Here is a 72089-nt window from a genome sequence, read left to right on the forward strand (position 1 = left end):
TCCCGGTACACCTTAGTAGAGCCTGCAACTTCTCAATAAGTGGAAAATAAAGCAAAATCCACGGGTTCAACAGGGAGGAAGCAAAGTGCAACTTATTTATTCAGTGAACACAACAAAATATGATGTTTTGGTCCATTGGCCTTCATCAGATATGATAACATGATTAACCGCTTAAGGACCGAGGACGGTTCAGGACCGTCCTAACGGTCCAATGTACTTACCCGATCGCCGTCGTTCCCCCGGCGGCGATCGGCATTGGTCCCGGTGTGGGGAGACTGCCTGCAGCCCAGACAGTCTCCCCATGGCGGATTAGGACCCCTGTGGCCATGTGATCGCTCAACAGGGCGACCACATGGTCACAATAGGTGTCCATGTGTCTGCCTGCAGGGGGACTGTCTGTACTGACAGGTGACAGGCAGTCTCCCTGCTAGTGTAAAATCCTAAAAAAAAATTTAAGTTAAAGTTAATAAATAAAAATAATAATTATATATGTGTATATATATATATATATGATATATAGACGTATATTATATATATATAATATACGTCTATATATCATATATATAATGTCATACTAAGTGTATTTTTATATTAATATGTACATATATTAATATAAAAATACACTTATAATTAAATTACACACGTGTATATATATATAATATATATATAATAATATTGTATATATATATTATTATAAAATACAAATAATAAGTAATTTAAATTAAATAAAAAAATTTAAAAATAATAATAAAAATTAAAAAAAAAAATTTCTATATGAAATTTTATTCTAACTGTATTTTGATATTAATATATATATATATTTATATCAAAATACACTTGAAATTGTATATATATCTATGTATATATAAATAAATAAAAAGAATAAGAAATATACATATGTCCATATACAAAATTACATAAATAATTATATAAATATACACGTAGACTTCAAATATATAAATATGCATATATATTTAAATTCTACATGTGTATTTATGTAATATTTTTACATAATTAAGTAATTTTATTGATTGCAATTTAAGGGACCTGCCTGCCAACCCAGGTCGAAAGTCCAGAGAATTTAATTTGTTAGCACTGTATTTTACCCTGTAACGTTCTACGACACCCTAAAACCTTTATATGGGGGGTACTGTTTTACTCGGGAGACTTCGCTGAACACAAATATTAGTGATTCAAAACAGTAAATTATATCACAGCGATGATATTGTCAGTGAAAGTGACCTTTTTTAAATTTTTCACACACAAACAGCACTTTTACTGATGATATAATTGTTGTGATACATTTTCCAGTTTTGAAACACTAATATTTGTGTTCAGCAAAGTCTCCTGAGTATAACAGTACCCCCCATGTACAGGTTTTATAGCGATTTTGAAAGTTACAGGGTCAAATATATGGGTCAAATATTTTTACATTGAAAATGGCCGGGTTGGTTACGTTGCCTTTGAGAGCTTATGGTAGCTGAGGAATGAGAATTACCCCCATGATGGCATACCATTTGCAAAAGAAGACAACCCAGTGTATTGCAAATGGTGTATATCCAGTCTTTTTTAGTAGCCACTTAGTCACAAACACTGGCCAAAATTAGCGTTCAATTTCGTTTTTTACTTTTTTCACACACAAACAAATATGAACGCTAACGTTGGCCAGTGTTTGCGACTAAGTGGCTACTAAAAAAGTCTGGACATACCCCATATTGAATACCTTGGGTTGTCTACTTTAAAAAAATATGTACATGTGGGGTGGTATTCAGAGATTTATGACAGATAATAGTGTTACAATGTCACTATTGATACATTTTAAAAATGTATGTTTTGAAACCGCAATAACCTACTTGTACATATAGCCCTCTAACATGCAAAAAAAAAGCAAAAAGCATGTAAACACTGGGTATTTTTAAACTCAGGACAACATTTTGAATCTATTTAGCAGTTTTTTTCATTCGCTTTTGTAGATGAGTAAAAGATTTTTCACATAAAAGTCAAAAAACATGTATTTTTTTCAATTTTTCATCATATTTTTTCTTTTTTTTTAAATTAAATTACATGATATTATATTAATAATGGTATGTAAAGAAAGCCCCTTTTGTCCTGAAAAAAACAATATATAATTTGTATGGGAACAGTAAATGAGAGAGCGGAAAACTACAGCTAAACACAAACACCACAAAAGTGTAAAAAGATGCCTGGTCGCAAATGTACAACATCGCAAAAACAGTCCGGTCCTTAAGGGGTTAAGATCACTGGGCTGAAACATTGTATTTAGTTGTGTTCACTGCATAATAAATCGCACTTTGCATCCTACCTTTTGAACAAATGGATTTTGCTTTATATATCAGTATATAGCATGTATATGCTACTGCAGTAAAATAAAACAAACATATAATAAATAATTTGATGAATAATCTCATTATAGAGTAAAATGCTATGATTGTTATGATTATTGTTCCCTCGTATAGCATGTGAATCATACATACTGCCAGGACTTTTTTTCATTCAGCATGGAGCATTCATGTTTCCCAAACAACATGGTGGTGTACCTAATCTACATTGTACATCAGTTAGCCATTAGTAAATATGTAAAGGTATAAATTAATCCTATATGTTTATATATATATATTGTTTTATAACTACTTGATTTCATAAATGTGAGGTTTTCAGTCTTCTGATTTGATTTTAATGAAAGAGACTGGTCATTTCCACAACTCATGAGCAATTCGTTCGAAAATCAATTTGCCTTCCATGACCCTTGGCAGCTGGAGGCGATCAATTTTTCCACACAAATATGCACCATATAAATAAACTGAGAGAATATGATGTTAGTAAATGCTTGTTAGATTAATAAATTATACATTTTATTTTGTAAAGATTCTGCCTAACATGAACCATACATATATTTTGTTTATTTTAATTATTTAATTTTTCATTGCTTGTGTAATGTACTTTTCTAGGGAGCTGTGCCTTCTTTCTGTGACAAATAATATCTTGAAAATTAGAGAAAATCAGTAAAAAAATGAAATTCAAAAGTATAAAGTCAGCTGGATTCACATTACAGAAAGATAAGTCCTGCGCTCACTCCCATCACTCCTGGGCAGCAGCAATGACCACAGTACACATCAGCCCCAATATATATAGTAAAAACCAAAGAAAAAAAAGTTACCTGCACTCTCTCCTTAACCCTTTAAGACCGGAGGGCGTGCTATTACGCCCTATTTTAAGCGGCTCTAAACGCCGCCGGGCGTAATAGTATGCCCTCCGTTTTTTTCTTACTTACCCGGTCGCCGGCGATCCCACGCCTGCGATCCCACGCCGGCGATCGCGGTTGGGGGGACTCCCAGGGGGACTCCCAGGGAGCCCCCCGCGGCAGGTACTCCCTCCTGGGAGCCCCCCGGCCATGTGAGAGTGAGGTCCTTGCGAGGACCTCACAATCACATGGCCGGGTTAGCTGGCTCAGGCATTGCCAGCAGGGGGACTAACTGTAATGACAGTTAGTCCCCCTGCTGGCTGGAAATAAAATAAAATAAAGTAAAATAAGTGTAAAAAAAATAAATAATATACTTAGATCATATATATCATATATGTATGATCTAAGTATATATATACACATATACATACACACACATACACTGTCTAGGTGTATTTTACTATTAATATATATATATATATATATATAATTTTATATATATATATATATATATATTAATATCAAATTACACGTAGACTGATACTGATTAAATATATATATAATTATTGTTATATATATATTTATATATAATATAAAAAAATATGTAAATACGTTAAAAAATTAAATTAAAAAATAATTAAAAATAAATAATTTTATTTAACCCTATAACTTTCCAAGACACCATAAAACCTGTACATGGGGGGTACTGTTTTACTCGGGAGACTTCGCTGAATACAAATATTAGTGTTTCAAAACAGTAAAATGTATTACAATGATGATATTGCCAGTAAAAGTGACGTTTTTTGCATTTTTATTTATACTTTTGGTTCAGCTCAAGTGCTAGGCCCTCTCCTGAGGAAGGGCGAGAGATAGAGGGCAGAGAAACTGCTATGTTTACATATGGGTTAATCCAGCCTCTAGTGGCTGTCTCATTGACAGCCGCTAGAGAATGCTTTCCTAAGGACTGGCTGAATGCGTGCACGGCTCTTGCCGCACATGTGCATTCATCTGATGATGGCGAAAAGGAGGAGGAGAGTTACCCGCGCAGAGGGAGCCCGGCGGGGAAAAACAGGTAAGATTTGACCCCTTCCACACCCTAGAGCCCGTGGGAGGGGGGCCCAGAGGGTGGGGGGGACCTAGAGACCCTTTAGTGCCAGGAAAACAAGTATGTTTTCCTGGCACTATAGTGATCCTTTAAGTAAATGAAACACACCTAACCCTACATTAACCAAATTATTGGTCACACAATAAATTAGTCTGAGATGACACCTGTTTTAAGTTTAGGTGATTTCCGGTGATATGGCTAACACCTCATAGTCTACATTGAGTTTTCTTTGATAACACAGGCTGAGCTGATCAATATTCCAGGTACAGATGGTAGAACTGGTCAATATTTCACATAAAACTGAATATTGACTTTTCAGGGATATCTTTCATTAAAGTCAGGGTAAGGTCATGGTTTTGACTCAGTGTATTTTTTATGTGACCTGTATCCCATAGGACCTCAATTTTATTGGTAAATGATTTAATTAGCAAGATTTACATATCTGGTTTGACTTTATTAAAAACTACTTCTGATCTTCAGGCATAAATGTAATTACAACTGGATAACGGTAATTGGTGTTATATTCCAATAAACATGGTGCTGCACTGTGGCTTCAAAAACCAAACCAAAAAAAAGGCACATAACAGGGATTAAACTGATAGGAATAGTACTACTTAACACACCACTCCTATCTGGTAGCACATTAGATTGCACGCGCAGTGCTCCAAATTTGAAGTAGGAGGACCGACCAAGCATCTTTTTCCATCTCCCAGTTCCTAAAATTGATGCCATATACACGTCACCTGATAGGGTGCCAGCTCGTTATTCTCTTGGGCACCAGCTCGTTATTCTCTTTTTCACTTCCCCAGGGACACTTTACTGCACTATGGGCACTTAGACCCACTCTTTGTCTTGCACACTGTTATTCCTAGCCAGCATCTGTGATGGGAAATCAGGCAGTCATCTAAACATTTAGATTGAGCTTTAGCTTAGAACACCCTTGAAGGTGCTAGTTTAGAGGATTCTTCTTAGACCTTTCTGAGTCTTTATAGCCCTTCTACCTATCCAGCATTTCTGGAAACTAGCTAAGAGAAAGGGTGGCTGTGTGTCTGTGATACATTTAACTTTATATCACCTTATTGAAACTTTATCACTCTGGTCTCCATACTCTCTGCCTATACCCATCTATTTAGAGGGAATTTCCTTGCCCCTGCCAATATTATATAATAGGTAATAGTATTACCATTATTACACAATTAGGTCTCTGAGGACAGGTGTCAATCCATATCTGCCAAGTGACCCTATGTAGGGGGAACAGTCCCTATTCTGCTCTGTGTCAGTGTGTATCAGGGGCTCTGAGGACAGGTGTCAATCCATATCTGCCAAGTGACCCTATGTAGGGGGAACAGTCCCTATTCTGCTCTGTGTCAGTGTGTATCAGGGATCATTAGGACAGATGTCAATCCATATCTGCCAAGTGACCCTATGTAGGGGGAACAGTCTCTATTCTGCTCTGTGTCAGTGTGTATCATGGTCTCTGAGGACAGGTGTCAATCCATATTTGCCAAGTGACCCTATGTAGGGGGAACAGTCTCTATTCTGCTCTGTGTCAGTGTGTATCATGGTCTCTGAGGACAGGTGTCAATCCATACCTGCCAAGTGACCCTATGTAGGGGGAACAGTCTCTATTCTGCTCTGTGTCAGTGTGTATCATGGTCTCTGAGGACAGGTGTCAATCCATACCTGCCAAGTGACCCTATGTAGGGGGAACAGTCCCTATTCTGCTCTGTGTCAGTGTGTATCAGGGTCTCTGAGGACAGGTGTCAATCCATATGTCAAGGTGTCAATATGTCATATGTCAGTTGTCAGTCCATATCCATTATGATTTAGGAATGTTAGGTGATTTATGCCCTTTATGGATTAAACCAGACTCTGCATCAACTGTGTAATTTTCCATGGGAGTTTTGCCATGGATCCCCCTCCGGCATGCCACAGTCCAGGTGTTAGTCCCCTTGAAACAACTTTTCCATCACTTTTGTGGCCAGAAAGAGTCCCTGTGGGTTTTAAAATTCGCCTGCCCATTGAAGTCAATGGCGGTTCGCCGGGTTTGCGAACGTTTGCGGAAGTTCCCGTTCGCCATTCGCGAACCGAAAATTTTGTTTTCGCGACATCACTAGTCATGGGTTTTAAACCCTGATTCAAAGTCCATGAGACACTTGTTTCTATCAAGGCACATTGCAATGATTGCTGTTATATGTGCTTTGTAGCACATAAGCAGGCTTTGTCAAAGAGTGGAAGATAATATATTTTTGCTTATCTAAATCAGCATGTGAGAACAAGATATCCTCTCTGCATGTGCTGGTGTGGAGACCTTTTATAGTATGTGTTACTGATATTATCTCTGTATATGAGCTGGTGTAAAGCAAAGCATCAGTATGTGTCCAGTATAAGCTATACCTATAAATTACAATGCGGACATAACCTCAGTATATGCTCTATGTATGAGTTGGTATCTATGTATTATTGTGTAATAATGGTAATACTATTACCTATTATATAATATTGGCAGGGGCAAGGAAATTCCCTCTAAATAGATTAAAATTAGAATAAAAATTAGAATGTGACGGCAGATAAGAACCATTCGGCCCATCTAGTCTGCCCAGTTTTCTAAATACTTTCATTAGTCCCTGGGCTTATCTTATAGTTAGGATAGCCTTATGCCTATCCCACGCATGCTTAAACTCCTTTACTGTGTTAACCTCTACCACTTCAGCAGGAAGGCTATTCCATGCATCCACTACCCTCTCAGTAAAGTAATACTTCCTGATATTATTTTTAAACCTTTGTCCCTCTAATTTAAGACTATGTCCTCTTGTTGTGGTAGTTTTTCTTCTTTTAAATATAGTCTCCTCCTTTACTGTGTTGATTCCCTTTATGTATTTAAATGTTTCTATCATATCCCCCCTGTCTCGTCTTTCCTCCAAGCTATACATGTTAAGATCCTTTAACCTTTCCTGGTAAGTTTTATCCTGCAATCCATGAACCAGTTTAGTAGCCCTTCTTTGAACTCTCTCTAAGGTATCAATATCCTTTTGAAGATAGGGTCTCCAGTACTGTGTACAGTACTCCAAGTGAGGTCTCACCAGTGTTCTGTACAATGGCATGAGCACTTCCCTCTTTCTACTGCTAATACCTCTCCCTATACAACCAAGCATTCTGCTAGCATTTCCTGACGCTCTATTACATTGTCTGCCTACCTTTAAGTCATCAGAAATAATCACCCCTAAATCCCTTTCCTCAGATGTTGAGGTTAGGACTCTATCAAATATTCTGTACTCTGCCCTTGGGTTTTTACGTCCAAGATGCATTATCTTGCACTTATCCACATTAAATGTCAGTTGCCACAACTCTGACCATTTTTCTAGTTTACCTAAATCATTTTCCATTTGGCTTATCCCTCCTGGAACATCAACCCTGTTACATATCTTAGTATCATCCGCAAAAAGACACACCTTACCATCAAGACCTTCTGCAATATCACTAATAAAAATATTAAAGAGAATGGGTCCAAGTACAGATCCCTGAGGTACCCCACTGGTGACAAGCCCAAGCTTCGAATATACTCCATTGACTACAACCCTCTGTTGCCTGTCACTCAGCCACTGCTTTACCCATTCAACAATATTGGAATCCAAACTCAAAGATTGTAGTTTATTGATAAGCCTTCTATGTGCAACAGTGTCAAAAGCCTTACTGAAATCTAGGTAAGCAATGTCTACTGCACCACCCTGATCTATAATTTTAGTTACCCAATCAAAAAAATCAATAAGATTAGTTTGGCATGATCTCCCTGAAGTAAACCCATGTTGTCTCTGATCTTGAAATCCATGTGTTTTTAGATGTTCAACAATCCTATCCTTTAACATGGTTTCCATCACTTTCCCCACTACTGAAGTAAGGCTTACTGGCCTATAGTTGCCCGACTCCTCCCTATTACCTTTCTTGTGAATGGGCACAACATTCGCTAACTTCCAATCTTCTGGGACTACTCCTGTTATCAATGATTGGTTAAATAAATCTGTTAATGGTTTTGCTAGTACACCACTAAGCTCTTTTAATAGCTTTGGGTGTATTACATCAGGTCCCATTGACTTATTTGTCTTTACTTTTGACAGTTGAAATAGAACCTCTTCCTCTGTAAACCCACGTGTAATAAATGACTCATTTATCCTTTTTCTTAACTGAGGTCCCTTTCCTTCATTTTCATCTGTAAATACCGAACAAAAATATTCATTGAGGCAGTCAGCTAGACCTTTATCCTCATCTACATACCTTCCTTCTTTTGTTTTTAATCTGACTAATCCTTGTTTTACTTTTCTTTTCTCATTTATATATCTAAAAAAAGTTTTGTCCCCCTTTTTTACTGACTGTGCTATTTTCTCTTCTGTGTGTGATTTGGAATTTCTTATAACTTGTTTAGCCTCTTTCTGCCTAATCTTATAGGTCATTCTGTCTTTCTCACTCTGGGTTTTTTTATAATTACTAAATGCTAACTTTTTGTTTTTTACTATTTTGGCCACATCTGCGGAGTACCACAGTGGTTTCTTGAATTTTTTGCTTTTACTGACAAGCCTAATGCAATTTTCTGTTGCCTTCAGTAGTGCAACTTTTAAATAATCCCATTTCTTTTGGACTCCATTTAAATTGCTCCAGTCTGATAATGACTCCTTTACACATATTCTAATTTTAGAAAAGTCTGTTTTTCTAAAGTCTAAGACTTTTGTTTTTGTTTGGTGTGACTCAGTCACTGTTCTTATATTAAACCACACTGACTGATGATCACTGGATCCTAAACTTTCACCTACAGTAATATCTGATACCAAATCTCCATTTGTTAACACTAAATCTAGTATGGCCTCTTTACGAGTTGGCTCCTCAACGACTTGTTTTAGAGACAATCCCAGTAGGGAGTTTAGAATATGTGTGCTCCTGGCACAAGTAGCTATTTTTGTTTTCCAATTCACATCAGGAAGATTAAAGTCACCCATGATGATAACTTCCCCCTTCATTGTCATTTTAGCTATTTCTTCAACTAGTAGATTATCTAACTCTTCAATTTGTCCTGGGGGCCTATAAATGGGTATAGGCAGAGAGTATGGAGACCAGAGTGATAAAGTTTCAATAAGGTGATATAAAGTTAAATGTATCACAGACACACAGCCACCCTTTCTCTTAGCTAGTTTCCAGAAATGCTGGATAGGTAGAAGGGCTATAAAGACTCAGATTCCCTGATTTCCCATCACAGATGCTGGCTAGGAATAACAGTGTGCAAGACAAAGAGTGGGTCTAAGTGCCCATAGTGCAGTAAAGTGTCCCTGGGGAAGTAAAAAAGAGAATAACGAGCTGGTGCCCAAGAGAATAACGAGCTGGCACCCTATCAGGGGACGTGTATATGGCATCAATTTTAGGAACTGGGAGATGGAAAAAGATGCTTGGTCGGTCCTCCTACTTTAAATTTGGGGCACTGCACGTGCAATCTAATGTGCTACCAGATAGGAGTGGTGTGTTAAGTAGTACTATTCCTATCAGTTTAATCCCTGTTATGTGCCTTTTTTTTGGTTTGGTTTTTGAAGCCACAGTGCAGCACCAGAGGGCCGAAAAATTAGGCATGTACACATGCCTGAAAAATTAGGTATTGTTGCAGCCGCTGCTGTAGGAGCATCCATAAAAATTGATGTTTGTTTCCCAGGCAGAAAGTGCCCTAAAACATTGCGGCTTGAACCCTAGTTGGTGGCGGATAAGTCACGCAAGTCAACCGGCATTCAACCGGCATCGCCCACTGCCAGTCCGTTCGGGATCCATCCCTCATTCATCTTAATAAAGGTGAGGTAATCTAGACTTTTTTGACCTAAGCGACTCCTGCTGCACTGAAGGTCCTTTCTGACAGGACACTTGAAGCGGGGCAGGCCAGAAGTTCTATCTAGCTCAGGCCACAGGTCAAGCCTGCACACCCAGTAGTGAAGGGGTTCATCACTCCTCAGAGTGTCGATATCTGCAGTTAAGGCGAGGTAGTCTGCTACCTGTCGGTCGAGTCGTTCTCTGAGGGTGGATCCCGAAGGGCTGTGGTGACGCGTAGGACTTAAAAAGCTCCGCATGTCCTCCATCAACAACACGTCTTTAAAGCATCCTGTCCTTGCCGGCGTGGTCGTAGGAGGAGGAGGATGACTTTCACCTCTTCCCCTGTTAGATTCCCGTTGTGCTGTGACATCACCCTTATACGCTGTGTAAAGCATACTTTTTAATTTATTTTGCAAATGCTGCATCCTTTCCGACTTGTTGTAATTCGGTAACATTTCCTCCACTTTCTGCTTATACCGGGGGTCTAGTAGCGTGCACACCCAGTACAGGTCGTTCTCCTTCAGCCTTTTTATACGAGGGTCCCTCAACAGGCACGACAGCATGAAAGACCCTATTTGCACAAGGTTGGATGCCGAGCTACTCATTTCCCGTTCCTCCTCCTCAGTGATCTCAATGAAGGTATGTTCTTCCCCCCAGCCACATACAACACCACGGGTACCAGATAGGTGACAACGAGCACCCTGGGATGCCTGTTGTGGTTGGTCTTCCTCCTCCTCCTCAAAGCCACATTCCTCCTCTGACTCCTCTTCCTCACAATCCTCTTCCAGCGTTGCCGCAGGTCCAGCAAGCAATGCTGATAAGGCTGTTTCTGGTGGTGATGGAGACCGCAACTCTTCCTCTTCCTCTTCACGCTCATCTATGGCCTGATCCAGCACTCTTCGCAGGGCACGCTCCAGGAAGAAAACAAATGGTATGATGTTGCTGATGGTGCCTTCGGTGCGACTGACTAGGTTTGTCACCTCCTCAAAAGGACGCATGAGCCTACAGGCATGGTGGATGAGCGTCCAGTAACGTGGCAAAACAAATCCCAGCTCCTCAGAGGCTGTCCTAGCACCCCAGTAATACAAATATTCATTAGCGGCTTTTTCTTGTTGGAGCGGGTGGTCGAACATTAGCAGTGTTGAATTCCAACGTGTCGGGCTGTCGCAAATCAATCACCTCACTGGCATGTTGTTTCGCCGCTTGATATATGCAAAGTGCGCCATGGTCGTGTAGGAACGCCTGAAATGGCCACACACCTTCCTGGCCTGCTTCAGGACGTCCTGTAAGCCTGTGTACTTATGCAAAAAGCGTTGTACGATCAGATTACACACACGTGCCATGCATGGCACATGTGTCAACTTGCCCAACATCAATGCCGCCAACAAATTTGTTCCGTTGTCACAAACCACTTTGCCGATCTCCAGTTGCTGCGGAGTCAGCCACTTTTCCACCTGTGCGTTCAGGGTGGACAGGAGTGCTTGTCCGGTGTAACTCTCTGCTTTCAAGCAAGTCAAACCCAAGACGGCGTGACACTGCCGTATCCGGGATGTGGAATAGTACCTGGGGAGTTAGGGGGTGCTGTTGATGTGGAGCAAGACGCAGCAGCAGAAGAGGACTCAGCCGAGGAGGTTATGGAAGAGGATGGAGTAGGAGGAGTAGAGGAGGTGGCAGCAGGCCTCCCTGCAAGTCGTGGCGGTGTCACCAACTCCTCTGCATAGCCATGCATTCCATGCTTGGCAGCCGTCAGCAGGTTTACCCAATGTGCAGTGTAGGTGATATACCTGCCCTGACCATGCTTTGCAGACCAGGTATCAGTGGTCAGATTGACCCTTGCCCCAACACTGTGTGCATGACATGCTATTACTTCCTTTTGCACAATCGTGTACAGGTTGGGGATTGCCTTTTGTGAAAAGAAATTTCGTCCGGGTACCTTCCACTGCGGTATCCCAATAGCCACAAATTTTTTGAACGCCTCATACTCCACCAGCTTGTATGGTAAAAGCTGGCGGGCTAATAGTTCAGACAAGCTAGCTGTCAGACGCCGGGCAAGGAGGTGACTTTCTGACATTGGCTTCTTACACTCAAACATGTCCTTGACAGACACCTGACTGTGGGCAGATGAGCGGGAACTGCTCGAGGCGAGAGACGGAGTGGCGGATGGTTGAGAGGGGGCAAGGAGGACAACAGTGGTTGATGTGGCTGAAGATGCTGGGCCAGGAGGAGAATGGCGGCTTTGAGTTTGTGTGCTGCTTGTACTCATGTGTTGATCCCATAGGCGTTTGTGATGTGCGATCATGTGCCTACGCAAAGCAGTTGTACCTAGGTGGGTGTTGGACTTCCCACGACTCAGTTTCTTTTGGCACAGGTTGCAAATGGCATCGCTGATGTCAGAGGCAGACACACAAAAAAAATGCCACACTGCTGAGCTCTGCAATGACGGCATTCTGGTGGTGGACACAGCATGCATAGATTGGCGTGCTGTCGGGCTGACCCCGGGTGCCGATGCATGCTGTCTGACTGTGCCACTAGCTCCTTGCGATGACCTCCGCTTGCTTCCAACTCGTCTCCTCCTCCTCCTCTCTGTCTCCCTATCTGAACTTTCGCCCTGTTCTTCTTTCCGAGCGGGCGCCCACAAGACATCCATGGACGCATCGTCATCATCAACCACTTCACTTGTATCTGACAACTCAGCAAAGGAAGCAGCAGCGGGTACAACATCATCCTCATCACACCGTACGTCCATGTGTGTAATGCTGCCTGCCTGAGACATATCCGTGTTATCTAAATCCTCTGGCAATAATGGTTGCGCATCACTCATTTCTTCAAACGGATGTGTAAATAACTCCTCTGACATACCAAGTGAAGCGGCTGTGGTGCTAGTGTTGGTGGTGGCGGCAGGAGGGTGAGTGGTATCTTGAGAGGTGCCCGAAGCTAAGCTGGAGAAGGATGGTGCGTCAAGGTTCCGAGCGGAAGCTGTAGAATAATGGGTGTCCAGTCAACTATGTCCTCAGAACTTTTCAAGTTCAGACTAGGTGGCCTCTGAAAACTGGGAATTATTCTAGGGCCAAAGGGAATCACAGCACCACGACCACGATGGCCCCTGCTGGGTGGCCTGCCTCTGCCTGTCATTTGTTTTTGGATTAGTTGTACTATGCGTGCAAGCTACTGTGAGACCAGATATGAGTGGCAATGTGCACAGGCAGAGGTTGGCAGAGTACACGCTGTAGGCCTGACACCCGCTTGAAGACAACTAACTGCTATTCAATCTATAACAGTGTAAAACTTTTTTTCTTTTTAAATGCACGCTATAGTGACACCAGATATGAGTGGCAAAGTGCACTTGCAGAGGTTGGCAGAGTACACGCTGAAGGCCTGACACCCGCTTTAAGGACACTGACTGCTATAAGCTTACAGTGAAAAACTTTTTTGCTTTTTAAAGGCACGCTATAGTGACACCAGATATGAGTGGCAAAGTGCACTTGCAGAGGTTGGCAGAGTACACGCTGAAGGCCTGACACCCACTTGAAGTACACTGACTGCTATTAGCTTACAGTGAAAAACTTTTTTGCTTTTTAAAGGCACGCTATTGTGACACCAGATATGAGTGGCAAAATGCACGCTGAAGGCCTGACACCCGCTTGAAGGACACTGACTGCTATTAGCTTACAGTGAAAAACTTTTTGCTTTTTAAAGGCACGCTATTGTGACACCATATATGAGTGGCAAAGTGCACGCTGAAGGCCTGACACCCGCTTGAAGGACACTGACTGCTATTAGCTTACAGTGAAAAACATTTTTTGCTTTTTAAAGGCACGCTATTGTGACACCAGATATGAGTGGCACACAACTAACTGCTATTCAATCTATTACAGTGAAATTTTTTTATTTGTTTTTAAATGCAAGCTTAAGCTTTTGTGACACCAGATATGAGTGGTGGCACTGGGCAAGTTGGCACAGTATCCACTGTGAGCCTGACACAGAAGCTGACAGACAACTAACTGCTATTCAATCTATTACAGTGAAAAAAATGTTTTTTTGTTTTTTTTTATCATTGACAGTTTTTATTGAGTTTTGGGGTACAGAAAAGAAGAGGGAAATAGGGAATAGTGGTTGTCACTTTACATTACATTCATATCTGGTCTTGATAACATATCACATGTTTATTTATATGCATCAAATCGACAGTCAATTAATAGTAACAGTATATGTGACCACCTATTTGGGTTTCTAAAGGCCTTGAGGGCGTTTGTACAACCTTACAAGGTGCCTGGACGGTCGGGCACTTTCTCCGTATAGGGTTCAAGGTTTTTATATCTGGTGTACCACTAGGGAGGATAACTTGGAATAACCTTTGGGATAGGAGGGAAACTTAAAAAGGGAAGAGAGGGGGGGGAAAGGGAGGGTGTGGGGGGTGTTTTACTCCCAGGTGATTGGCAGCTGGTGTTTCTTATTGCAGGGTTTTTAGTTCTTCTTGCGTATATGGTACGCGTTTCGTCATAACCAGTTTTACTTCGGACCCCATGGTTGTTCGAATGAGATATTAGTGTACAAGTTTACAAGTTCAGACTTGAAGGGGCACAGCTGTCGATCCGTAGGGTTTTGCTACTGTCATCTCGTTTGGAGCTGATTTTTGTTCTCAATGTATTTTTGCCAGGCTTCCCAGGCCTGTGGCCAAAATTGGTTTTTTGCATTTTCTGGATATCTGGTTGCTAATTCGTAGCGTTTGGTTATATCTATTATCTGTATACATTCTGATGTTTGGGGTTGGGTGGTGGATTTCCAATGTCTACTAATGACTGTAAGTGCAGCCAGAAGTATATGATATATTAAGTATTTGTGCCTGTTTAGAATCCCTTGTGGAAAGAGCTGGAGTAGATATGTTTCTGGTTTGCGGGGTAGCAGTATTTTTGTGCTATCTTGAATAATTGAATCTATATTGTCCCAGTATGCTGTTAGTAATGGACAGGTCCACCAAATGTGGAGCATTGTGCCTCTGTGTTGTTGGCACCTCCAGCATAGATCTGAAGCTTGTGGGTTAGACGTTTTTAGGCGTGTAGGCACCAGGTACCACCGGTATAGGACTTTTCGGGATAGTTCCATGTGAGATGTGCATTTGGACAGCGAGTGATGTGCTAGAAGGATCTCCCTCCACTGTTGCGCGCTAAGAGTGTATTCGAATTCCCTCTCCCACGCTGCAATAAATGAGAGTTTTGCATGGTCTCTTGGGGGGTGCATTGTTCGATATAGTTCAGATATCAGTTTTTTGGGGGTTGAGAGACGTGAGCATATTTTCTCTTTTCTCTACCATCGTCAGCTGTGGCCCCTGTACATTATCATTAATCGTCAAGACTTGTTTGTTGAGCCATGATTGTAATTGCATATAGGAGAATGAAGCCATCTGTGGCAGATTGTATGCGGATGATAAATCCGCTAATTGTCTAAGCGTGTTACCTTGGAGCATCTGGTGTAGGTGTGTCACACCATGTCGGTGCCATAGGTTGCAATTGAAGTTTGGTATTACATAGGGTAGAGCTTTTATGGGTGTGGCGGGCGATGTTTTGTGCGACCAGCCCAATTTGCGACAGTATTTGTCCCATGTTGACAGGGTGAGGGCTGTGGTTGGGAGTAGTTTGGTCATGGCTGGTCTTTTGTGTCGGGGGAGCCATGCTAATATGTTGATGGGTATATTATCAGCATATTGCGCCTCTAGAGTCATCCATTGGGTTGGTTGGTCCCGGTTGCAGGCTGCTAATATGGGGCTTAGGACGGCTGCCTTGTAGTAGCTGTCTAGGTTGGGTACTCCCATTCCCCCTTGCTGACGTGGCATGTATAATGTGCTTTTCGCTACTCTTGCTTTTCGTTTGTTCCATATGAAGTTCAAGATTAACTTTTGTGCCTCATGTATAAATCTAGATGGTATTTTTATGGGTAGTGTTCTAAATAGGTATTGCAATTTGGGTACTATTATCATTTTTATTGCGGCAATTTTCCCTGTCCAGGATATGAATTTATTCTTCCAGTTGAGCAGCAAGTTTTTTATTTCAGTCAATAGTTTCTGATAGTTTAATTTGTAGAGGTATGCTAAATTTGGGGTAATATTTATTCCTAGGAATTTTAGGTGGTCGTTGCGGCAATCGTATTTAAAGGATGTGCGCAGTCTCTCTAGGTCCACTGCCGGAATGTTCATACCCATCGCTTGTGTTTTGTTTATATTGAGCTTATAGTAAGAACATTTGCTATATTGGCTTAGTATATGGTGGAAGTTGGGTAGGGATATGTGTGGTTGCTCCAACGTTAGAAGAATGTCATCCGCGAAAAGTGTGAGTTTATGTTCCTTCCCTAGGCTTTTGATGCCGTGGATGTTCGGGTTGTCTCTAATGAGTTGTGTAAGAGGTTCTAGTGAAAGTATATAGAGGAGAGGTGACAATGGGCAGCCTTGTCGGGACCCATTCGTGATGTTGAATTGTTTCGAGCTAAAGCCCCCGTTGGTGACTTTCGCTGTTGGCTTAGAATATAAGGCTCCCACCAGCCCCATGAAGGTGTCCGGGAAGCCATACTTAAGTAGAACAGCTTGGAGGAAGGGCCAGTGCAGCCTATCAAATGCTTTTTCAGAATCGAGTGATAACAGAACACACTGGGCCCCCCCTCCGCGTTTCCCTTGCAGCAAGTCCAGTATTTTACGGGTTCCGTCTGCTCCCTGCCTGCCATTAACAAATCCTACTTGGTCGTCGTGTATTAGGGTTGGGATGATGGTTGACAGTCTGTTTGAGAAGATCTTAGCCAGTAATTTAATATCTGTGTTTAGCAGGGAGATTGGTCTCAGGTTTTGGCTTTTGGTGGGGGGTTTGCCCGGCTTAGGTAGTGTAGCCACATGTGCCATAAGCATGTCTTGGGGCATTTGGCCTGTCGTGATAATATGGTTGAAGGCTTTTTCTAGGTACGGGGTTAGAATTTTTGTCATTAGCTTATAATAGGCATTTGTGAGGCCGTCTGGTCCCGGTGATTTCCCCTGGGGGAGTGAGTGTATAGCCTTTTGTATTTCGTCTTGCGTGACTGGGTTTTGTAATATATTTATTTGTTGTTCCGTCAGTGTTGGTAGGGTAATCCTTTGTAGGAAGGTCTGAATTTCCTGGGGTGTGGGTTGGTGTAGACTAGGGTCGTCTTTGAGGTTGTAAAGTGTGTGGTAGTAGTCTGCCATGGTGTCATTAATATCTTGTGGGTTATGAATCTTAGATCCGTGGGGTGTGAGCAGATATGGGATTTTGGCATTGGATTGTTTTTGGCGTAACATGTTCGCTAGGTGTTTGCCTGCTTTATTGCCGTGTGAGTATGTGGTTTGTTTTAGTTTGTGCAGTATGTGTGCCGTTTTTGATATTGCTGTATTATTGATGCTTGTCGTGGTATCTTGGATTATTTTTGCGTACTGTGGTGAGGGTGTTGCTATGTTTGCCGCCGTGGCTTCCCTCAAGGTGCGCAGCAAGTGTAAATGTTCCTGTTGTGTATTTTTATTTAGATAGGAGGCTCTGCTAATAAGGAGCCCTCTGATAACCGCCTTGTGGGCTTGCCATATAGTGGTTGGTTGGATGTCCGGTGTGTCATTTATTTGGAAGTACGTCGATAGGGCTTCTGTCAATGTGTTGGAGAATGTCTTGTCCTTTAAAAGTGAGTCATTCAACCGCCATGGTGGCCGTCCTCTATGTGGGAATTCCTCAGTCAGTCCTATTGTGATTGGGCCATGGTCTGACCATGTTATATCTCTAATCTCGCTGTGTGCCATCCTGGGTATTAGTGTGCCTGAGAGGAAAATTAAGTCTATCCTTGAATATGATTTGTGTACAGCTGAATAGAAAGAGAACATTTTCTCGGAGGGATGGGAAGTTCTCCATGAGTCAAAAAGACCATAGTCCCCCAGCAGTTTGTTGATTGCTTTGCTTTGCGTTTTAAGTGCTTTAGAACGTGGTGTTGTGGGTTGCAGTGTGGTGTCCATATGCGGGTCGAGGGGGTGGTTGAGATCTCCACACAATATAAGTGGGGCATTTTGGTTGGGGGGGAGTGCAGAGAGCACCTTATGGATAAAATTGCGTTGGTGCATATTAGGAGCATAGAAACTTACTATGACATATTGTAGATTATTTATGAGGCAATGTATTATCACATATCTACCTTGTTTGTCCTTAATTATTTGCAACGTTTCGACAGTTAAGGAGGAGTGGAGAAGGATTGAGGCTCCTCTTGACTTGGAGGAGTGAGTTGCATGATATTGGTGAGGGTAATGTTGTAAATCAAATTTAGGCACCCTTGAAGTGACAAAGTGTGTCTCCTGTAAGCATATGATGTCCGCCTTGATTTTTTTTTGCTTCCTCCAACATCATGCGTCTTTTGTGTGGTGTATTTAGTCCCCTACAATTGTGTGAGTATATATTCATGTGATAGGTGGATGATGTAAGGTGCTCGTTTGCCCTTCTTCATTGCTTACATGGAGATACTGGGTGCGCCAAGTTTGCTTAATGTACTCCTGCATAAGTATATTATTGAGCCCGGGAGTGGGGGATACATGCAAGGTAGAGGGAAAAGGGGGAAAAGGGGGTAAAAAACAAAGTATATACAAGTGGACCCTAACGTGGGTCATGGCTTTGTGGCTTTGTGCCACGGGGGAAGGACGCTTAGTCGGCGTCTTTAGTTGTGTGGCCGTTGGGCTCTCTTGTTTATTTACTAATCGTGTCTCCACAGATTTATAAGTCAGTAATGGATAGGATTGTATACATGTTGCTTTCGTGCTGGTGGGTGTGCTCAGGGGGAGATTGGGTCGGCCTCATACAGGGGTTTTGTAGGGCCTTTCACCCTGCACCTCTCTGCTTTGTGTTATAAATTTCACCGTTGACTCATTAACTCTCACGGTGCTGTGTTGTGTTAATGGATAGTTCGCAGAACATCACCCATGTGAGCTTGTTTTGTGCAGATAGAGGGATTGAGTGGCAGGGCTACCCGGGGCATGCATTGTAATCATCATTACCACATGGATATGCGTATTACATTTTTGTCATCATTGTGCATACATTGAGCAGGTCATCTATATATACATTTCTCATCTTTAACCCTTTAGGCTGTCCTCATGATTCATTTGATTAACTGCATTACAGTTTCCAGTGAGGTAATTTGATCTCTCTAGATTACCTGTCCTTGTTCTATCAATACCAGGTGGTCCCCCCTTGTTATATTGGGTGAGCCTGATTTTCATATATGAAGGCCCCCCACCCACCAACTCTAGGAAAGCATACTTGTCAAAGTGTAGTTATATGGTAAGTAATTTGCATAATCAAAGCAATTAAACACATGCTAACTTAACTAATACTGAACTAATACTTAATAACCAGTTACTGAATAAACAGTTATAGCGGGATATAATGACATCTCACGTGTCCCTGGGTACGGCCTTAACGGCCTAGTCCTCTGAGTATTTCATGGAGATTTGGATCGCTCAGGGATTTGACGCCATTCTGGTACCAGGCGTCCGGTTGGGCCCGCTTGAGTCGTAGGGGGGTTTGAAGGGAGCCCCCATTCTTTTAGTAGTTGGTTGCCTTCGTCCGGCGTGTTGATCAGTTTGAGTTCGCCATTCTTACTAATTAGCAGTTTAGTAGGATATCCCCAGCGGTACCTGATCCCTGCACGACGCAGCTCCTCAGTCACCGGGTGAAATTCTCTTCTGCGCCTGAGTGTTGCTGCCGATAGGTCCGCTAGGATTTTGACCTTGGTGTAGTTCGCAGGTGGTTCCGTGCGGTTTCTGCTAGCTCGCATCACTGCCTCTTTTATGTGATAGTAATGTGCCCTCATGAGGACATCTCGTGGGATAGTGTCCGGTAGGTTTCGTGGTTTAGGTACCCTATGGATCCGATCTAGTAGGAACATATCAGTGGGTATGTCCGGAGCATATGCCTTTAGTAGGCCCTGTACATAAACTTGCAGGTCATTCAGCATAACGCTCTCAGGGATTCCTCGTAGCCTGAGGTTGTTTCTCCGCGAGCGATCTTCAGCATCCGCCATGCGTGCTTCCATCGTTTCAATCTTTTGTTCCAGCCGTGTGACATGGTCGGCCATATCGTTGTGCGCTGTGGCGTATTCACTCAGCTTAGTTTCCACATGCGCAGTTCTGTTGCCGATATCCTGAACTTCTTTGCGAAGTTGTCCTATGGAGGATTGCCAGGTTTGTACAAGTTTTTCGGCCATGGCTGCCATCGCTTCGTCCAGGTATGCCTTAGTAAGGTTTTCCTGGTTTGTGCGAGAGGGCCCCATGGTTAGAACACTTCCCGCCTGTTGTTCTTCGGCGCCATCTTGGATCGGGCCGTGGTCAGTCTCTGGACTGTGCGCGTTTTTGTTGGCGAAAAAATTTAGTTTTTCAGCCTTTTGGGTGTTCTTCTTTCCTTTTAGGCTCGCCATCCTGTGTTTTGTGACGGTTTTCTGGTGTCTGGGAGACGATGTCGTCGGATACTAAGAGCCCGGGTGCCGGAGCAGTTTCCTATGCTGCCAGGCTGCTCGGTGGTCGGCCACGCCCCCCATGTTTTTGTTTTTAAATGCAAGCTTAAGCTATTGTGTTACCAGGTATGAGTGGTGGCACTGGGCAAGCTGGCACAGTATCCACTGTGAGCCTGACACAGAAGCTGGGAGACAACTAACTGCTATTCAATCTATTACAGTGAAAAAAAATGTTTTGTTTTTAAATGCAAGCTTAAGCTATTGTGACACTAGACATGAGTGGTGGCACTGGGCAAGTGGGCACAGTATCCACTGTGAGCCTGACACCGAAGCTGGCAGACAACTAACTGCTATTCAATCTATTACAGTGAAAAAACTGCTATTCAATCTATTCGCTGATGTCAGAGGCAGACACACAAAAAAAATGCCACACTGCTGAGCTCTGCAATGACGGCATTCTGGTGGTGGACACAGCATGCATAGATTGGCGTGCTGTCGGGCTGACCCCGGGTGCCGATGCATGCTGTCTGACTGTGCCACTAGCTCCTTGCGATGACCTCCCCCTGCTTCCAACTCGTCTCCTCCTCCTCCTCTCTGTCTCCCTATCTGAACTTTCGCCCTGTTCTTCTTTCCGAGCGGGCGCCCACAAGACATCCATGGACGCATCGTCATCATCAACCACTTCACTTGTATCTGACAACTCAGCAAAGGAAGCAGCAGCGGGTACAACATCATCCTCATCACACCGTACGTCCATGTGTGTAATGCTGCCTGCCTGAGACATATCCGTGTTATCTAAATCCTCTGGCAATAATGGTTGCGCATCACTCATTTCTTCAAACGGATGTGTAAATAACTCCTCTGACATACCAAGTGAAGCGGCTGTGGTGCTAGTGTTGGTGGTGGCGGCAGGAGGGTGAGTGGTATCTTGAGAGGTGCCCGAAGCTAAGCTGGAGAAGGATGGTGCGTCAAGGTTCCGAGCGGAAGCTGTAGAATAATGGGTGTCCAGTCAACTATGTCCTCAGAACTTTTCAAGTTCAGACTAGGTGGCCTCTGAAAACTGGGAATTATTCTAGGGCCAAAGGGAATCACAGCACCACGACCACGATGGCCCCTGCTGGGTGGCCTGCCTCTGCCTGTCATTTGTTTTTGGATTAGTTGTACTATGCGTGCAAGCTACTGTGAGACCAGATATGAGTGGCAATGTGCACAGGCAGAGGTTGGCAGAGTACACGCTGTAGGCCTGACACCCGCTTGAAGACAACTAACTGCTATTCAATCTATAACAGTGTAAAACTTTTTTTCTTTTTAAATGCACGCTATAGTGACACCAGATATGAGTGGCAAAGTGCACTTGCAGAGGTTGGCAGAGTACACGCTGAAGGCCTGACACCCGCTTTAAGGACACTGACTGCTATAAGCTTACAGTGAAAAACTTTTTTGCTTTTTAAAGGCACGCTATAGTGACACCAGATATGAGTGGCAAAGTGCACTTGCAGAGGTTGGCAGAGTACACGCTGAAGGCCTGACACCCACTTGAAGTACACTGACTGCTATTAGCTTACAGTGAAAAACTTTTTTGCTTTTTAAAGGCACGCTATTGTGACACCAGATATGAGTGGCAAAATGCACGCTGAAGGCCTGACACCCGCTTGAAGGACACTGACTGCTATTAGCTTACAGTGAAAAACGTTTTTGCTTTTTAAAGGCACGCTATTGTGACACCATATATGAGTGGCAAAGTGCACGCTGAAGGCCTGACACCCGCTTGAAGGACACTGACTGCTATTAGCTTACAGTGAAAAACATTTTTTGCTTTTTAAAGGCACGCTATTGTGACACCAGATATGAGTGGCACACAACTAACTGCTATTCAATCTATTACAGTGAAATTTTTTTATTTGTTTTTAAATGCAAGCTTAAGCTTTTGTGACACCAGATATGAGTGGTGGCACTGGGCAAGTTGGCACAGTATCCACTGTGAGCCTGACACAGAAGCTGACAGACAACTAACTGCTATTCAATCTATTACAGTGAAAAAAATGTTTTTTTGTTTTTTTTTATCATTGACAGTTTTTATTGAGTTTTGGGGTACAGAAAAGAAGAGGGAAATAGGGAATAGTGGTTGTCACTTTACATTACATTCATATCTGGTCTTGATAACATATCACATGTTTATTTATATGCATCAAATCGACAGTCAATTAATAGTAACAGTATATGTGACCACCTATTTGGGTTTCTAAAGGCCTTGAGGGCGTTTGTACAACCTTACAAGGTGCCTGGACGGTCGGGCACTTTCTCCGTATAGGGTTCAAGGTTTTTATATCTGGTGTACCACTAGGGAGGATAACTTGGAATAACCTTTGGGATAGGAGGGAAACTTAAAAAGGGAAGAGAGGGGGGGGAAAGGGAGGGTGTGGGGGGTGTTTTACTCCCAGGTGATTGGCAGCTGGTGTTTCTTATTGCAGGGTTTTTAGTTCTTCTTGCGTATATGGTACGCGTTTCGTCATAACCAGTTTTACTTCGGACCCCATGGTTGTTCGAATGAGATATTAGTGTACAAGTTTACAAGTTCAGACTTGAAGGGGCACAGCTGTCGATCCGTAGGGTTTTGCTACTGTCATCTCGTTTGGAGCTGATTTTTGTTCTCTATGTATTTTTGCCAGGCTTCCCAGGCCTGTGGCCAAAATTGGTTTTTTGCATTTTCTGGATATCTGGTTGCTAATTCGTAGCGTTTGGTTATATCTATTATCTGTATACATTCTGATGTTTGGGGTTGGGTGGTGGATTTCCAATGTCTACTAATGACTGTAAGTGCAGCCAGAAGTATATGATATATTAAGTATTTGTGCCTGTTTAGAATCCCTTGTGGAAAGAGCTGGAGTAGATATGTTTCTGGTTTGTGGGGTAGCAGTATTTTTGTGCTATCTTGAATAATTGAATCTATATTGTCCCAGTATGCTGTTAGTAATGGACAGGTCCACCAAATGTGGAGCATTGTGCCTCTGTGTTGTTGGCACCTCCAGCATAGATCTGAAGCTCGTGGGTTAGACGTTTTTAGGCGTGTAGGCACCAGGTACCACCGGTATAGGACTTTTCGGGATAGTTCCATGTGAGATGTGCATTTGGACAGCGAGTGATGTGCTAGAAGGATCTCCCTCCACTGTTGCGCGCTAAGAGTGTATTCGAATTCCCTCTCCCACGCTGCAATAAATGAGAGTTTTGCATGGTCTCTTGGGGGGTGCATTGTTCGATATAGTTCAGATATCAGTTTTTTGGGGGTTGAGAGACGTGAGCATATTTTCTCTTTTCTCTACCATCGTCAGCTGTGGCCCCTGTACATTATCATTAATCGTCAAGACTTGTTTGTTGAGCCATGATTGTAATTGCATATAGGAGAATGAAGCCATCTGTGGCAGATTTTATGCGGATGATAAATCCGCTAATTGTCTAAGCGTGTTACCTTGGAGCATCTGGTGTAGGTGTGTCACACCATGTCGGTGCCATAGGTTGCAATTGAAGTTTGGTATTACATAGGGTAGAGCTTTTATGGGTGTGGCGGGCGATGTTTTGTGCGACCAGCCCAATTTGCGACAGTATTTGTCCCATGTTGACAGGGTGAGGGCTGTGGTTGGGAGTAGTTTGGTCATGGCTGGTCTTTTGTGTCGGGGGAGCCATGCTAATATGTTGATGGGTATATTATCAGCATATTGCGCCTCTAGAGTCATCCATTGGGTTGGTTGGTCCCGGTTGCAGGCTGCTAATATGGGGCTTAGGACGGCTGCCTTGTAGTAGCTGTCTAGGTTGGGTACTCCCATTCCCCCTTGCTGACGTGGCATGTATAATGTGCTTTTCGCTACTCTTGCTTTTCGTTTGTTCCATATGAAGTTCAAGATTAACTTTTGTGCCTCATGTATAAATCTAGATGGTATTTTTATGGGTAGTGTTCTAAATAGGTATTGCAATTTGGGTACTATTATCATTTTTATTGCGGCAATTTTCCCTGTCCAGGATATGAATTTATTCTTCCAGTTGAGCAGCAAGTTTTTTATTTCAGTCAATAGTTTCTGATAGTTTAATTTGTAGAGGTATGCTAAATTTGGGGTAATATTTATTCCTAGGAATTTTAGGTGGTCGTTGCGGCAATCGTATTTAAAGGATGTGCGCAGTCTCTCTAGGTCCACTGCCGGAATGTTCATACCCATCGCTTGTGTTTTGTTTATATTGAGCTTATAGTAAGAACATTTGCTATATTGGCTTAGTATATGGTGGAAGTTGGGTAGGGATATGTGTGGTTGCTCCAACGTTAGAAGAATGTCATCCGCGAAAAGTGTGAGTTTATGTTCCTTCCCTAGGCTTTTGATGCCGTGGATGTTCGGGTTGTCTCTAATGAGTTGTGTAAGAGGTTCTAGTGAAAGTATATAGAGGAGAGGTGACAATGGGCAGCCTTGTCGGGACCCATTCGTGATGTTGAATTGTTTCGAGCTAAAGCCCCCGTTGGTGACTTTCGCTGTTGGCTTAGAATATAAGGCTCCCACCAGCCCCATGAAGGTGTCCGGGAAGCCATACTTAAGTAGAACAGCTTGGAGGAAGGGCCAGTGCAGCCTATCAAATGCTTTTTCAGAATCGAGTGATAACAGAACACACTGGGCCCCCCCTCTGCGTTTCCCTTGCAGCAAGTCCAGTATTTTACGGGTTCCGTCTGCTCCCTGCCTGCCATTAACAAATCCTACTTGGTCGTCGTGTATTAGGGTTGGGATGATGGTTGACAGTCTGTTTGAGAAGATCTTAGCCAGTAATTTAATATCTGTTTTTAGCAGGGAGATTGGTCTCAGGTTTTGGCTTTTGGTGGGGGGTTTGCCCGGCTTAGGTAGTGTAGCCACATGTGCCATAAGCATGTCTTGGGGCATTTGGCCTGTCGTGATAATATGGTTGAAGGCTTTTTCTAGGTACGGGGTTAGAATTTTTGTCATTAGCTTATAATAGGCATTTGTGAGGCCGTCTGGTCCCGGTGATTTCCCCTGGGGGAGTGAGTGTATAGCCTTTTGTATTTCGTCTTGCGTGACTGGGTTTTGTAATATATTTATTTGTTGTTCCGTCAGTGTTGGTAGGGTAATCCTTTGTAGGAAGGTCTGAATTTCCTGGGGTGTGGGTTGGTGTAGACTAGGGTCGTCTTTGAGGTTGTAAAGTGTGTGGTAGTAGTCTGCCATGGTGTCATTAATATCTTGTGGGTTATGAATCTTAGATCCGTGGGGTGTGAGCAGATATGGGATTTTGGCATTGGATTGTTTTTGGCGTAACATGTTCGCTAGGTGTTTGCCTGCTTTATTGCCGTGTGAGTATGTGGTTTGTTTTAGTTTGTGCAGTATGTGTGCCGTTTTTGATATTGCTGTATTATTGATGCTTGTCGTGGTATCTTGGATTATTTTTGCGTACTGTGGTGAGGGTGTTGCTATGTTTGCCGCCGTGGCTTCCCTCAAGGTGCGCAGCAAGTGTAAATGTTCCTGTTGTGTATTTTTATTTAGATAGGAGGCTCTGCTAATAAGGAGCCCTCTGATAACCGCCTTGTGGGCTTGCCATATAGTGGTTGGTTGGATGTCCGGTGTGTCATTTATTTGGAAGTACGTCGATAGGGCTTCTGTCAATGTGTTGGAGAATGTCTTGTCCTTTAAAAGTGAGTCATTCAACCGCCATGGTGGCCGTCCTCTATGTGGGAATTCCTCAGTCAGTCCTATTGTGATTGGGCCATGGTCTGACCATGTTATATCTCTAATCTCGCTGTGTGCCATCCTGGGTATTAGTGTGCCTGAGAGGAAAATTAAGTCTATCCTTGAATATGATTTGTGTACAGCTGAATAGAAAGAGAACATTTTCTCGGAGGGATGGGAAGTTCTCCATGAGTCAAAAAGACCATAGTCCCCCAGCAGTTTGTTGATTGCTTTGCTTTGCGTTTTAAGTGCTTTAGAACGTGGTGTTGTGGGTTGCAGTGTGGTGTCCATATGCGGGTCGAGGGGGTGGTTGAGATCTCCACACAATATAAGTGGGGCATTTTGGTTGGGGGGGAGTGCAGAGAGCACCTTATGGATAAAATTGCGTTGGTGCATATTAGGAGCATAGAAACTTACTATGACATATTGTAGATTATTTATGAGGCAATGTATTATCACATATCTACCTTGTTTGTCCTTAATTATTTGCAACGTTTCGACAGTTAAGGAGAAGTGGAGAAGGATTGAGGCTCCTCTTGACTTGGAGGAGTGAGTTGCATGATATTGGTGAGGGTAATGTTGTAAATCAAATTTAGGCACCCTTGAAGTGACAAAGTGTGTCTCCTGTAAGCATATGATGTCCGCCTTGATTTTTTTTGCTTCCTCCAACATCATGCGTCTTTTGTGTGGTGTATTTAGTCCCCTACAATTGTGTGAGTATATATTCATGTGATAGGTGGATGATGTAAGGTGCTCGTTTGCCCTTCTTCATTGCTTACATGGAGATACTGGGTGCGCCAAGTTTGCTTAATGTACTCCTGCATAAGTATATTATTGAGCCCGGGAGTGGGGGATACATGCAAGGTAGAGGGAAAAGGGGGAAAAGGGGGTAAAAAACAAAGTATATACAAGTGGACCCTAACGTGGGTCATGGCTTTGTGGCTTTGTGCCACGGGGGAAGGACGCTTAGTCGGCGTCTTTAGTTGTGTGGCCGTTGGGCTCTCTTGTTTATTTACTAATCGTGTCTCCACAGATTTATAAGTCAGTAATGGATAGGATTGTATACATGTTGCTTTCGTGCTGGTGGGTGTGCTCAGGGGGAGATTGGGTCGGCCTCATACAGGGGTTTTGTAGGGCCTTTCACCCTGCACCTCTCTGCTTTGTGTTATAAATTTCACCGTTGACTCATTAACTCTCACGGTGCTGTGTTGTGTTAATGGATAGTTCGCAGAACATCACCCATGTGAGCTTGTTTTGTGCAGATAGAGGGATTGAGTGGCAGGGCTACCCGGGGCATGCATTGTAATCATCATTACCACATGGATATGCGTATTACATTTTTGTCATCATTGTGCATACATTGAGCAGGTCATCTATATATACATTTCTCGTCTTTAACCCTTTAGGCTGTCCTCATGATTCATTTGATTAACTGCATTACAGTTTCCAGTGAGGTAATTTGATCTCTCTAGATTACCTGTCCTTGTTCTATCAATACCAGGTGGTCCCCCCTTGTTATATTGGGTGAGCCTGATTTTCATATATGAAGGCCCCCCCACCCACCAACTCTAGGAAAGCATACTTGTCAAAGTGTAGTTATATGGTAAGTAATTTGCATAATCAAAGCAATTAAACACATGCTAACTTAACTAATACTGAACTAATACTTAATAACCAGTTACTGAATAAACAGTTATAGCGGGATATAATGACATCTCACGTGTCCCTGGGTACGGCCTTAACGGCCTAGTCCTCTGAGTATTTCATGGAGATTTGGATCGCTCAGGGATTTGACGCCATTCTGGTACCAGGCGTCCGGTTGGGCCCGCTTGAGTCGTAGGGGGGTTTGAAGGGAGCCCCCATTCTTTTAGTAGTTGGTTGCCTTTGTCCGGCGTGTTGATCAGTTTGAGTTCGCCATTCTTACTAATTAGCAGTTTAGTAGGATATCCCCAGCGGTACCTGATCCCTGCACGACGCAGCTCCTCAGTCACTGGGTGAAATTCTCTTCTGCGCCTGAGTGTTGCTGCCGATAGGTCCGCTAGGATTTTGACCTTGGTGTAGTTCGCAGGTGGTTCCGTGCGGTTTCTGCTAGCTCGCATCACTGCCTCTTTTATGTGATAGTAATGTGCCCTCATGAGGACATCTCGTGGGATAGTGTCCGGTAGGTTTCGTGGTTTAGGTACCCTATGGATCCGATCTAGTAGGAACATATCAGTGGGTATGTCCGGAGCATATGCCTTTAGTAGGCCCTGTACATAAACTTGCAGGTCATTCAGCATAACGCTCTCAGGGATTCCTCGTAGCCTGAGGTTGTTTCTCCGCGAGCGATCTTCAGCATCCGCCATGCGTGCTTCCATCGTTTCAATCTTTTGTTCCAGCCGTGTGACATGGTCGGCCATATCGTTGTGCGCTGTGGCGTATTCACTCAGCTTAGTTTCCACATGCGCAGTTCTGTTGCCGATATCCTGAACTTCTTTGCGAAGTTGTCCTATGGAGGATTGCCAGGTTTGTACAAGTTTTTCGGCCATGGCTGCCATCGCTTCGTCCAGGTATGCCTTAGTAAGGTTTTCCTGGTTTGTGCGAGAGGGCCCCATGGTTAGAACACTTCCCGCCTGTTGTTCTTCGGCGCCATCTTGGATCGGGCCGTGGTCAGTCTCTGGACTGTGCGCGTTTTTGTTGGCGAAAAAATTTAGTTTTTCAGCCTTTTGGGTGTTCTTCTTTCCTTTTAGGCTCGCCATCCTGTGTTTTGTGACGGTTTTCTGGTGTCTGGGAGACGATGTCGTCGGATACTAAGAGCCCGGGTGCCGGAGCAGTTTCCTATGCTGCCAGGCTGCTCGGTGGTCGGCCACGCCCCCCATGTTTTTGTTTTTAAATGCAAGCTTAAGCTATTGTGTTACCAGGTATGAGTGGTGGCACTGGGCAAGCTGGCACAGTATCCACTGTGAGCCTGACACAGAAGCTGGGAGACAACTAACTGCTATTCAATCTATTACAGTGAAAAAAAATGTTTTGTTTTTAAATGCAAGCTTAAGCTATTGTGACACTAGACATGAGTGGTGGCACTGGGCAAGTGGGCACAGTATCCACTGTGAGCCTGACACCGAAGCTGGCAGACAACTAACTGCTATTCAATCTATTACAGTGAAAAAACTGCTATTCAATCTATTCGCTGATGTCAGAGGCAGACACACAAAAAAAATGCCACACTGCTGAGCTCTGCAATGACGGCATTCTGGTGGTGGACACAGCATGCATAGATTGGCGTGCTGTCGGGCTGACCCCGGGTGCCGATGCATGCTGTCTGACTGTGCCACTAGCTCCTTGCGATGACCTCCCCCTGCTTCCAACTCGTCTCCTCCTCCTCCTCTCTGTCTCCCTATCTGAACTTTCGCCCTGTTCTTCTTTCCGAGCGGGCGCCCACAAGACATCCATGGACGCATCGTCATCATCAACCACTTCACTTGTATCTGACAACTCAGCAAAGGAAGCAGCAGCGGGTACAACATCATCCTCATCACACCGTACGTCCATGTGTGTAATGCTGCCTGCCTGAGACATATCCGTGTTATCTAAATCCTCTGGCAATAATGGTTGCGCATCACTCATTTCTTCAAACGGATGTGTAAATAACTCCTCTGACATACCAAGTGAAGCGGCTGTGGTGCTAGTGTTGGTGGTGGCGGCAGGAGGGTGAGTGGTATCTTGAGAGGTGCCCGAAGCTAAGCTGGAGAAGGATGGTGCGTCAAGGTTCCGAGCGGAAGCTGTAGAATAATGGGTGTCCAGTCAACTATGTCCTCAGAACTTTTCAAGTTCAGACTAGGTGGCCTCTGAAAACTGGGAATTATTCTAGGGCCAAAGGGAATCACAGCACCACGACCACGATGGCCCCTGCTGGGTGGCCTGCCTCTGCCTGTCATTTGTTTTTGGATTAGTTGTACTATGCGTGCAAGCTACTGTGAGACCAGATATGAGTGGCAATGTGCACAGGCAGAGGTTGGCAGAGTACACGCTGTAGGCCTGACACCCGCTTGAAGACAACTAACTGCTATTCAATCTATAACAGTGTAAAACTTTTTTTCTTTTTAAATGCACGCTATAGTGACACCAGATATGAGTGGCAAAGTGCACTTGCAGAGGTTGGCAGAGTACACGCTGAAGGCCTGACACCCGCTTTAAGGACACTGACTGCTATAAGCTTACAGTGAAAAACTTTTTTGCTTTTTAAAGGCACGCTATAGTGACACCAGATATGAGTGGCAAAGTGCACTTGCAGAGGTTGGCAGAGTACACGCTGAAGGCCTGACACCCACTTGAAGTACACTGACTGCTATTAGCTTACAGTGAAAAACTTTTTTGCTTTTTAAAGGCACGCTATTGTGACACCAGATATGAGTGGCAAAATGCACGCTGAAGGCCTGACACCCGCTTGAAGGACACTGACTGCTATTAGCTTACAGTGAAAAACGTTTTTGCTTTTTAAAGGCACGCTATTGTGACACCATATATGAGTGGCAAAGTGCACGCTGAAGGCCTGACACCCGCTTGAAGGACACTGACTGCTATTAGCTTACAGTGAAAAACATTTTTTGCTTTTTAAAGGCACGCTATTGTGACACCAGATATGAGTGGCACACAACTAACTGCTATTCAATCTATTACAGTGAAATTTTTTTATTTGTTTTTAAATGCAAGCTTAAGCTTTTGTGACACCAGATATGAGTGGTGGCACTGGGCAAGTTGGCACAGTATCCACTGTGAGCCTGACACAGAAGCTGACAGACAACTAACTGCTATTCAATCTATTACAGTGAAAAAAATGTTTTTTTGTTTTTTTTTATCATTGACAGTTTTTATTGAGTTTTGGGGTACAGAAAAGAAGAGGGAAATAGGGAATAGTGGTTGTCACTTTACATTACATTCATATCTGGTCTTGATAACATATCACATGTTTATTTATATGCATCAAATCGACAGTCAATTAATAGTAACAGTATATGTGACCACCTATTTGGGTTTCTAAAGGCCTTGAGGGCGTTTGTACAACCTTACAAGGTGCCTGGACGGTCGGGCACTTTCTCCGTATAGGGTTCAAGGTTTTTATATCTGGTGTACCACTAGGGAGGATAACTTGGAATAACCTTTGGGATAGGAGGGAAACTTAAAAAGGGAAGAGAGGGGGGGGAAAGGGAGGGTGTGGGGGGTGTTTTACTCCCAGGTGATTGGCAGCTGGTGTTTCTTATTGCAGGGTTTTTAGTTCTTCTTGCGTATATGGTACGCGTTTCGTCATAACCAGTTTTACTTCGGACCCCATGGTTGTTCGAATGAGATATTAGTGTACAAGTTTACAAGTTCAGACTTGAAGGGGCACAGCTGTCGATCCGTAGGGTTTTGCTACTGTCATCTCGTTTGGAGCTGATTTTTGTTCTCTATGTATTTTTGCCAGGCTTCCCAGGCCTGTGGCCAAAATTGGTTTTTTGCATTTTCTGGATATCTGGTTGCTAATTCGTAGCGTTTGGTTATATCTATTATCTGTATACATTCTGATGTTTGGGGTTGGGTGGTGGATTTCCAATGTCTACTAATGACTGTAAGTGCAGCCAGAAGTATATGATATATTAAGTATTTGTGCCTGTTTAGAATCCCTTGTGGAAAGAGCTGGAGTAGATATGTTTCTGGTTTGTGGGGTAGCAGTATTTTTGTGCTATCTTGAATAATTGAATCTATATTGTCCCAGTATGCTGTTAGTAATGGACAGGTCCACCAAATGTGGAGCATTGTGCCTCTGTGTTGTTGGCACCTCCAGCATAGATCTGAAGCTTGTGGGTTAGACGTTTTTAGGCGTGTAGGCACCAGGTACCACCGGTATAGGACTTTTCGGGATAGTTCCATGTGAGATGTGCATTTGGACAGCGAGTGATGTGCTAGAAGGATCTCCCTCCACTGTTGCGCGCTAAGAGTGTATTCGAATTCCCTCTCCCACGCTGCAATAAATGAGAGTTTTGCATGGTCTCTTGGGGGGTGCATTGTTCGATATAGTTCAGATATCAGTTTTTTGGGGGTTGAGAGACGTGAGCATATTTTCTCTTTTCTCTACCATCGTCAGCTGTGGCCCCTGTACATTATCATTAATCGTCAAGACTTGTTTGTTGAGCCATGATTGTAATTGCATATAGGAGAATGAAGCCATCTGTGGCAGATTTTATGCGGATGATAAATCCGCTAATTGTCTAAGCGTGTTACCTTGGAGCATCTGGTGTAGGTGTGTCACACCATGTCGGTGCCATAGGTTGCAATTGAAGTTTGGTATTACATAGGGTAGAGCTTTTATGGGTGTGGCGGGCGATGTTTTGTGCGACCAGCCCAATTTGCGACAGTATTTGTCCCATGTTGACAGGGTGAGGGCTGTGGTTGGGAGTAGTTTGGTCATGGCTGGTCTTTTGTGTCGGGGGAGCCATGCTAATATGTTGATGGGTATATTATCAGCATATTGCGCCTCTAGAGTCATCCATTGGGTTGGTTGGTCCCGGTTGCAGGCTGCTAATATGGGGCTTAGGACGGCTGCCTTGTAGTAGCTGTCTAGGTTGGGTACTCCCATTCCCCCTTGCTGACGTGGCATGTATAATGTGCTTTTCGCTACTCTTGCTTTTCGTTTGTTCCATATGAAGTTCAAGATTAACTTTTGTGCCTCATGTATAAATCTAGATGGTATTTTTATGGGTAGTGTTCTAAATAGGTATTGCAATTTGGGTACTATTATCATTTTTATTGCGGCAATTTTCCCTGTCCAGGATATGAATTTATTCTTCCAGTTGAGCAGCAAGTTTTTTATTTCAGTCAATAGTTTCTGATAGTTTAATTTGTAGAGGTATGCTAAATTTGGGGTAATATTTATTCCTAGGAATTTTAGGTGGTCGTTGCGGCAATCGTATTTAAAGGATGTGCGCAGTCTCTCTAGGTCCACTGCCGGAATGTTCATACCCATCGCTTGTGTTTTGTTTATATTGAGCTTATAGTAAGAACATTTGCTATATTGGCTTAGTATATGGTGGAAGTTGGGTAGGGATATGTGTGGTTGCTCCAACGTTAGAAGAATGTCATCCGCGAAAAGTGTGAGTTTATGTTCCTTCCCTAGGCTTTTGATGCCGTGGATGTTCGGGTTGTCTCTAATGAGTTGTGTAAGAGGTTCTAGTGAAAGTATATAGAGGAGAGGTGACAATGGGCAGCCTTGTCGGGACCCATTCGTGATGTTGAATTGTTTCGAGCTAAAGCCCCCGTTGGTGACTTTCGCTGTTGGCTTAGAATATAAGGCTCCCACCAGCCCCATGAAGGTGTCCGGGAAGCCATACTTAAGTAGAACAGCTTGGAGGAAGGGCCAGTGCAGCCTATCAAATGCTTTTTCAGAATCGAGTGATAACAGAACACACTGGGCCCCCCCTCTGCGTTTCCCTTGCAGCAAGTCCAGTATTTTACGGGTTCCGTCTGCTCCCTGCCTGCCATTAACAAATCCTACTTGGTCGTCGTGTATTAGGGTTGGGATGATGGTTGACAGTCTGTTTGAGAAGATCTTAGCCAGTAATTTAATATCTGTTTTTAGCAGGGAGATTGGTCTCAGGTTTTGGCTTTTGGTGGGGGGTTTGCCCGGCTTAGGTAGTGTAGCCACATGTGCCATAAGCATGTCTTGGGGCATTTGGCCTGTCGTGATAATATGGTTGAAGGCTTTTTCTAGGTACGGGGTTAGAATTTTTGTCATTAGCTTATAATAGGCATTTGTGAGGCCGTCTGGTCCCGGTGATTTCCCCTGGGGGAGTGAGTGTATAGCCTTTTGTATTTCGTCTTGCGTGACTGGGTTTTGTAATATATTTATTTGTTGTTCCGTCAGTGTTGGTAGGGTAATCCTTTGTAGGAAGGTCTGAATTTCCTGGGGTGTGGGTTGGTGTAGACTAGGGTCGTCTTTGAGGTTGTAAAGTGTGTGGTAGTAGTCTGCCATGGTGTCATTAATATCTTGTGGGTTATGAATCTTAGATCCGTGGGGTGTGAGCAGATATGGGATTTTGGCATTGGATTGTTTTTGGCGTAACATGTTCGCTAGGTGTTTGCCTGCTTTATTGCCGTGTGAGTATGTGGTTTGTTTTAGTTTGTGCAGTATGTGTGCCGTTTTTGATATTGCTGTATTATTGATGCTTGTCGTGGTATCTTGGATTATTTTTGCGTACTGTGGTGAGGGTGTTGCTATGTTTGCCGCCGTGGCTTCCCTCAAGGTGCGCAGCAAGTGTAAATGTTCCTGTTGTGTATTTTTATTTAGATAGGAGGCTCTGCTAATAAGGAGCCCTCTGATAACCGCCTTGTGGGCTTGCCATATAGTGGTTGGTTGGATGTCCGGTGTGTCATTTATTTGGAAGTACGTCGATAGGGCTTCTGTCAATGTGTTGGAGAATGTCTTGTCCTTTAAAAGTGAGTCATTCAACCGCCATGGTGGCCGTCCTCTATGTGGGAATTCCTCAGTCAGTCCTATTGTGATTGGGCCATGGTCTGACCATGTTATATCTCTAATCTCGCTGTGTGCCATCCTGGGTATTAGTGTGCCTGAGAGGAAAATTAAGTCTATCCTTGAATATGATTTGTGTACAGCTGAATAGAAAGAGAACATTTTCTCGGAGGGATGGGAAGTTCTCCATGAGTCAAAAAGACCATAGTCCCCCAGCAGTTTGTTGATTGCTTTGCTTTGCGTTTTAAGTGCTTTAGAACGTGGTGTTGTGGGTTGCAGTGTGGTGTCCATATGCGGGTCGAGGGGGTGGTTGAGATCTCCACACAATATAAGTGGGGCATTTTGGTTGGGGGGGAGTGCAGAGAGCACCTTATGGATAAAATTGCGTTGGTGCATATTAGGAGCATAGAAACTTACTATGACATATTGTAGATTATTTATGAGGCAATGTATTATCACATATCTACCTTGTTTGTCCTTAATTATTTGCAACGTTTCGACAGTTAAGGAGAAGTGGAGAAGGATTGAGGCTCCTCTTGACTTGGAGGAGTGAGTTGCATGATATTGGTGAGGGTAATGTTGTAAATCAAATTTAGGCACCCTTGAAGTGACAAAGTGTGTCTCCTGTAAGCATATGATGTCCGCCTTGATTTTTTTTGCTTCCTCCAACATCATGCGTCTTTTGTGTGGTGTATTTAGTCCCCTACAATTGTGTGAGTATATATTCATGTGATAGGTGGATGATGTAAGGTGCTCGTTTGCCCTTCTTCATTGCTTACATGGAGATACTGGGTGCGCCAAGTTTGCTTAATGTACTCCTGCATAAGTATATTATTGAGCCCGGGAGTGGGGGATACATGCAAGGTAGAGGGAAAAGGGGGAAAAGGGGGTAAAAAACAAAGTATATACAAGTGGACCCTAACGTGGGTCATGGCTTTGTGGCTTTGTGCCACGGGGGAAGGACGCTTAGTCGGCGTCTTTAGTTGTGTGGCCGTTGGGCTCTCTTGTTTATTTACTAATCGTGTCTCCACAGATTTATAAGTCAGTAATGGATAGGATTGTATACATGTTGCTTTCGTGCTGGTGGGTGTGCTCAGGGGGAGATTGGGTCGGCCTCATACAGGGGTTTTGTAGGGCCTTTCACCCTGCACCTCTCTGCTTTGTGTTATAAATTTCACCGTTGACTCATTAACTCTCACGGTGCTGTGTTGTGTTAATGGATAGTTCGCAGAACATCACCCATGTGAGCTTGTTTTGTGCAGATAGAGGGATTGAGTGGCAGGGCTACCCGGGGCATGCATTGTAATCATCATTACCACATGGATATGCGTATTACATTTTTGTCATCATTGTGCATACATTGAGCAGGTCATCTATATATACATTTCTCGTCTTTAACCCTTTAGGCTGTCCTCATGATTCATTTGATTAACTGCATTACAGTTTCCAGTGAGGTAATTTGATCTCTCTAGATTACCTGTCCTTGTTCTATCAATACCAGGTGGTCCCCCCTTGTTATATTGGGTGAGCCTGATTTTCATATATGAAGGCCCCCCCACCCACCAACTCTAGGAAAGCATACTTGTCAAAGTGTAGTTATATGGTAAGTAATTTGCATAATCAAAGCAATTAAACACATGCTAACTTAACTAATACTGAACTAATACTTAATAACCAGTTACTGAATAAACAGTTATAGCGGGATATAATGACATCTCACGTGTCCCTGGGTACGGCCTTAACGGCCTAGTCCTCTGAGTATTTCATGGAGATTTGGATCGCTCAGGGATTTGACGCCATTCTGGTACCAGGCGTCCGGTTGGGCCCGCTTGAGTCGTAGGGGGGTTTGAAGGGAGCCCCCATTCTTTTAGTAGTTGGTTGCCTTTGTCCGGCGTGTTGATCAGTTTGAGTTCGCCATTCTTACTAATTAGCAGTTTAGTAGGATATCCCCAGCGGTACCTGATCCCTGCACGACGCAGCTCCTCAGTCACTGGGTGAAATTCTCTTCTGCGCCTGAGTGTTGCTGCCGATAGGTCCGCTAGGATTTTGACCTTGGTGTAGTTCGCAGGTGGTTCCGTGCGGTTTCTGCTAGCTCGCATCACTGCCTCTTTTATGTGATAGTAATGTGCCCTCATGAGGACATCTCGTGGGATAGTGTCCGGTAGGTTTCGTGGTTTAGGTACCCTATGGATCCGATCTAGTAGGAACATATCAGTGGGTATGTCCGGAGCATATGCCTTTAGTAGGCCCTGTACATAAACTTGCAGGTCATTCAGCATAACGCTCTCAGGGATTCCTCGTAGCCTGAGGTTGTTTCTCCGCGAGCGATCTTCAGCATCCGCCATGCGTGCTTCCATCGTTTCAATCTTTTGTTCCAGCCGTGTGACATGGTCGGCCATATCGTTGTGCGCTGTGGCGTATTCACTCAGCTTAGTTTCCACATGCGCAGTTCTGTTGCCGATATCCTGAACTTCTTTGCGAAGTTGTCCTATGGAGGATTGCCAGGTTTGTACAAGTTTTTCGGCCATGGCTGCCATCGCTTCGTCCAGGTATGCCTTAGTAAGGTTTTCCTGGTTTGTGCGAGAGGGCCCCATGGTTAGAACACTTCCCGCCTGTTGTTCTTCGGCGCCATCTTGGATCGGGCCGTGGTCAGTCTCTGGACTGTGCGCGTTTTTGTTGGCGAAAAAATTTAGTTTTTCAGCCTTTTGGGTGTTCTTCTTTCCTTTTAGGCTCGCCATCCTGTGTTTTGTGACGGTTTTCTGGTGTCTGGGAGACGATGTCGTCGGATACTAAGAGCCCGGGTGCCGGAGCAGTTTCCTATGCTGCCAGGCTGCTCGGTGGTCGGCCACGCCCCCCATGTTTTTGTTTTTAAATGCAAGCTTAAGCTATTGTGTTACCAGATATGAGTGGTGGCACTGGGCAAGCTGGCACAGTATCCACTGTGAGCCTGACACAGAAGCTGGGAGACAACTAACTGCTATTCAATCTATTACAGTGAAAAAAAATGTTTTGTTTTTAAATGCAAGCTTAAGCTATTGTGACACTAGACATGAGTGGTGGCACTGGGCAAGTGGGCACAGTATCCACTGTGAGCCTGACACCGAAGCTGGCAGACAACTAACTGCTATTCAATCTATTACAGTGAAAAAACTGCTATTCAATCTATTCGCTGATGTCAGAGGCAGACACACAAAAAAAATGCCACACTGCTGAGCTCTGCAATGACGGCATTCTGGTGGTGGACACAGCATGCATAGATTGGCGTGCTGTCGGGCTGACCCCGGGTGCCGATGCATGCTGTCTGACTGTGCCACTAGCTCCTTGCGATGACCTCCCCCTGCTTCCAACTCGTCTCCTCCTCCTCCTCTCTGTCTCCCTATCTGAACTTTCGCCCTGTTCTTCTTTCCGAGCGGGCGCCCACAAGACATCCATGGACGCATCGTCATCATCAACCACTTCACTTGTATCTGACAACTCAGCAAAGGAAGCAGCAGCGGGTACAACATCATCCTCATCACACCGTACGTCCATGTGTGTAATGCTGCCTGCCTGAGACATATCCGTGTTATCTAAATCCTCTGGCAATAATGGTTGCGCATCACTCATTTCTTCAAACGGATGTGTAAATAACTCCTCTGACATACCAAGTGAAGCGGCTGTGGTGCTAGTGTTGGTGGTGGCGGCAGGAGGGTGAGTGGTATCTTGAGAGGTGCCCGAAGCTAAGCTGGAGAAGGATGGTGCGTCAAGGTTCCGAGCGGAAGCTGTAGAATAATGGGTGTCCAGTCAACTATGTCCTCAGAACTTTTCAAGTTCAGACTAGGTGGCCTCTGAAAACTGGGAATTATTCTAGGGCCAAAGGGAATCACAGCACCACGACCACGATGGCCCCTGCTGGGTGGCCTGCCTCTGCCTGTCATTTGTTTTTGGATTAGTTGTACTATGCGTGCAAGCTACTGTGAGACCAGATATGAGTGGCAATGTGCACAGGCAGAGGTTGGCAGAGTACACGCTGTAGGCCTGACACCCGCTTGAAGACAACTAACTGCTATTCAATCTATAACAGTGTAAAACTTTTTTTCTTTTTAAATGCACGCTATAGTGACACCAGATATGAGTGGCAAAGTGCACTTGCAGAGGTTGGCAGAGTACACGCTGAAGGCCTGACACCCGCTTTAAGGACACTGACTGCTATAAGCTTACAGTGAAAAACTTTTTTGCTTTTTAAAGGCACGCTATAGTGACACCAGATATGAGTGGCAAAGTGCACTTGCAGAGGTTGGCAGAGTACACGCTGAAGGCCTGACACCCACTTGAAGTACACTGACTGCTATTAGCTTACAGTGAAAAACTTTTTTGCTTTTTAAAGGCACGCTATTGTGACACCAGATATGAGTGGCAAAATGCACGCTGAAGGCCTGACACCCGCTTGAAGGACACTGACTGCTATTAGCTTACAGTGAAAAAGTTTTTGCTTTTTAAAGGCACGCTATTGTGACACCATATATGAGTGGCAAAGTGCACGCTGAAGGCCTGACACCCGCTTGAAGGACACTGACTGCTATTAGCTTACAGTGAAAAACATTTTTTGCTTTTTAAAGGCACGCTATTGTGACACCAGATATGAGTGGCACACAACTAACTGCTATTCAATCTATTACAGTGAAATTTTTTTATTTGTTTTTAAATGCAAGCTTAAGCTTTTGTGACACCAGATATGAGTGGTGGCACTGGGCAAGTTGGCACAGTATCCACTGTGAGCCTGACACAGAAGCTGGCAGACAACTAACTGCTATTCAATCTATTACAGTGAAAAAAATGTTTTTTTGTTTTTTTTTATCATTGACAGTTTTTATTGAGTTTTGGGGTACAGAAAAGAAGAGGGAAATAGGGAATAGTGGTTGTCACTTTACATTACATTCATATCTGGTCTTGATAACATATCACATGTTTATTTATATGCATCAAATCGACAGTCAATTAATAGTAACAGTATATGTGACCACCTATTTGGGTTTCTAAAGGCCTTGAGGGCGTTTGTACAACCTTACAAGGTGCCTGGACGGTCGGGCACTTTCTCCGTATAGGGTTCAAGGTTTTTATATCTGGTGTACCACTAGGGAGGATAACTTGGAATAACCTTTGGGATAGGAGGGAAACTTAAAAAGGGAAGAGAGGGGGGGGAAAGGGAGGGTGTGGGGGGTGTTTTACTCCCAGGTGATTGGCAGCTGGTGTTTCTTATTGCAGGGTTTTTAGTTCTTCTTGCGTATATGGTACGCGTTTCGTCATAACCAGTTTTACTTCGGACCCCATGGTTGTTCGAATGAGATATTAGTGTACAAGTTTACAAGTTCAGACTTGAAGGGGCACAGCTGTCGATCCGTAGGGTTTTGCTACTGTCATCTCGTTTGGAGCTGATTTTTGTTCTCTATGTATTTTTGCCAGGCTTCCCAGGCCTGTGGCCAAAATTGGTTTTTTGCATTTTCTGGATATCTGGTTGCTAATTCGTAGCGTTTGGTTATATCTATTATCTGTATACATTCTGATGTTTGGGGTTGGGTGGTGGATTTCCAATGTCTACTAATGACTGTAAGTGCAGCCAGAAGTATATGATATATTAAGTATTTGTGCCTGTTTAGAATCCCTTGTGGAAAGAGCTGGAGTAGATATGTTTTTGGTTTGCGGGGTAGCAGTATTTTTGTGCTATCTTGAATAATTGAATCTATATTGTCCCAGTATGCTGTTAGTAATGGACAGGTCCACCAAATGTGGAGCATTGTGCCTCTGTGTTGTTGGCACCTCCAGCATAGATCTGAAGCTTGTGGGTTAGACGTTTTTAGGCGTGTAGGCACCAGGTACCACCGGTATAGGACTTTTCGGGATAGTTCCATGTGAGATGTGCATTTGGACAGCGAGTGATGTGCTAGAAGGATCTCCCTCCACTGTTGCGCGCTAAGAGTGTATTCGAATTCCCTCTCCCACGCTGCAATAAATGAGAGTTTTGCATGGTCTCTTGGGGGGTGCATTGTTCGATATAGTTCAGATATCAGTTTTTTGGGGGTTGAGAGACGTGAGCATATTTTCTCTTTTCTCTACCATCGTCAGCTGTGGCCCCTGTACATTATCATTAATCGTCAAGACTTGTTTGTTGAGCCATGATTGTAATTGCATATAGGAGAATGAAGCCATCTGTGGCAGATTGTATGCGGATGATAAATCCGCTAATTGTCTAAGCGTGTTACCTTGGAGCATCTTGTGTAGGTGTGTCACACCATGTCGGTGCCATAGGTTGCAATTGAAGTTTGGTATTACATAGGGTAGAGCTTTTATGGGTGTGGCGGGCGATGTTTTGTGCGACCAGCCCAATTTGCGACAGTATTTGTCCCATGTTGACAGGGTGAGGGCTGTGGTTGGGAGTAGTTTGGTCATGGCTGGTCTTTTGTGTCGGGGGAGCCATGCTAATATGTTGATGGGTATATTATCAGCATATTGCGCCTCTAGAGTCATCCATTGGGTTGGTTGGTCCCGGTTGCAGGCTGCTAATATGGGGCTTAGGACGGCTGCCTTGTAGTAGCTGTCTAGGTTGGGTACTCCCATTCCCCCTTGCTGACGTGGCATGTATAATGTGCTTTTCGCTACTCTTGCTTTTCGTTTGTTCCATATGAAGTTCAAGATTAACTTTTGTGCCTCATGTATAAATCTAGATGGTATTTTTATGGGTAGTGTTCTAAATAGGTATTGCAATTTGGGTACTATTATCATTTTTATTGCGGCAATTTTCCCTGTCCAGGATATGAATTTATTCTTCCAGTTGAGCAGCAAGTTTTTTATTTCAGTCAATAGTTTCTGATAGTTTAATTTGTAGAGGTATGCTAAATTTGGGGTAATATTTATTCCTAGGAATTTTAGGTGGTCGTTGCGGCAATCGTATTTAAAGGATGTGCGCAGTCTCTCTAGGTCCACTGCCGGAATGTTCATACCCATCGCTTGTGTTTTGTTTATATTGAGCTTATAGTAAGAACATTTGCTATATTGGCTTAGTATATGGTGGAAGTTGGGTAGGGATATGTGTGGTTGCTCCAACGTTAGAAGAATGTCATCCGCGAAAAGTGTGAGTTTATGTTCCTTCCCTAGGCTTTTGATGCCGTGGATGTTCGGGTTGTCTCTAATGAGTTGTGTAAGAGGTTCTAGTGAAAGTATATAGAGGAGAGGTGACAATGGGCAGCCTTGTCGGGACCCATTCGTGATGTTGAATTGTTTCGAGCTAAAGCCCCCGTTGGTGACTTTCGCTGTTGGCTTAGAATATAAGGCTCCCACCAGCCCCATGAAGGTGTCCGGGAAGCCATACTTAAGTAGAACAGCTTGGAGGAAGGGCCAGTGCAGCCTATCAAATGCTTTTTCAGAATCGAGTGATAACAGAACACACTGGGCCCCCCCTCCGCGTTTCCCTTGCAGCAAGTCCAGTATTTTACGGGTTCCGTCTGCTCCCTGCCTGCCATTAACAAATCCTACTTGGTCGTCGTGTATTAGGGTTGGGATGATGGTTGACAGTCTGTTTGAGAAGATCTTAGCCAGTAATTTTAATATCTGTGTTTAGCAGGGAGATTGGTCTCAGGTTTTGGCTTTTGGTGGGGGGTTTGCCCGGCTTAGGTAGTGTAGCCACATGTGCCATAAGCATGTCTTGGGGCATTTGGCCTGTCGTGATAATATGGTTGAAGGCTTTTTCTAGGTACGGGGTTAGAATTTTTGTCATTAGCTTATAATAGGCATTTGTGAGGCCGTCTGGTCCCGGTGATTTCCCCTGGGGGAGTGAGTGTATAGCCTTTTGTATTTCGTCTTGCGTGGGTTTTGTAATATATTTATTTGTTGTTCCGTCAGTGTTGGTAGGGTAATCCTTTGTAGGAAGGTCTGAATTTCCTGGGGTGTGGGTTGGTGTAGACTAGGGTCGTCTTTGAGGTTGTAAAGTGTGTGGTAGTAGTCTGCCATGGTGTCATTAATATCTTGTGGGTTATGAATCTTAGATCCGTGGGGTGTGAGCAGATATGGGATTTTGGCATTGGATTGTTTTTGGCGTAACATGTTCGCTAGGTGTTTGCCTGCTTTATTGCCGTGTGAGTATGTGGTTTGTTTTAGTTTGTGCAGTATGTGTGCCGTTTTTGATATTGCTGTATTATTGATGCTTGTCGTGGTATCTTGGATTATTTTTGCGTACTGTGGTGAGGGTGTTGCTATGTTTGCCGCCGTGGCTTCCCTCAAGGTGCGCAGCAAGTGTAAATGTTCCTGTTGTGTATTTTTATTTAGATAGGAGGCTCTGCTAATAAGGAGCCCTCTGATAACCGCCTTGTGGGCTTGCCATATAGTGGTTGGTTGGATGTCCGGTGTGTCATTTATTTGGAAGTACGTCGATAGGGCTTCTGTCAATGTGTTGGAGAATGTCTTGTCCTTTAAAAGTGAGTCATTCAACCGCCATGGTGGCCGTCCTCTATGTGGGAATTCCTCAGTCAGTCCTATTGTGATTGGGCCATGGTCTGACCATGTTATATCTCTAATCTCGCTGTGTGCCATCCTGGGTATTAGTGTGCCTGAGAGGAAAATTAAGTCTATCCTTGAATATGATTTGTGTACAGCTGAATAGAAAGAGAACATTTTCTCGGAGGGATGGGAAGTTCTCCATGAGTCAAAAAGACCATAGTCCCCCAGCAGTTTGTTGATTGCTTTGCTTTGCGTTTTAAGTGCTTTAGAACGTGGTGTTGTGGGTTGCAGTGTGGTGTCCATATGCGGGTCGAGGGGGTGGTTGAGATCTCCACACAATATAAGTGGGGCATTTTGGTTGGGGGGGAGTGCAGAGAGCACCTTATGGATAAAATTGCGTTGGTGCATATTAGGAGCATAGAAACTTACTATGACATATTGTAGATTATTTATGAGGCAATGTATTATCACATATCTACCTTGTTTGTCCTTAATTATTTGCAACGTTTCGACAGTTAAGGAGGAGTGGAGAAGGATTGAGGCTCCTCTTGACTTGGAGGAGTGAGTTGCATGATATTGGTGAGGGTAATGTTGTAAATCAAATTTAGGCACCCTTGAAGTGACAAAGTGTGTCTCCTGTAAGCATATGATGTCCGCCTTGATTTTTTTTGCTTCCTCCAACATCATGCGTCTTTTGTGTGGTGTATTTAGTCCCCTACAATTGTGTGAGTATATATTCATGTGATAGGTGGATGATGTAAGGTGCTCGTTTGCCCTTCTTCATTGCTTACATGGAGATACTGGGTGCGCCAAGTTTGCTTAATGTACTCCTGCATAAGTATATTATTGAGCCCGGGAGTGGGGGATACATGCAAGGTAGAGGGAAAAGGGGGAAAAGGGGGTAAAAAACAAAGTATATACAAGTGGACCCTAACGTGGGTCATGGCTTTGTGGCTTTGTGCCACGGGGGAAGGACGCTTAGTCGGCGTCTTTAGTTGTGTGGCCGTTGGGCTCTCTTGTTTATTTACTAATCGTGTCTCCACAGATTTATAAGTCAGTAATGGATAGGATTGTATACATGTTGCTTTCGTGCTGGTGGGTGTGCTCAGGGGGAGATTGGGTCGGCCTCATACAGGGGTTTTGTAGGGCCTTTCACCCTGCACCTCTCTGCTTTGTGTTATAAATTTCACCGTTGACTCATTAACTCTCACGGTGCTGTGTTGTGTTAATGGATAGTTCGCAGAACATCACCCATGTGAGCTTGTTTTGTGCAGATAGAGGGATTGAGTGGCAGGGCTACCCGGGGCATGCATTGTAATCATCATTACCACATGGATATGCGTATTACATTTTTGTCATCATTGTGCATACATTGAGCAGGTCATCTATATATACATTTCTCGTCTTTAACCCTTTAGGCTGTCCTCATGATTCATTTGATTAACTGCATTACAGTTTCCAGTGAGGTAATTTGATCTCTCTAGATTACCTGTCCTTGTTCTATCAATACCAGGTGGTCCCCCCTTGTTATATTGGGTGAGCCTGATTTTCATGTATGAAGGCCCCCCACCCACCAACTCTAGGAAAGCATACTTGTCAAAGTGTAGTTATATGGTAAGTAATTTGCATAATCAAAGCAATTAAACACATGCTAACTTAACTAATACTGAACTAATACTTAATAACCAGTTACTGAATAAACAGTTATAGCGGGATATAATGACATCTCACGTGTCCCTGGGTACGGCCTTAACGGCCTAGTCCTCTGAGTATTTCATGGAGATTTGGATCGCTCAGGGATTTGACGCCATTCTGGTACCAGGCGTCCGGTTGGGCCCGCTTGAGTCGTAGGGGGGTTTGAAGGGAGCCCCCATTCTTTTAGTAGTTGGTTGCCTTCGTCCGGCGTGTTGATCAGTTTGAGTTCGCCATTCTTACTAATTAGCAGTTTAGTAGGATATCCCCAGCGGTACCTGATCCCTGCACGACGCAGCTCCTCAGTCACCGGGTGAAATTCTCTTCTGCGCCTGAGTGTTGCTGCCGATAGGTCCGCTAGGATTTTGACCTTGGTGTAGTTTGCAGGTGGTTCCGTGCGGTTTCTGCTAGCTCGCATCACTGCCTCTTTTATGTGATAGTAATGTGCCCTCATGAGGACATCTCGTGGGATAGTGTCCGGTAGGTTTCGTGGTTTAGGTACCCTATGGATCCGATCTAGTAGGAACATATCAGTGGGTATGTCCGGAGCATATGCCTTTAGTAGGCCCTGTACATAAACTTGCAGGTCATTCAGCATAACGCTCTCAGGGATTCCTCGTAGCCTGAGGTTGTTTCTCCGCGAGCGATCTTCAGCATCCGCCATGCGTGCTTCCATCGTTTCAATCTTTTGTTCCAGCCGTGTGACATGGTCGGCCATATCGTTGTGCGCTGTGGCGTATTCACTCAGCTTAGTTTCCACATGCGCAGTTCTGTTGCCGATATCCTGAACTTCTTTGCGAAGTTGTCCTATGGAGGATTGCCAGGTTTGTACAAGTTTTTCGGCCATGGCTGCCATTGCTTCATCCAGGTATGCCTTAGTAAGGTTTTCCTGGTTTGTGCGAGAGGGCCCCATGGTTAGAACACTTCCCGCCTGTTGTTCTTCGGCGCCATCTTGGATCGGGCCGTGGTCAGTCTCTGGACTGTGCGCGTTTTTGTTGGCGAAAAAATTTAGTTTTTCAGCCTTTTGGGTGTTCTTCTTTCCTTTTAGGCTCGCCATCCTGTGTTTTGTGACGGTTTTCTGGTGTCTGGGAGACGATGTCGTCGGATACTAAGAGCCCGGGTGCCGGAGCAGTTTCCTATGCTGCCAGGCTGCTCGGTGGTCGGCCACGCCCCCCATGTTTTTGTTTTTAAATGCAAGCTTAAGCTATTGTGTTACCAGATATGAGTGGTGGCACTGGGCAAGCTGGCACAGTATCCACTGTGAGCCTGACACAGAAGCTGGGAGACAACTAACTGCTATTCAATCTATTACAGTGAAAAAAAATGTTTTGTTTTTAAATGCAAGCTTAAGCTATTGTGACACTAGACATGAGTGGTGGCACTGGGCAAGTGGGCACAGTATCCACTGTGAGCCTGACACCGAAGCTGGCAGACAACTAACTGCTATTCAATCTATTACAGTGAAAAAACTTTTTTATTTTTAAATGCAAGCTTAAGCTATTGTGACACCAGATATGAGTGGTGGCACTGGGCAAGTGGGCACAGTATCCACTGTGAGCCTGACACAGAAGCTGGCAGGCAGGCAACTGCAATTACATTACACAGAAAAAAAAAAAGCAGACTGATGTTCTAGCCCTAAAAAGGGCTTTTTGGGGTGCTGTCCTTACAGCAGAGATCAGATGAGTCCTTCAGGACTGTATTGGACACTGAATACCCTAGCCTAGCTATCAATTTCCCTATCAAATGAGCAGCTACACTTTCCCTCCTCTATCTAAGAATGCAGCTTCAGAATGAATCTAAAATGGATGCTGTACAGGAGGTGGGAGCGTCTGGAAGGGAGGGTCTGCTGCTAATTTGCTGGAATGTGTCTGCTGACCGTGAGGCACAGGGTCAAAGTTTACTCAATGATGACGAATAGGGGGCGGATCGAACCGCGCATGTGTTCGCCCGCCGTGGCGAACGCGAACACGCTATGTTCGCCAGGAACTATTCGACGGCGAACAGTTCGGTACATCACTACCCATGACATATACATTTGTGAACTCTAATCAATCACCCAGGGATGCTTTCTCTTGCCGTGTGTATTGGCCTTTTCTCTGTCTTTAGGACTGTGGAATTTAGGCAGACTTTATACAGCCAGGATATTCATTATCGGCACTCTTTTGTAAAATGTATTATTGTATTATCAGCACTCTTTTGTGAAATGCATAATTGTATTATCAGCACTCTTTTGTAATATGCATCATAGCATGTATAAACTTACCTACCGTATATACTCGAGTATAAGCCGACCCGAATATAAGCCGAGGCCCCTAATTTTACCCCAAAAAACTGGGAAAACTTATTGACTCGAGTATAAGACTAGGGTGGGAAATGCAGCAGCTACTGGTAAATTTCTAAATAAAATTAGATCCTAAAAAAATTATATTAATTGAATATTTATTTACAGTGTGTGTATATAATGAATGCAGTGTGTGCGTATGAGTGCAGTGCGCGTATGAGTGCAGTGCGTGTATGAATGCAGTGTGTGAGTGCAGTGTGTGTGCGTATATATTAATTGAATATTTATTTCCAGTGTGTGTATATAATGAATGCAGTGTCTATGAGTGCAGTGTCTGTGAGTGCAGTGTGTGTGAGTGCAGTGTGTGTGAGTGCAGTGTGTGTGAGTGCAGTGTGTGTATATGAATGAAGTGTGAGTGTGTGTGATGCAGTGTGTATGAATGCATTGTGTGTATGAATGCAGTGTGTGTGAGTGCAGTGTGTGTGAGTGCAGTGTGTGTATGAGTGCAGTGTGTGTGAGTGCAGTGTGTGTGAGTGCAGTGTGTGTTTGTGTATGTGTTGGTGGGGGTGGGCATTTAATATATTATTAATTATTATTTTTTTTTATTTTTGTTATATTATTTTTTTTTTTGTATTATTATTTAATTATTATTTTTATTTATTTTTTTAATTATATTTTTTTTCGTCCCCCCTCCCTGCTTGATACATGGCAGGGAGGGGGGCTCCTTCCCTGGTGGTCCAGTGTCATTGGTAGTTCAGTGGGGGGGAGAGGGGTGCTGGCAGAGCTGTACTTACCTTTCCTGCAGCTCCTGTCAGCTCTCTCAGTCCTCCGCGCGGTCTGTGCAACTCCCTCTGTCAGCTCCCAGTTTAAGTCTCGCGAGAGCCGCGGCTCTCGCGAGATTTACACTGGGAGCTGACCGAGGTGCTGAACGGACGGCGCGGAGGAGGAGAGAGCTGACAGGAGCTGCAGGAAAGGTAAGTACAGCTCTGCCAGTCCCCCTCTCCCCCCAGTCTGTATTATGGCAATGCAAATTGCCATAATACAGACTATGACTCGAGTATAAGCCGAGTTGGGGTTTTTCAGCACAAAAAATGTGCTGAAAAACTCGGCTTATACTCGAGTATATACGGTAAATGCTCACCACACAAACCTCCTAAATGTGGCATATTTGTTAAAAGGAAACCTAGTGTAAGCAACTCAGGTGCATATACTAGTCTTTAATCTAAATTACTAATGCACTTACCTGAGGTGAGAAAACATACTAAACAGCAACAGAGACAGGTGAACAACTGCAGGCCTGAGTTTAAGCAGCAAATGGGGATTTGAGCAACTGACTGCCTAAACTGTTTAAAATATAGGCTTCCATCTGTACCCCATAGGCCATTCATCATCACAACTGTATGCAGTGGACCTTTTTCATCCCCTGAGGGAGAGAGTTGGGTCAAACCCCTAGTCACTGAAGGAGGAACCCAGGCCAGCAACTCACTAGAGATGTGCTGTTGCTGGGTCTTCAAGGATAAGAGGCTGAAACCTAGCATGTATGCAGTGGAGCACTTTTATCCCCTGAGGGAGAGATTGGGACCAATGCCTGGTTACTAAGGGGGTACCCAGGCTGGCGACTCATAAAGATTGGCTGTTGCTGTGTCTTCAGGGCCTAGAGGGTAAACCCTGGCGGATCAACAAAAATATTAGCCGGGAAAGCAAAAATAAAAAATCTAGGCCTGCTTAAGCAGACTTCTTGCAAACTGTTGTGAATGACAGGAAAAATGCTGCCTGATGGGGAGGGGTAGATCTATTTATACCAATTTCAAAGTTCTATTTCCTGCCCTTTCTGCTGTGAGCGAAGGTGCTTACCCATGAGTAAATGCTGCCATGTTTGATCAGGGAGTATATATATATTCCACATATATATTTATCTATTCATTTTAAATAATTACGTGATTTTTTTTCAATTATAATTTACAAAACCTAACTGGGAAAACCCAGTTACTAGATTTATGAGATACTATTAGACACCAGTGGATTAGTCTACATGTACCCAGGTTGTTATATTTATTTTTTACGTGTTTCGTGATTCCATCCCACTATTTTTACTTTTTATATTTGCTGGGTATTGTTGTGAGGTACACCCAGGACATCACTTTTTCACGTAGTATTTTTTAAGTTTTTTCACTCATTAGTGTTTATACTTTGTTTTTTATTTAGATTAATTTAAGGGACCTGCCTGACAACCCAGGCAGAAAGTCCAGAGAATTTAATTTGCAAGTCCTTTATTTGACCCTGTAGCTTTCCAAAACATAACTTTCTACTTTTGCAAATGGTATGCCATGATGGGGGTAATTTTTATTTCTGGGTTGCCATATAGTCTCAAAAGGCAACATAGCCTAATCTGGCAAACTAAAATAGGCAAGACCTATATTGACCTTGGAACTTTCCAAAACACTATAAAACATGTATACGGGGGAACTGTTGTATTTGGGAGACTTCACTGAACACAAATATGAGTGTTTTAAAACAGTAAAATGTATCATGAAAATTATATCATCAGTGAAAGTGCAGGTTTTGTGTGGAAAATGCTAAAAACTAAAATTCCATTTTGGCCAGGATTTTTTATTTAAGTGGTTATTAAAACAGATTGGACATACCCCATTTTGAATACTTTGGGTTGTCTACTTTTGCAAATGGTATACCATAACAGGGGTAATTTTCATTCCTGGTATGCCATATGGTCTCAAGGCAACATAACCATTGTGGCAAATTTCAATGTGTAAAAATTTAAATGAGCAAACTATATTTTGACCCTGTAATTTTCCAAAACTCCATAAAACCTGGACATGGGGAGTATTGTTGTATGCATAAGACATTACTGTACACAAATACAAACACAGTAAAATGTATAATGCTGATTATATAATTGGGAAAAATGCAAAAAACTAATATGAATGCTAATTTTGGTCAGAGTTTGTGACTAAAAAAAGACTAGACAAATACCCTGGGTTGTCTACTTTTACAAATTTTGCAAAACCCTATAAAACCTGTACATGGGGTAATGTTGTACTTGAGACATCACTAAACACAAATATGTGTGTAAAAGCTAACAGTATGACAACATTTAAACTGTCATCCAGAACTTGAAAACTAAATTGTTTTAATTCACAGTTTTGTTTAGATTTTATTCATATAAAATTATGTTTCATGTATAAATATTTGATGCAAAATTAAATACCTGTTTCACCTGAACAACATGATTTATAATAAGTGTGGGTACACTTAATATTAAAGAAATAAATTATGGTTGAATAAAATATTGGTCAAACTCCAGATTTTGTTTTGATCAGAACTTTTGTCTCTGTCCTTAAGGGGTTAATCCTGTGGAACTGAAGATAGTGTAACCAAAATTAAAATGTGACTAGTTCACCCATTAATGTGTGTACCAGCCACAGCAACATGGATAAAAAAAATCTGCAACTGAGTAATGAGGGAAGAATAGGGAAAGGACTCGGTACTTAAAAGGCAACACAGACTCCATCTCCAGCCCATACAAAGTATGAAGGATTAATGAGACCACACAAGTAAAACAGACAAAATCCTTTGTCAACATCAGATGATAAAAAAGGAATCATTTCATATATTTGTACTCTTTGTTCTTCAACACACAAGGGATGAAGAAAGATTGATACTCCTGATGTTGACATAGAGAATCCCAATTATCAAGCCTTAAAAGATGTGATAGCAATTTGTGAAATGGGTCAGTGCTCAGTAAAATATTTTCACTATGGTGACAAGTTTATTTTTTATTTTTATTTTTTTGTGTTGTTTTTGGGGGGCTTTTCTAGATTGAGCTAGGATGTTATTTCTATTGTAAATATTTTAATACAGCCATAGCGGGTGTCACTGAGTCCTATGATTATGTAGTGCACTTTGCCTTTTTGTTGGTATAAATAAGGAGTCTATATACTTGTGTCTTGGGTGCTTGGAGTAGATCCTATGGACCACATTCACCTTACATATGAACAGGTTAGTGGAGTACTTACGATGTTCATTTAGCCCTAACAGTAACATTTAATTGCTGCTATTGAAGCATACTCATTCTCCAGAGGGGAGACTTGTTTGATTCAGTATTATTTTTTGCTTTATAGCAGCTGCGTTGGAATGAGGGACATGTTTGCTCCAAGATAGTTTTTTCTTTCTTTATATTGTAATGATTTATGTCTTTGAGCTTTCAAACCTTTTACAGTCTCTATTCTGATCTAATTTGTTTTATTCACTAAACTGTGTATTTCTGGTCTAATATGATAGAATGGTTGTCACCATGGATGATTGACTTGGTATTAGATCCCATGTAGCTGCTCTACTGTGTGTTTTTTCTGGTCCCTAAAACTCAGCCACTAGTTATATATACCATGGTTCTCTCTGTTCATTGGCACGTATCCAGCATATGGTGCGTTAGTATTCATCTCTGTATTTCTTGTTGCAAGAAGTAATGATTGATACAGTATGACTTCATGTTTTCATGTATCATTGTCAAAATGAGTGTTCCCTATATGCTATCACATTTAGACTTTTATCCCACTAAAGCATTGTTAGAACAAAAAACAAGGTGCAAGAGAGTACTGAGAATGGACAACAACTCAAATAAGCTGCCCGCTCAGATCTCAAGCTGGTTATAGCTCATCTTGTGCCATTACGAAAAGAACCAAGTCCATTTGCATATTAGATTGATTCCACTCAAAAGGGTGGTCCAGAGCCAAAATGCAGGCCAGCTCTCTCTGCATGAGAGATACAGGAGCCCCAGAAGATAATTTCAGCCTTGTTAGGCATCATCAGTGAGTAGATACTGATCTAGGCACAATGACAAGGGTTCCACGGGTCCAGGCCTGGACCCCTTGCTCACGATGCCTAGAGGGATGTTTGTAAGGGTATTTTCTCAGCGCTCAGAGCCTGATGTTGGGCCATGCACCAAAACCCAGTAGTGCACTTGGTAAACATGTGAGATGGGTGAGTATTTCATTGTTACGGGTACATAAGCAAATATTTGTTTTGTCCTGATGAAAGTTGTATAATAAAACTGTGAAATTTATCTCACGGTCAGCAGACAACTTTAAATAAAAGCTAAGTTCTCTATTTATCCTGAAAAACAAGACCCTGAAGTGCATAATTAATATATATAGTTTTCTGTTTTGTTTTGTTTTGTTTCTTGTTTTATTTGTGTATATATATATTTTTGTGAACCTTTATTCATAACTATTTTTAAATATAAATGTGAACCCCAATTATCAAGCCTTAAAAGATGTGATAGAAATAAGTGAAAGGAGTCATTGATCAGTAAAATAGTTATTGTCACTATGGTGATAAGAGGAGCAGTGTGTAAACTATTCCCTGGTTCCATACTGCCTATATAAATGTAAAAATAGCATCACAAAATTTCAAAACTCTAACAATGAAAAAATTGTATATCTGGTGGTATATCTCAAATGAATGAACACAGTCACAAATGTGTCTGTCTCCTCCTAATATAAGTTGAAATATATGCATTATTAATCATATAGTATGTTCAAATATGCAGTAAATTTGGACACATTTTTAAGAAGCTGTGATAGCATAAGATTTTTACTGAATTTATGCAACTCTTCCAAAGTTAGTAACATAGATCTTCTGTGGCAGTAACAAGGTTAGGCTGTAAATCAGATCAATAGAACAGTGACACAGGTAACTAGTGCAGTTAGATTAAGCACGGATTTTAAATAGCAACTAAAGTCTTTGAAACTCAAGAATACAGCAGCCTAGTGAGACGTTGTCTCTCCTCCATAAAGACAGACACAAAGTAATTCTAAAAGTTTTTAGTTTTAAGTTTTAACTTTGGTGTGCAGCTTCAGAGGCTCCTGGAGGAAATGCACGTATGGTAATCATTGCAAGGGATATAAAGACATCTGAAAATCAAATATAATATTAGTGCTATGGTTACGGTTAGTTTTTGAGCTAGAGCAGGCTTCCCCAAACTCCGGTCCTCCAGATGTTGCTGAACTACAACTCCCATGATTCTATGAATGAAATAGATAGGCTGAGAATCATGGGAGTTGTAGTTCAGCAACATCTGGAGGGCAGGAGTTTGGGGAAGCCTGAGATAGAGAATGGTTTAGGGCAGGGGTGGACAATCTGAGGCCCTCCAGATGTTTTCAACTACATCTCCCTTGATGCTTTGCTAGCATTATGGCCCTAAGAGCATTATGGGAGATGTAGTCCAAAACATCTGGAGGGCCACAGATTGCCCACCCTTGGTTTAGGGGTAGTTTAAGGTTTAAAGGATGGAGTTTACTTTTTGGGCAGAACAAACACATATATGTCCAGATGTTGCCTCAGATTAGTGGAAGTTACACTTCCAGTTGTTACTGTTGCCACAACAAATTCAGGCAGGAATAGAGATGAATTTAAATCACAGTATCTAAGCATCTGTCACACAGGAGTGTAACTCTCAATAATCTCAGCATTGATAATTCTGAAATCAGGCTTTGCTTATTGCAGACGATCAGCTGATGGAGCACTGACTTTCTTACAGCAGTATTGGGGCTTGATAATTCTGAAATCAGGCTTTGCATGTTGCAGACGATCAGCTGATGGAGCACTGACTTTCTTACAGCAGTATTGGGGCATGATAATTCTGAAATCAGGCTTTGCTTGTTGCAGACGATCAGCTGATGGAGCACTGACTTTCTTACAGCACTATTGGGGCTTGATAATTCTGAAATCAGGCTTTGCTTATTGCAGACAATCGACTGATGAATCACTGACTTTCTTACAGCACTATTGGGGCAGTATTGGGGCTTGATAACAATATATTAAATATATCAAATAAGAAGGAAATATTTTTTTTTTTTTTTAAAAAGGGGAGGTGGGGACATATTTTTACTCAATTTTACTTTTTTTTAAGAAAACTAACTGGAAAAAAAATCACTAATTAATCCTGATTGTTAAAATGTCCACTATGTCTAGGATTTTAATACGATTTTAGAAGTTAGAAAAAAAATGAATGAAGTGAATTACACTAAAGTTAAAATTTCATAATTTGATATGCTGAGATTACAACTTTAATAGCAGTCATATAATCCAACAACACTACAGAAAAGTATATATTTGTAAAAAGTACATACCACAGGCAATGTAATTAAGATTATTTTGACACTTTAACCAATTCATCACAAATCTAGGTCAAATTAGTTTTTGTAGGGTTTTTTCACACATTTTATTTTGAGGAAATTTGAAGCACTGGACATACTACTACTGCAAACATTACATATTTGCATTCTGCTATTGCTCTCGAGTACAATGATACCCTACATGTTTACCCTTTCCCTTAATCCTGCCTCCACTTAACAAAGAGCCAAAGATCCATGAATACCAGTGAAGATGGTAAAAGGAGATAAGCAATGTAACCTTTCCATGGAGTCCAGGATATGTGATATTTTCTTACTGGAGATGACCCACACCATTTGGAGTAGGCTACTGTGAAATAAATAATAGGTTCCTACATGTAGGCTGTAATTCTTCTTCTCTTTTTGAGGAACTATTACAAATATTAGCAGCCATCACACATTAGAAAACCAGCTGGTTCTACTGAAGCACAGTAAAGGAACAATCAAAGTTCCACAAGCACTACAGCTCATTGTAGTGGTTATGGTGCTAGGAGTGCCCTGGAGCCCTCATTTTAGGTAGCCAAACCAAAAATGGTTTGACTTCATACCTGTTGACTGCTCCCACTACTCATGACAGAATGCTAGAAGCTCACTGTTTGAGCTAAGCCCTGTAGCGTTGGTGTTCCTTTAACTTTGTGAAGTAGTATGCACAGTTTGAGGACATCTGAGGACAATCCTACATTTTGGAATACATTTGATATATATGACTCTATGGTATGACCTTTTCTCATTAACCACAAAGATCTCATTTAAATCCTCTTCATTGACCTATTTTATCTGTTTGTCTTTGTTTCCTTACAGATTCCTAGAGCATAGAAGCAGGGCTTTCTATGTTTATGAGCTATATAAATCCATAGACAGATAGATAGTACAGCTTAAGGGTTCCTCTAGTGAGAAACGTTTCAGCTTTCAGTAAAGAAAATAAAGGAATAAATTACATTCTGCCCAAAATCTATTGTTCCACAAAATGTCTATTTTTCCAGAACCAGGTAATAAAATAGAGATTGATAACACACAAACATTCCCTCAAGAAAGCACTGCCTAAAGTGCATTAATAATTGAGACTATTTGAGCATAAAAATTATATAAAATTCCATTCAACTTCAAATAAACATATTCTTTAATACTCAATTGGTTAATCACATGAGTAACTTGTATGTATGTATATGTATATATATTTATATACACACACACACACACACACACACACACACAGATGAAGTGTAACACATATCCTCTTCCAATTTGCAACTACTATTCACTAGACATATTATTTATGTCATACTATTTACCTGAAAAAAGGCAAGTTTTAATCTGTGCACTTACAGGGCTATTTATGAAAGTGAGAATTGTTGGGAATTGAAAGTGAATTAAAAGTAAATTTTAAATTTAAGGCGAAAGCAAACAAAGTGGAAGAATCCTCCCAGGTAGCTATGATTTCTATTGAACTATTCTGACCTTAAATTTGAAATTCAAATAATAAAAAAATTCCCAACAATTCTCACTTTAGTGAATAACAATGGTAAACAGAAAACAATCACATGTAGATTTTTTTGGTGAAAACAAACTACAAGTTATCTGTATGTTATGCAAATTTATCTTATCTCTATTTTTGATTAACATTGCACGCATGAATGTCCTGGCACAGCCAAGGCATACTATGGAAATTAATTGAAACTCCCTTGGTGCAATACACAGGTACTGTAATGTGTCATGTACCAAGACTAGTTAGGGAAAAGGCCAGAGCATTTATGTGCTTGTTGGACATTGATCAGCATGATGTCTGGAGCATCATGACATCATGACAAAGCCCTGGACACAGAAAGTACATTCACTACATTATTCAACCAAGTAAACACTTCAATTGCATTTATTGTGGTGAGGGAATGAGAAATTATCCATTGCAGAGAAATGTAAGTATATCTTTAAAATTTCAATTATATTTAGCATATGGTGCCTTTAAAATTTTATTTTAATTATCCCCTATATGTTTCCAAAGTTCCTAATTTGTCTAAAATGATCAGCATGCTTTGTAAAAATGTTTGCTTGTTTTGTTTTTAATTGTTATTACTAACGAAAGTTCAGTCTTTATTAACAATATTTTGTTGGCATAATTTAAATGTCATAAAACCACTTTTTAAATAATGCATTCTGGAAATGTGTTCTAGTTTTGCTACTACAACTATTGTGAACTGATAAATAGTTTCTGTACCATCTGTTCCAAGACAATGTACAAGAAAATATAGAAATAGTTAATAGAATTGTGTACAGTATGCTTTAAACAGCACATTTTGCAGACTTTACAAGCCCTATAGAATAGAATAAAGTATTCTGATGTAGCATCACTACATTAAAATGCAGAGTAAATTGGTGAGGGAGCTACACTGCAAAAATTGTTACTGATAGCAGAATGTCTCATTTTAAAATTTGCTTGGTTTTTAACTATGTTATTAAAGCTAATACTTGATTGATAATGTCCTTCGTTTTTCACTCTGACAACAGGGTTCAATTCCTTGCATGGTTAGAACTTTTTTTAAAAAATTATGATTTCTGATTTCTGATAAAACCAAACATTGTTTTCAATGTCACATGTAGTGCCTATATTATTTTACAGGGGCCAACACATGCGTTAGAAAACCTATTTACTCATGTATGTGCACTATAGAAGAACTCAATAAATTATATTTCTGTAGTTTGTTCTAGTTTCAATAGTGACATTCACAAAATATAATACAATAATATATAGATAGATAGAGATATATAGCATTGGAAATTATATGTGACAATTACAAAATACATATGGAAAAATAAAGCATGAGCAGAAGAAAAAATCTGTAAATGTAGTCACTATCACTGGGGATAAAAGACAGACACTATGTGTGGGTCCCCACATTTCTTTGATGTTTTGGTCATCCTGTGCCCAGTATTGGTGCAGGTATGTTCAATGTATTGCGTGTATGTGCCTCTCCCTCTTTTTCCTGTCCTATTGTTTCCCCAGCAGGGTGTTGTCCTAGGGACACTGCCAGACCAGCTTAAACTATGTCTGCCATGTTCCTCCTCAATCTCCCATCAGCCCTTGCTATTGTCTGACCCTACCCTTCTTTATACTATAGTACTTTATGCACCCTATTGTATGTAAATTAGGCTATTGGAGTCTTAAAATATGTGTGCTATGTCTAGCAAAGTTAGTTGCTGTTTTAACCTTCACCAAGTGTCGTCTGGTGTTTGGGGAAAGGGATATAATCTGCTGATGGAAAGTATGTCCAGGGCTATAAACACAGTAACCTGATCCAGGGAAAAGCCCTCAGTGATCCCAGTCAAGCCTCGGCGACTGGGTATGAAGTGCTCCAGGGTCCCTGATAGCTACGAGGAAGCAGACTTGGCAGAGGAACTCTGTTAGAACATTACAACATCATTATGAAGGATCTGAACTCACTGCTTGGATCTAAAGTACATATAAATGCACATAAAAATACCAGCATGCAGGGGGATTGTACTCACAAGCTTTACTTAACATGTTCACATCTCTACCCCCTAGCTTCTTTTTAAATCGTGATTTAAAGTGGGATTATGAGATGTTTGAACTATTAAACACATGATATTTAGTTCAGATGTCCTACTGGAAATCACCTACAGAAGTAGACTGAACATGTCTGAGATACACTTAGGCTGGGCATTTTTCATAAACAACCCAAGTTCTACACATGCTCACCTCCTCGCAACAGATTATTCTTAGAACCATTATCAATGAGTAAGTCTGTACAGGGTGGTAGAAGGGGAGAACAAAATTATGGTACTGCAGTATTGCATGGTGTACATACTCTTTTACCATTGGCATTAGATTTTTTTAATTATGGAAAAAATCTGCCGGGGTGCTGCCCTAAGTGCCACCACGAGACCCTATCTATGCCTAGAAAGTGCCACCATGGGACCCAGTAGAAATATATATAGATAGATAGATAGATAGATATGTATATATAATCTTCAAATTAAGCATCTTTGCAACTTATGGAGTTTCTGTTATTTAATATGTTACCAGAAAATGCACCTGTGTTGATGTGCTGAGTAGCACCAAAAATGAACTGAACATCTGTTTGTTTTTGTCAAAATGCTGTTCACTGAAACAAGTAAATAAGTAAATAAGAAAAAAATAAAACAGAGAAGAAGAGCCCTATAAATAGTGCAATTAAATGTATTGTTATTTTTATTACAATTATTACTACCATTTCTAAAACATCAACATATTTTGTATTTGTGTATAGTTTTGGGAAAAAATTAAAAAAACAATACTATTTACAAAGACCAATACAAAAGAAAAGAGGAACTTTGCCTACAGTTACCATTACTCCTCATTACTGTCACTGTGTCAATTTATCAAACTTTGTTGAGGTCCATGGAGGACAGTTTATCAAGTAATAATAAAGTAATGCTACAAGCTTGAAATAGGTACTCACTTCTGTGCTGGATGGTGCTTCTGCTGTCCTGTACATGTTTTAATACAACAAATTAATAACAAAGGGATAATGGCTCTCATAAGTCTCTCGGTTATGCAGGATGTAAACATCTCTAGTGCACACCCAGAGGTCTTTATGTATAAAAAATAAAAAATAAATAAAAAATATCTCATAATTGTAAAGTGCTGCGGAATATGTTTGCACTATGTAAATGGTAATAATAATAGTTTTAGCATTTTTAACCAAACCATAATTGTTGCAGTCTAAGCAATGGGCTCTAGAACATTTTTCAGTTAAGCAGCAGGTACTCCAGAGTCATTTATAAAGATCATGTAGTGAGCCAAGAGCACCAAAAGTGCCATTAAATGTTACAACATATCTATATCTAGCTGTTCCACTTTATCTAAACTCACATTTCTTCTATCTCTGCAAGCATTCCACTATTAGAAACAGTCAGATATCACTTTCGAAACTACTAATTCTGTAATATTCATACATTGCTGAAAAAAATAAATCTTTATCTATTGTATATCTATTTATTATTATATATTATATAAATTAATTATTATGTGTATAATTTTCTATAAAATGAAGTTGGGAAATTACCAGACTTTACTAATTTCGTGACGTAAAGTCATGATTTTATTAAGGACACAGAGGCGAGTATTATGCTTTATCTCTTTTTTTATTCCTCAGCATCAAATAAAGGATACTGAAATAGTCAAAGAAAAAACAAATAACATGTACCCCAAAGGGTTAAATACATTATAAACATATTATCCAATGAAAATGCTCCTTACACCATAATGTCCCATGTGACCTTAAGCCACTCCTCTTTCTTGATGATGCAGACGAACATCCCAGCAAAACAGAACCAGAGGCTGAATCAACTGTGAAGAAAAACTGTGCTTCCGATGAATGGAACTGTGGAACTTGAAGGGACTGTTAAACAATGCTCCAATGTTTCATGAACCAACTTGTATCAATGTAGGATACAATCATGAGGCTGGAATAAACAGAGAAACACATGGTAAAATATGATCCTGATCTGTGTTTATATATATATATATATATATATATATATATATATATATGTGTGTCCACAATTTATGACTAACATCTCGAAATGTCATTTCAACAATAATCCCAAGAATTAGAGTAATCAAACGTAATCAAAAGTGTCATGAAGTTTATATACCCATTAGTGACTTTAGGAGGGCGCAACTTACCTTGTCTGGGTGGGATAATATTCACCTCCATGTCCTTAATAAAATCATGACTTTACGTCATGAAATTAGTAAAATCTGGTAATTTTAGTAAAGGACACGGAGGCTCATATTATGCTAGTTCAAAGCTGTGTTACCACCAGAGAAAAAAAATGTGGAATTGGACAAAAATAGAATTCTTCCCGAAAAGTAGATTTTCGGGACCAATCAGCAGCACGTAGGAGGACTTCCAGTCTACACCCCAACGAAAAGGCTTTAGATACCATAGCGCCTCTAACCGAGTGTGCTCCGTATGTGGAAGTGTCAATGCCAGCTGACGTCATAATCCATTTAACCCATCTAGATATTGTAACCATGGAAACAGGTCGATGTGGATGTCAAAGAGCTATAAACAAATCAGGATATGAATTGTCAGGTATTGAGGAGCCTATGGTGAATCCTAGGAATTCTATTGATTGGGAAGGCTCAGTGATCTATTTTCCCCAGTTGATGAGGAAACCCAGGTTGTCCATGAGGGTTATCGTTCAATACTGATGTTTCTGAAGTTGATGAGAGTCCTGTGCCATCAGGAGTATATCGTCTAAGTATATTATGAGGTGAACTCCTTTGCTGTGTAGCAACCAACCACTCGTTTCATGTGAAACACCATGGGGCCGAAGAGAGGCTGAATGGGAGGCAGTTGAATCACCACATGGTCCATTCCCATTGGAATTGGAGATATTGTTGGCAATCTTCGGCCATCAGTATGGTGAGATAGGCATCTTGTAGATTGAGTTTGACCATCCAGTCCCCTGAGAGAAGAAGATCTCAGAGGGAGTGAATTCTTCCACCTTGAAGTGATGGTATGTGACAAATGCATTCAGTGGTCAAAGGTTGATGACTGGTCGAACACCTCCCCCTTTTTTGGGGACCATGAAGGTATTGCTCAAGAAACCTGGAGTCTGGGGTTGAATTTCCCAAATTGCACCTTTGGATGCGAGGGATTGAATTTCTTCAGACACCAGTCGTGTGCAGAGAACATGATGCAGTTTGAATGGCCAGGCAGAAGGCCCTTCCAAAAACTCTCTGGGAGAACACCCTCTGTTGGCTTGCGCCTTATTGAGTACTGTGAATGTCCCTATTTATGTGCCTAACTCCTTCACAAAGTTATCCCCAAATAAAAGACCTTTAGCCTGTTTTCCAGGCTCTGAGATTTCAAGGTTTACTAACTTTGGTTCTATTTTCATCAAAATGGACTTGCGTCTCTCCGTGGCCAATGCCGTATTGGCATTACCCAGTAAGCACACAGATCTTTGTATCTAGTCCCTGATGGCCATTAAGTCAATGGGGGCACCCCCTGCCAAGGCCATTTTGACCATGTCTTTTTTGGCTTTCAATCCTGTTTTGCCAAGAAATATGGCTATTTTGGGATCCATGTCTGGCATGGTACATGCCATATCAGGGAGAGTGGAACGTGGGCATTCCTCCCTGAGTTTATTCCATCACTCCTTGTTAAGTGGTTTCCTTATACGTGCGGCAATGTATTTAGACACGTGGTCCAAAGGGTACCACTCTGAAGAACGTGGATGCTGTAAGCTGTCCGCATCAAAGAGTGGTTCACCTTGAGGATCTAAAAGGGTGGAGTCATCCACACCGGCCTTGGCATCAGCGCCAGGTCCTGACAAGGGGCCGTGGTCAGGCAAATATGCACCAGAATCATAAGAGTCCTCATTGGACTCGCTCAGTGCCTCCTCTTGTTCTGATTCAGAGTCAGAAGATTCACTGAGAGCTTTGGCCCTCTTCCAGGTCTTCAATGATTTTGCCCGGTGGGGGTCTCTTTGCTGTGGTGTAACCACATCCTTATTGACAGGATGTACCCTGTCCATCACAAAAGTTTTGGAGGACTCCTCGTCTATTTGATGGGATTTCTTAGCGGATTTTTTGCCCACTAGGGGCTACCAGCTTACTCTCCGGGTGGTTTGGAGCCATTAGGGCAGGTGGTCTCTGGGCGGACAGTAGGTCCCGAGTGATGGAGTGTGACAGGTTATCTGTCATAGTTCCCATGGCTGTAAAGATGGCGTGAGACACCGACATCGCCATCGTAGCATCCAGTAGTGAATGAAACTCCTCAGAGTTTAATTGCTCCTGCGACACATCCTCCAGCATAGCTTGAGGAGGTGGTTTGGCGAGGAGAGTTTAGGGGCACAAGTGGAAGGAGTGCTAAAATCCTTCTGGGACTGCATGTTTAAAAAAATCTATTAAACAAGGAGAAAAAAATTAAACAAGGGGAGAGTGAGACAAACTAACAGTAGTGATGAATAGGACTGTAGTAGTAGATGTGATATAGGAGATTGATTAACCCAGAAAAGGCACCAAAGAAAATCTAGGCACAACAATATTACAGAAAAGTACCAATCTCACCAAGTGTTCTCTCAGGAATGAGCCTTGGAGAACACTGGGAGCTTGCCCAGCAACTCAGTCTGCCAATCAGAGTTGACCCGTCCCCCAAAACAATTGACAAATGGTTGAGCAAAATTGGCAAAATTGGCAATCAAAAAATGTCCGCCGCAAGTGATATGCATATGCACTGGCGGTTAAAATACTTTCACACGAAGCCGCGAGCAGCCGGGACCATTGGCATGTCGGCACCAGGATGCATCGTGGTCTGAGAGAGGGGTGTGTGAGGCAGTCAGGTGTGAAAAAACAAAGTTGGCAAATAAACAAGCCGATGAGCAACAGGGGAAGGAGGGGGGAGGGAGGCTAGGTGAAGGAAAAGGGATTGCACAGAGTGCCGAGGTAGTGTAAAGGCAGTGAAGCCACAGAAAATAATAAAAATATATCATACAAAAATACAATACAAATATTAAAATCCAATAAAATACACGAGTTAAGTGTAGAGAAATATGGAGAAGTACTTAGCTGAGGAGGCAGAAGCAAAGAAAGAGGAGTGGCTTAAGGTCACATTGGACATTATGGTTCAAGGAGCTTTCGCATTGCATAATATGTTTATAATGTATTTAACCCTTTGGGGTACATGTTATTTGTCTTTAAATATTTCAGTATCCTTTCTTTGCTGCTGATGAACAAAGAAAGAGAGAAAGCATAATATGAGCCTCTGTGTCCTCTAATAAAATTAAAAGTACATATTATTATTTTGTTTGCTAGAATTATCATTGCAGTGTTAATATGGCGGCGTGTTTGTGTGCATTTGCTTTGCTTTTGAGATTAGGATGATTAATAGTGATGTACCGAACTGTCCGCCGGCGAACAGTTCCCGGCGAAATTAGCGTGTTCGCGTTCGCCGCGGCGGGCGGACACATGCGCAGTTCGATCCGCCCCCTATTCGTCATCATTGGGCAAACTTTGACCCTGTGCCTCTCGGTCAGCAGACACATTACAGCCAATCAGCAGCACTCCCTACCTTCCACACCCTCCAACCTCCCTCCTAGCATCCATTTTCGATTCATTCGGAAGATGCATGCTTAGTGAGAGGAGGGAAAGTTTAGCTGCTGCTGATTACATAGGGAAATTGATAGCTAGGCTAGGGTATTCAGTGTCCACTACAATCCTGAAGGACTCATCTGATCTCTGCTGTAAGGACAGCACCCCAAAAAGCCCTTTTTAGGGCTATAACATCAGGCTGCTTTTTTTTTTTTTCCTGTGTAATGTAATTGCAGGTGCCTGCCTGCCTGCCAGCTTCTGTGTGAGGTTCACATTGGATACTGTGCCTATTTGCCCAGTGCCACCACTCATATCTGTTTTAACAATAGGTTAAGCTTTACATTTAAAATAAATATTTATTTTTCACTGTAATAGAAGAGCAGTTAGTTGTCTGCAAGCGTCTGTGTTTCAGGCCTACTTCAGCGTGTGCTCTGCAGACCTGTGCCAGCGTGCTTTGACAGTTGCCAATCATATCTGGTGTCTCTATAGCGTGCTTTTACAACCAAAATTTTGTTTCCACTGTAATAGAAGAGCAGTTGCCTGCCTGCCAGATTCTGTGTGAGGTTCACATTGGATACTGTGCCTATTTGCCCAGTGCCACCACTCATATCTGTTTTAACAATAGGTTAAGCTTTACATTTAAAATAAATATTTTTTTTTCACTGTAATAGAAGAGCAGTTAGTTGTCTGCAAGCGTCTGTGTTTCAGGCCTACTTCAGCGTGTGCTCTGCAGACCTGTGCCAGCGTGCTTTGACAGTTGCCAATCATATCTGGTGTCTCTATAGCGTGCTTTTACAACCAAAATTTTGTTTCCACTATAATAGAAGAGCAGTTGCCTGCCTGCCAGCTTCTGTGTGAGGTTCACATTGGATACTGTGCCTATTTGCCCAGTGCCACCACTCATATCTGTTTTAACAATAGGTTAAGCTTTACATTTAAAATAAATATTTTTTTTTCACTGTAATAGAAGAGCAGTTAGTTGTCTGCAAGCATCTGTGTTTCAGGCCTACTTCAGCGTGTGCTCTGCAGACCTGTGCCAGCGTGCTTTGACAGTTGCCAATCATATCTGGTGTCTCTTTAGCGTGCTTTTACAACCAAAATGTTGTTTCCACTGTAATAGAAGAGCAGTTGCCTGCCTGCCAGCTTCTGTGTGAGGTTCACATTGGATACTGAGCCTATTTGCCCAGTGCCACCACTCATATCTGTTTTAACAATTGGTTAAGCTTTCGATTTAAAAGAAATATTTTTTTTTCACTGTAATAGAAGAGCAGTTAGTTGTCTGCAAGCGTCTGTGTTTCAGGCCTACTTCAGCGTGTGCTCTGCAGACCTGTGCCAGCGTGCTTTGACAGTTGCCAATCATATCTGGTGTCTCTTTAGCGTGCTTTTACAACCAAAATTTTGTTTCCACTGTAATAGAAGAGCAGTTGCCTGCCTGCCAGCTTCTGTGTGAGGTTCACATTGGATACTGTGCCTATTTGCCCAGTGCCACCACTCATATCTGTTTTAACAATTGGTTAAGCTTTAGCTTTAAAAGAAATATTTGTTTTTCACTGTAATAGAAGAGCAGTTAGTTGTCTGCAAGCGTCTGTGTTTCAGGCCTACTTCAGCGTGTGCTCTGCAGACCTGTGCCAGCGTGCTTTGACAGTTGCCAATCATATCTGGTGTCTCTTTAGCGTGCTTTTACAACCAAAATTTTGTTTCCACTGTAATAGAAGAGCAGTTGCCTGCCTGCCAGCTTCTGTGTGAGGTTCACATTGGATACTGTGCCTATTTGCCCAGTGCCACCACTCATATCTGTTTTAACAATTGGTTAAGCTTTAGATTTAAAAGAAATAATTTTTTTTCACTGTAATAGAAGATCAGTTAGTTGTCTGCAAGCATCTTGGTGTCAGGCCTACTTCAGCGTGTGCTCTGCAGACCTGTGCCAGCGTGCTTTGACAGTTACCACTCATATCTTGTGTCTACAGGCCTACAGTGTGTGCTCTGCAGCACTGTTCCAGTGCACATTGCCAATCATATCTGGTGTCTCTATAGCGTGCTTTTAAAAACAAAATTTGTGTTTCACTGTTATAGATTGAATAGCAGTTACTTGTCTTCAAGCGGGTGTCTCAGGCCTACAGTGTGTGCTCTGCAGAACTGTTCCAGTGCACATTGCCAATCATATCTGGTCTCACAGTAGCTTGCACACATAGTACCACAAATCCCCAAAAAAATGACAGGCAGAGGCAGGCCACCCCGCAGGGGCCGTCGTGGTTGTGGTGCTGTGATTCCCTTTTGCCCTAGAATAATGCCCAGTTTTCAGAAGCCACGTACCCTGAACTTGAAAAGTTCTGAGGACTTAGTTGACTGGCTAACACAGGACACCCAATCTTGTACAGCCTCCGCTCGGAACCTTGACGCACCATCCTCCTCCAGCTTAGCTTCAGGCACCTCTCAAGATAGCACTCACCCGCCTGCCGCCACCACCAAAACTAGCACCACAGCCGCTTTACTTGGTATGTCAGAGGAGTTATTCACACACCCGTTTGAAGAAATGAGTGATGCGCAACCATTATTGCTAGAGGATGTAGATAACAGGGATATGTCTCAGGCAGGCAGCATTATACACATGGAGGTACGGTGTGATGATGATGATGTTGTACCCACTGCTGCTTCCTTTTCTGAGTTGTCAGATACAAGCGAAGCGGTTGATGATGACGATGCGTCCATGGATATCACGTGGGTGCCCGCTAGAAGAGAAGAAGAACAGGGCGAAAGTTCAGATGGGGAGACAGAGAGGAGAAGGAGGAGACCAGTTGGAAGCAGGGGGGGTCGTCGCAAGGAGCTAGTGGCACAGTCAGACAGCATGCATCGGCACCCGGGGTCAGCCCGACAGCACGCCAATCAACGCATGCTGTGTCCACCACCAGAATGCCGTCATTGCAGAGCTCAGCAGTGTGGCATTTTTTTTGTGTGTCTGCCTCTGACAACAGCGATGCCATTTGCAACCTGTGCCAAAGGAAACTGAGTCGTGGGAGGTCCAACACCCACCTAGGTACAACTGCTTTGCGTAGGCACATGATCTCACATCACACACACCTATGGGATCAACACATGAGTACAAGCAGCACGCCTACTCTAAGCCGCCATCCTCCTCCTGGTCCAGCATCTTCAGCCACGTCAACCACTGCTGTCCTTCTTGCCCCCTCTCAACCATCCGCCACTCCGTCTCCCGCCTTGAGCAGTTCCCGCTCATCTGCCCACAGTCATGTGTTTCTGTCAAGGACATGTTTGAGCGTAAGAAGCCAATGTCACCAAGTCACCCCCTTGCCCAGCGTCTGACAGCTGGCTTGTCCGAACTATTAGCCGGCCAGCTTTTACCATACAATCTGGTTGAGTCTGAGGCGTTCAAAAAATTTGTAGCTATTGGGACACCGCAGTGGAAGGTACCCGGCCGGAATTTCTTTTCACAAAAGGCAATCCCCAACTTGTACTCGATTGTGCAAAAGGAAGTCATGGCATGTCTGGCACACAGTGTTGGGGCAAGGGTCCATCTGACCACTGATACCTGGTCTGCAAAGCATGGTCAGGGCAGGTATATCACCTAAACTGCGCATTGGGTAAACCTGCTGACGGCTGACAAGCAAGGAATGCGTGGCATTGCAGAGGAGTTGGTGACACCGCCACGAATTGCAGGCAGTCCTGCTGCCACCTCCTCTACTCCTCCTACTCCATCCTCTTCCATAACCTCCTCGGCTGAGTCCTCTTGTGCCGCTGCTTCTTGCTCCACATCAACGGCACCCCCCCAGCTCCCCAGGTACTATTCCACATCCCGGATACGGCAGTGTCACGCCGTCTTGGGTTTGACTTGCTTGAAAGCAGACAGTCACACCGGACAAGCACTCCTGTCCGCCCTGAACGCACAGGTGGAAAAGTGGCTGACTCCGCAGCAACTGGATATCGGCAAAGTGGTGTGTGACAACGGAAAAAATTTGATAGCGGCATTGAAGTTGGGCAAGTTGACACATGTGCCGTGCATGACACATGTGTGTAATCTGATCATACAACGCTTTGTGCATAAGTACACAGGCTTACAGGACGTCCTGAAGCAGGCCAGGAAGGTGTGTGGCCATTTCAGGCGTTCCTACATGGCCATGGCTCACTTTGCCGATATCCAGCGGCGAAACAACATGCCAGTGAGGCGCTTGATTTGCAACAGCCCTACACGTTGGAATTCAACACTCCTAATGTTCGACCGCCTGCTCCAACAAGAAAAAGCTGTTAATGATAATGAATATTTGTATGACTGGGGTGCTAGGACAGCCTCTGGGGAGTGCTAGGACAGCCTGTGTGTGTGTGTGTGTGTGTGACAGGGTGAAGATTTCTTGCACATGGGTGTGACAGGGTGAAGATTCCTTGCACAGGGCGCCCAAAGGCCGAAGGCTGGCCCTGCGCATGGGTCAGTGGCTCTGCACCAGACTTCCCTCCAATTGATCAAAGTTAAAGGATTTCAAGTGGACTGATTCAATTACAGGGCCTCTAAAGAGTCCTGTATTGTTATTTGTCGTCACTACCTTCCCGCGTCGGGAAGATTTCTTGCACAGGGCGCCCAAAGGCCTAAGGCTGGCCCTGCGCATGGGTCAGTGGCTCTGCACCAGACTTCCCTCCAATTGATCAAAGTTAAAGGATTTCAAGTGGACTGATTACAATTACAGGGCCTCTAAAGAGTCCTGTATTGTTATTTGTCATAACTACCTTCCCGCGTCGGGAAGATTTCTTGCACAGGGCGCCCAAAGGCCTAAGGCTGGCCCTGCGCATGGGTCAGTGGCTCTGCACCAGACTTCCCTCCAATTGATCAAAGTTAAAGGATTTCAAGTGGACTGATTACAATTACAGGGCCTCTAAAGAGTCCTGTATTGTTATTTGTCGTCACTACCTTCCCGCGTCGGGAGTGGGTCATTTGCGCCCCTGTTGCCTTCCTTGCATGTGGTAGCTGTTTGTCAGGGATTTGTCAATCCATATCTGCCAAGTGACCCTATGACAGGGTGAAGATTTCTTGCACATGGGTGTGACAGGGTGAAGATTTCTTGCACAGGGCGCCCAAAGGCCTAAGGCTGGCCCTGCGCATGGGTCAGTGGCTCTGCACCAGACTTCCCTCCAATTGATCAAAGTTAAAGGATTTCAAGTGGACTGATTACAATTACAGGGCCTCTAAAGAGTCCTGTATTGTTATTTGTCGTCACTACCTTCCCGCGTCGGGAGTGGGTCATTTGCGCCCCTGCTGCCTTCCTTGCATGTGGTAGCTGTTTGTCAGGGATTTGTCAATCCATATCTGCCAAGTGACCCTATGTAGGGGGAACAGTCTCTATTCTGCTCTGTGTCAGTGTGTATCAGGGATCATTAGGATAGGTGTCAATCCATATCTGCCAAGTGATCCTATGTAGGGGGAACAGTCTCTATTCTGCTCTGTGTCAGTGTGTATCAGGGATCATTAGGATAGGTTTCAATCCATATCTGCCAAGTGACCCTATGTAGGAGGAACAGTCCCTATTCTGCTCTGTGTCACTGTGTATCAGGGATCATTAGGATAGGTGTCAATCCATATCTGCCAAGTGACCCTATGTAGGAGGAACAGTCCCTATTCTGCTCTGTGTCACTGTGTATCAGGGATCATTAGGATAGGTGTCAATCCATATCTGCCAAGTGACCCTATGTAGGGGGAACAGTCTCTATTCTGCTCTGTGTCAGTGTGTATCAGGGATCATTAGGATAGGTGTCAATCCATATCTGCCAAGTGACCCTATGTAGGAGGAACAGTCCCTATTCTGCTCTGTGTCACTGTGTATCAGGGATCATTAGGATAGGTGTCAATCCATATCTGCCAAGTGACCCTATGTAGGAGGAACAGTCCCTATTCTGCTCTGTGTCACTGTGTATCAGGGATCATTAGGATAGGTGTCAATCCATATCTGCCAAGTGACCCTATGTAGGGGGAACAGTCCCTATTCTGCTCTGTGTCAGTGTGTATCAGGGGTTTTGAGGACAGGTGTCAATCCATATCTGCCAAGTGACCCTATGTAGGGGGAACAGTCTCTATTCTGCTCTGTGTCAGTGTGTATCAGGGGTTTTGAGGACAGGTGTCAATCCATATCTGCCAAGTGACCCTATGTAGGGGGAACAGTCCCTATTCTGCTCTGTGTCAGTGTGTATCAGGGGTTTTGAGGACAGGTGTCAATCCATATCTGCCAAGTGACCCTATGTAGGGGGAACAGTATCTATTCTGCTCTGTGTCAGTGTGTATCAGGGCTGGGCTTTGAGGACAGGTGTCAATGTTAGGTGATTTCTGCCCTTTAAAAGCAGACTCTGCATCAACTGTGCAATTTTCCATGGGAGTTTTGCCATGGATCCCCCTCTGGCATGCCACAGTCCAGGTGTTAGTCCCCTTGAAACAACTTTTCCATCACTATTGTGGCCAGAAAGAGTCCCTGTTGTTTTTAAAATTCGCCTGCCCATTGAAGTCAATGGCGGTTCGCGCGGTTCGCCGGTTCGCGAACATTTGCAGAAGTTCGCGTTCGCCGTTCATGAACCGAAAATTCCGGGTTCGCGACAACACTAATGATTAATATTGGTGAAGTACAAATGTAAAAAAAAGTTATTGGCATTTAGCATTTTATAACAGCTATTTTAGAATGAAAAACTGTTTTCTAATTGTTTTTAATGTTCTGTTTCCTGTAAATATTGACATTGTGCAATTGGTGTTTTGGAAATTTGGGGAGGTAAGAGAACAGCTTGGAAAAGTAAGTGCAAAATATGGGTGCAGACGTTGCAGAAATAATTTAGCTTTAAATATGAACAGAGAGGATAGTATTACAATAAATGTTATAGATAAAATGATCAGATCCAGTGTCAGGAGTCAAAACAATATTTTTTCTCAGTGTATAGATTCTTAAAAAACCTACCATGTCAAAAGTAGCATTAATCTCTATTTAATGTGTCATGGTCTCAGACGAGCCATAACTATTGATTCTTATACAAATGTAAACATGCTTATAGAAAAATATAATTTAGATATACATACAACAAAAACATTTAATTATCTTCTCTTTTTTTGACGGTGAAACATATTTAACTACTTAATGACATATGACAGATTTATTCCGTCATGGAGGTCCCATGCTAAAGGATGGAACAATTGTAGCCAGCCACAGGACCGGTTATCACGGGGTTAATGCTGTTGCTGGGTGTCTCAAAGTTCAAGACAGACCATCAACTGCAAATTCCGATGTCCAAACACACAGGATTACTGTGTGTTTACACACAGGATTAATGGTTTACAACCAGTTAAACCAGTCACTGTGTTGTGCAGACATTGACCTGCCTCCATCCTCTTCACTTTGTGTTGTGAAATAGAGAGATAGGAATATACATTATGTAAAGCACTGCGGAATATGTTGGTGCTATATAAATGTCAATAATAAAGGTTTTAGCATATTAAACCACCATAATTGTTGAAGTCTAAGCAACAGGCTCTAGAAAGTATTTCAGCTAAGCAGCAGATATCATGGAGTATTTATAAAGATTATGTAGTGAACCAAGAGAACCAAAAGTGCTATTAAATGTTACAACATGTAGTGATTCTAGGCAAACTAAAGTGCATATTGCTTTGATTTTAAATGTTTCCTCTACATGTAGCAGTCACTCTCCCTCTTTTCTCCTCACTCTGTGTTGTGAAGTGGAGAGAGAGAGAGAGATACATTATGTTCTTTTATACAAAACTGAATAAAATGATGCAAAGTGGAGGGCCTGGCTAGTTGCGCAATTGATAAGACATGTTTGTGTGTAGCTCCGGCCCATTAGCATATCTGACACCCTATTGGCATGAATAGAAAGCTGAAATGTTATTATACCCCCTCCAGTAGAGAGATGGGGCAAAAAAAAATGGCAAATTGGCTCAAACTGAGAGCTCCTGCATCCATGACATTCAGTTTTAATGTGATAGGCCTCAGATGCAGGTGCCACATAAGATGGCACCAGAGATTACTCGAGGCTCTAGCGACTCAGATTATTCCCAAGAGGAACAAAGAACTAAGGCCTCACAGATGTACACCAGAAGTAGGCTTCTGATGAGGATAAAGCACCTTCTGCCAATGGGATATCAAAAGGTTACTACTCGTCATGCAGGATATCTTGAAGTCTTATCTTTCTATGGTTCAAAAAGAAATGGTATGCCTACATCAACACATTAATTATGTTGAGACTCAGGAAACAGAACAAGATGACCAGCTAACAGACACTCAAACCTAGTTGGAGACAGTAACTCACCTATTATCTCAGCAATTATTTAGATCCAGGGCCAGATTAACATAGGGGCTGATGGAGCTGCAGCTCCAGGCCCATGTCCATTGAATAGGTCCATTAAAAAAAATAATAATAATAATAATATATATATATATATATATATATATATATATATATATATATATATATATATATATATTACTAATCTTCACAGGGATGTAGGGTAAGAAAACGTGTGTGGACTGGCTGACAATGAAATTAGTTAA

The sequence above is a fragment of the Pelobates fuscus genome, chromosome 1 (genome assembly GCF_036172605.1).
Source record: "Pelobates fuscus isolate aPelFus1 chromosome 1, aPelFus1.pri, whole genome shotgun sequence".
Classification (NCBI taxonomy): Eukaryota; Metazoa; Chordata; class Amphibia; order Anura; family Pelobatidae; genus Pelobates; species Pelobates fuscus.